Below are 72,089 nucleotides of genomic sequence, written 5' to 3' on the forward strand. Positions count from 1 at the left end.
CTTCGCAGATGGAAACTCGTTCCGTCATATTTTTGGCATACAAAGTTGATGAGCTCGAGATTTCTTTCCAGAAACTAGAAACTACGAACATACAAAACTGTCATACGGGTGCAAAGTCTGGGTGCTAAAATCCAATGAAATCATCAGTTAAATTGTTTTCAAAGCAAAATTCTAACTCAAGCATATGGACTTGAAGACGGTACTTACCGCATTCGGTACAACAACGAGTTAGACACACTTATCAGCATTCCCATGACAGCCGGTTCTACGTAACCGGAACGACTTGGGTTTTTCCCGACCAAGGGCTGCCGCCCCAGTAAACTAGCCCTGTCTAGTGTACCGTATCCCACCTCCAATATATCGTATCCCACACACTTATCAGGGAGGGCAAATGTAATCAGGTACATCAAAGTGCAAAGGATTCAAGGGTACGGTCACATTCTACGAATGAGCAGCGATAGAACCATAAAAAAGATCTTTGAAACAAATCTACTAGATGGAGAGATGACATTGAAGGCAACTTTGGAGCTATGGGCAGATCTGACATCAAACGAAAAGCTTATGACCGACTGACGTGGAGGCGCATTGTAACGGAAGCAATTGCTCACCCCAAACTGCGCTGCTATGATGATGATGATGATGTTATTTTTGGTGTTAATTGGTGTGGCACCCATTTATGTGCCGATTTTTAGCTGCTGAGCGATGTTACGACTACTAACCTGCCGGTCAACTTCGATTATTTCTGTAATTTTATCGACATTTTCTTTAACATCAAAAATGTCTGAACGGAATCGACAAAACCAAATTTGCCCTGTTACAGTAACGGCACCATAAACGTCATTCACAATTTCAGCGACCTGGCTTGCATTCTCGCCTTTATCAAAGAGACACTGTAAAATGTACCGACTTTTCCCTTTGTTGACTGCCATTGTTAACACCCTGTAACTAACAACTGAATGAAACAAGCAAACAACAGCAAAAGAATTTGTTTAGTGCAAGGCGAATCTATTAAAGGTGGTATTGATAAACCAGCTGATTTGGTGTTTTCTTTTTCTTTCTCGCAGAATGAAACAAGGCGAGCTCATTCTTTGTTTTTTACTTTGCCAATACTTTGATTTGACAATCAAACGGACAAAACATTGTTGTTAGTCTAGTGCCACCTCCTTTGATGAGTGCGCCTTGGTTTAGTGTGAAATGTCACCTTGACAACGAGCATACATTTTAAATTTCGTGATCGATACTTTACGAGATATCGATCACTTAGATCCTTTATAAGGTTTCCACTTCGAACTCATGGTATTTTGTGCCCCGATATCGATCACTACAGCCATCTACCGTGAAAATAATGTATTTCGTTTTCCCCAAACTAATATTTTGAATATTGAATTTAAGAATGTCATAGATTAAAGAACTAAAGCGCCAAAAAACAAATAATAAATTCACGAAATGTAAAATGGTTGTATATTTTTTATTACGATTCAAACAAAAAACCATACAAAAAATGTGTAAATAAAAAGTTTAAGTGATTATGATGTTTATAAGAGATTAGATGCACAAAAAGGAATTATCACGTTGTCCATATGCGATTAACTAAAATTACAGGCACTATAATATTGCTTGACAATTTTAGATTTTAGATTTTTCAATGTATCTTAAAATTTCTAAATTATTTGAAAAAAAAAAATTACCTTTTCTTATACAATACAAATTAAATACTTGGTAGTCTTTCGAATGTGATTTTGTCTTGTCTTGTCTAAAATATGTCTTTTATACATAGATATATAGTATGTATGTGTAAACTATGCTTTTATAAGATTTTCACAAATTTTCTTATACGTACAATAAATTTCAACCTATGTTTATAGTGCATATGGATATTAAGAGATTACGAAGCTGCAAAAATACATATGTATAGGTATATGTCTCCTGTATACATGGGCAGTTATAGTAGATATATGAACGTTGTCCTCTATCACTTTTTAAATACTAATTAATGGCTAAACTGACTCGGCTAATTTGCGTAAAAATGTCCCTTATAAATGGAATGATTTTCGTATAAATGTTTTGTTTTCTTTTGTTTTTTTTTGTAATTTTTTCTGTTTTCGATTTTCGCTTATTATAATGAACGGCATATAATTCCAGTATATGATTGCTTGATTATGTTCCTGCAAACCGACATTCTATTTCTTAGCCTAGTTACTTTTGAAGTTAAATGAGGGTACCGATAGTTTTGAATATGACAATAAATATTTTAACTGTAAAAATACTTATGTATGTATGCATGCATGCAGCGAAAATTTCATTCAAAGTTCATTAGTGAGCTTTTCACGCGCTCACGCTGATAACCTAATTATTGAATGGCAAACGTGGTCGAGCCAACAATAGTTTCAATTTTGTTTTCATTTGTTTATTCTTGAATTTGCTAAGCATTTTAAGTATCTTTTCCTTCGTGAAGCGATTCTAGGCTCCTGCCGTTATTCCAGATCACATCTGGCCCTATTGCACAAGGTAATCCTTATAGCCACGTAATGACTTTAATTGCTTTTTGAGTTTTGTTATTAAGTCTGAGGGTTGCACCAGTATGGAAATATCACGGCCCACTGAATTTAGACGATCGCGTATCTCGTTTTCTTTAAAGTACAAATTCAAAGGTCGGCTGTTGATTTCCGTAAGTACCCAAAATGTAAGTGTTGTACCATCGCAAGATTGTGCCTAGAAAACATATAAAAAAAGGTACATTTTTAAAAGAAATGCTTTGAAGCAGGGCTGCGTGATTACGCTAATTTTAACGATAAATAAAATTTAATTTTGTTTTTGCTGAAATATTGATAAAATAGACGTGAAGTGTATTGTACAGTCACTAGAGATATTGTCTTGCCACCATTAAAAACTGAGCTTAATAAATGAACTAAGCTAAAATAAATAAATAATTGGCGCGTACACTTCTGTTAGGTGCTTGACTGATCTCCTCCTTACAGTTTTAAGTCGACTCCAAACGGCAGATATTTTTCATGAGGAGCTTTTCTATGGCAGAAATACACTCGGAGGTTTTCCATTGCCTGTCGAGGGGCGACCGTTATTAGAAAAAACGTTTTCTTCATTTTAGGGTTTCATGCATGGAGATTCGAACCTATGTACTTCGAACTGTAGTCACGTACCAACCCATTCGGCTACAGCGACCGAAGATAAATTACAAGAACAAAAAAAAAAATACTTTAACAAGACTGAGCTAAAATAGAAACGACAGGAGCTTTGTTCTGATAACTTCGAGTTTATTTATTCAAAATAGTCCCCTCTGGCCTCGATACACTGTTTTGCGCGGTCTAAAAGCTTTTCAAAAGAGTGCTTCAGGTCATTGGCCGGAATGCCCTTCATGACAAGGTACAAGCCTTTTGGTTGGCCTCTATGGACGCAAAACGTTTTCCTTTCATGGCCAAATGCAATTTTCCGAATAGGTAGAATTCACAAAGAGCCATATCAGGCGAATACGGTGAATGATTTGTCATTAAAATGCGATTTCTAGTCAAAAAATCAGTCACAAGAGTGGATCGATGAGATGGTACATTATCGTGCAATAAGCGCCAACTTCCTCCTTCCCGGTATTTAGGACGAATTCGTCGAATGCGATGCAACAAACGTTTCAAAACGCCAAGATAGAAAATTGCATTGACGGTTTGGCCCGTTGGCACAAACTCCTTGTGGACGATTCTCTTGGAATCGTAAAAACGAATGAGCATCGACTTGATTTTTGACATCTCCAAACGAGAGTTTTTGGATGGTGGCTCGTCTGGGGCCTTCCATTCGGCACTTTGACGCTTAGTTGCAGAGTCATGTTGGAAACACCACGTTTCATCACCAGTTACAATGTTGTAAAGGAAGTTCTCGTCTTTTCACGCCTCTTTAATGTGGTCTTTCGAATGTTGAATTCTGAGCATTTTTTGGATTACGAACGGTGACTAATTTTAAGACTGTGTTAGCCGCTTTATGTTGCTGATAAAGTTCATTCGATTTTTGATATCAAGTCCTGCTATGTCAGCAGGCTTAGGAAAGAAGTGAGAACCAATATGCTTAAACCTTAGTCCCGCTAGAGCGGGACAGCAAAGGAGCAGGTGCTGAGATGATTCCACTTCATCCTCCATACAGCTGATGCAAAAATAGCTCGAAATATTTCCGAACCTCACGGCATGTACAGGATCCGACACTCAAAATGTAACCAACTAGCTAAATGACAGTCCAGAGTAACGTTTACAAGCGCGCGGAATCATTTTGCCGTAATAGTGTGATTGCATTATATTTGGCTGGAAAATCACAACCAGCGATTGTTCGTGAGCTCGAGCACCTTAAAGTAAATAAAGTTTTTGTTTATCGCACCTTTACTCCTTACAATGATACTGGTAGCATCGCGAAACGTTATGGAGATGGTCATCAAAAGACTGCAACGTCACATGAAATGGTTCAAAAAGTGAAGAAGCGACTTGAGCGAAATCACCGACGAAATGCCAATCAGATGGCGAAAAAACTGAAAATATTTGACCTGCCGCATACTGAAAAATGATCTCAAAGTCAAGCTTAACAAGATCGAAAAGACGCATGATCTCACACCAGACTTGAGAGAGCCAAGGAGTTGCTTCCTTGGCCGAAAGCGGTCAATTTCCGAACATTGTGTTTTCTGACGAGAAAATATTTTAAATTGAGCAATTCGTAAACTCCCAAAACGATAGGGTCTATTTGACCGACCGTTCATACGAAAATTTGAGTCATCGATTGGCAACCATGAGGCAGCACCCGCACAGGTAATGGTTTGGACGGCTGTAACCGCAGATGAGCGCTCTGCAATCGTTTTCATCGAGCCTGACGTCAAGCTAAATGCGAAATATTGTCGGAAAAGTATTCTGGAGGTTGGTTTGAAGCCGTGGGCAGACAAACATTTCGGTGGTAGACCGTGGACGTTCCAACAGAACTCGGCACTGTCTTACAAAACTCGAGTGAACCAAGAATGGGTAAAAAACAACGTTCCGAACTTCATAACGTCCACACAATGGCTCTCAAATTCGCCAGACGTGAATCCTATGGATTATTCTCTTTGGGCCATTTTGGAGAGCAAGAACGAACTAAAACATTCACCAGTGTCGGGGCGCTGAAAAAAACCATTGTCCACGAGTGGGCCAAAATACCTGTAAGTTACATTCGGACAGCTTGCGATTCGTTTCTGGACCATCTGAAGGCCATAGTCAAGGCAAAAGGTAATTTTCCAAACTAAATTTATGGCCTTTTTAATTGGTTACACTTCGAGTGCCCGACGCTGTATATGTTCCTGGAGACTTAACCGAATAATAGTGTACTTTAAACCATAAAATGTGTTTTTCTTATTGAGCCGCAAGACTTATTGAACAACCTAGCATCTCTATCAGGCTCTTAAAAACAAAAACAATTGTTCAACACTCAAATAACTGTGAAGGTTAATATTGCCCAAACATGAAATCCCCATGGCTTGTAAGAAAGGCGTTAAGAAAAGGTCTACATCGCCACGATTTGAGACCTAAATGTTAAACGCCTTTCCCCACAAACCATGGGAATGATCATGCTGGAGATTTCGATTTTAGAGATTTCAAGTCCAACCACTTTAGAAGTACTAACAACAAATGTTTTGTGTGTAATAGGGTGTAGAAAGGAAGATGATTTAGTACAGTCTTGTTCCAGGCGATAGCTGGGTTGTTTGTGTGCAATGTAGTGTTAAATTTTCAAGAAAAATTGCAAGATCAAAATTTATTATTAGGAAATTGTATACACATTTTTTTGAAAATAATCCTTAATGTAAAAAAGGAGCCAGACGAATCACACACGTCCCAAAATATATTGCAATTCTTAAAAAAAGGAAAGAATCCACGACTGAGGCGATTACTGCAGAGTCCAGAGTTCATAGCTTTGAAGTCAATTGCAATTGCGCACTTAAAGGAGCTTTACTTAAAAATAAATAAACATAATACCCAATACTCGATTTTTCTAAAACATCTTGCAGGCAAATGAATCAATGACTTTGATATTTAATTAAGTCAATCAATTATCAGATGGCGACGACACTTTGCTTGGTGAGCTATTTAACCAGATATTCCACCAATCGGAATCAAGCGATGTAAACGCATTCGAAGTATTCTCGCTTATAGAAAATATTTTATGAAATTTTCGTTTTAAAAACGAGCGTAGCAGCGCAGTGCGAATGAAATAAATACACGTGCATTCACAAAATAGTTCGCACAGCCCCCGATATTCTTCTGATTATAGGTCGAGTTTAAATGACAACTTCTCAGAAGCAACTTAATTCTAAGTAATGTTTTTATGTTCGTTTTAATATTCAGGCTTGATTCCAAGTAATGTTTTATGTTCATAGCATTTTATTTGTGGAAAAAATTCGTGTTAAACTCTGTAATACTCGCTTATCATTCCTTGTCATATTTGTATGTAAATGTATTGGGTTGGCAACTAAGTAATTGCGAATTTTTTTCAGAAAATCAAGGACAATTTTTTCATGGAACTAAATAACTTTATTCTGTAATGTATTGCCAATTTTGATCAATGACCTTTTTGCCATCTTCCAGGCAGCATCATAATCCCACGTTCATAAAACTTCTGGTTTTTATTAGGAAAAAACTGAAACAGGTACGATTTGACATCATCATTATTATTGAAATTTTTATCATTCAAGGAGTTTTTTCAAGATCGAAACAAAGAGTAATCAGATGGTGCAAGGTCAGGACTATATGGTGGATGTGGCAAAACATCCCAATCAAGCTCCAATAATTTTTGCCGAGTGGCCAAGGCTGTGTGTGGCCTTGCATTGTCAAGTATACAATACTTTCTCGATTTGTCAATTCGGGCCGCTTTTCAACTGCATTGTTTAAGGTACTTGACCACCTTATAAGTTTCAAAAAATTAAATTTTTTTTTTTTACATTTTTTCAATCCTTATACTTTTAAAAATCATCACCTGAAACTGTTTTTTTAAATTCGAATTCTAACAAAGTGAAATCAGTGAAAATGTGCAGGCGCATCCTGCACTCATTACTTGCTGACTCAGCGGAAAGAAAATAGCAAGTTTTAACTTTAAACGCGTTTTTCCAGAAATTACTTTTTTTCGAATGGCGGACACTTTATCTCCGAAACTGCTTAGCCGATTTTAATGATTTTGGTCTTGTTTTATTTGTTAAGATGTTTTGTATGCCAATTTACCACATTTTGCAAAAAAAAAGTTAATAAAGTATTGCTTTTTAAGCATAACATTGTGAAAAACAGGGGTGTTTTCTTAACTTTTTTTCAAACATCCGCCATTTTTTTATTATTTTTTTTTTTTGTCAGTTTGTGGTAAATTCTCACGCAAGGAACCTTCCTTTTGAAAATTTTGTTTCTCTCTTTTGTTTTAGAATTACCATTTCTAAGATTAACTGTCCGCCGCAAGACATGATTTTCTTCAGGCCTCGACTTTGGCGCCTCCTGGATATATGTTAAAAAAAGAAATTTTAATAAATCAATTTTTTTTTGTATTATATAAGCTCTAAATAAAAATTTAAAAAAAAATTTATTTTAATATATTATACAGAACATGAAAAAAAAATTATTGAATATGTTGTACTTTTTAGCTTTCCAAGGTGGTCAAGTACCTTAATTTCGTTAGTTGTTTAATGTAGACATCAGAATTGATCGTTCGTTTGGGTGGCAAGAGTTTAAAGTAGACAATTCCTTTGTAATTCTACCCAACTGATAACAAAACCTTCTTTTGATGAATATCAGCTTTCGATGTTGTTTGAGCTTTTCCGCTTGATATTGTTGTAAACAACCCATTTTCCATACCCAGTTATTAGTCGTTTTAAAAATGGATAATTTTCAGTACGTTTCTTTAGCAAATCGCAGCTGTTAATGCGTTTCTTTCAGTTCGTGAGGAACCCATGTATCGATTTTTTGAACATAGCCAAGTGATACATTAAGCTTCTCAGTAATCTCACGTGTTGTACTGTGCCAATCCGAATCTATTTTTGCTTTGATTAGGGCGTCACCAACTTCAATTGGACGACCAGAGCGTTTTTCATCTTTGAGTGAAAAATCACCAGAACGAAATTTGGCAAACCAATTTTGACACTGCCGTTCATTTAAGGGTTTGTTACCATAAACAGCGCATAACCTTTTATGAGCTTGCGATGCGTTTTTCCCATTGCGGAAATAAAATGAGACGAAAATGTTCCTTTTGAATTTTCATTTTTCAACGAACGCCAAACGAAAAGTACGCAACCGATGAAAAAACTTTTTTTTACTGATTGACAGCTGAATTGACAACTATCAAATAACAAAATGTGTTTTACATTTGTACTGCGCCTGCAAACCTAAATATTCAACTGAAGCCATCTATTAGTGAAATCCGCAGTTACTTAGTTGCCAACCCAATAATATACAAAACACGTATAGCATATAACTGAGCATCTCTCTTTGGTTGTTGTTGTTGTTTTAGCAGCTTACTAAACTCTGTCAATGCTGCTACATCTCTCTATGATATCAACGAAACAAAGTTCTTAATTTAGGTTAGGTTGTGGTGGTAGTCGGTTTGTACGACCAACTCACTTAGACCTCACAGGGAGGTTGTGATACCACTGTGTCACGGGAACCTCATTTATATATTTTTCTTCGTGGAAGCATTCTGCGGCTCTTATGAAGCCCCATTGGTCCCACGCTACAGTTCCGTAAGAGAACTGAAAAAGTATCTGCCTAGGAAATCTGCTCTGATTTTAGCTAAGACTGGACAATGGCAACTGCTCCTTCCTCATCTTTACAATTTCTACAATATTCATGGGAGAAAACTACTAGTTGTTGTTATTGTAGCAGCATAAACATTCCCCATGCATATATGGAACCACACATATATAGAATCGACTGTCGTGGAATCTCCTAGTCTCAAGGAATCCCTGCCAAATAGCCGATGACCGGTTATATAAGCCACGACTTTCGAGATATACTCACTTGAAAGGCTAAGGAATTCCTCTGTCCTTTTCTTATTTATTCGCGGCCTTAGTAGTCGTTAGCTGTTACGCATGTGTCTTCATCTATCCATGCCCTATTGGCCTCTTGGATAATCTTATTCTTAATTAAGAAGTTGAATAGTAGTATCTTTCCTGTCCAGCTCATCGGCTTTACAATTTCCCTCAATATCTCCGTGTCCCGGAACCCAAATAACGCTGACCTTGAAAACGACCCTAATATCATTTAGGGCTGCCCGGCAACCTTTGATCTTAGTATAGCCACATTCATTGATTTAATGCCGCCCGGCGATCCGAGAATATATTTATAGTAGTTTCGGCTACTTTTATAGCTAGAAAACAAAACTCTTACTGTTAAAATATTTTTTTGATAATGTTTGAAATAAATTGATTTACATATTTTTGTTTCAAACATTGACATATTTTGTTTGTTAACAAAATAAAATAATTTTTAAATACATTTTTCTGCTAAAGAAATTTCCAAAATGAAGCAATCAAATCCTGAGCTTTATGATATGATTGCTAGCTCAGCCAATATTTAGTCTAGCTACAGTTTTGAGCTTCAGAAATTTGAGAAAATCTTTAGTGACACTGAAGTGGGTACCATTTTTGTAAGAAGTAAAACAAGACTATTGCCACTGATACGCTCTGTGTCCAAAAAAAAAATTGTCTGTTGAGGAACTAACAGCTATTTATTTGGAAAAATTGCATGATTATATTAAAATTCTTGTAGCAGGCCGTCTTGCTACAAGAATTTGACTGCCAATGCGGTTGGTTGTGGCATTGTTAATATGGTCAATAATTTCGAATACTTTTTTGAGAAGGGCTTGAAATGCATACGCCTTCCACTTTAGGTGAACTAATCAAGGCCTTTGATATCACCAATGATTGCGGATATGAAAGGATTTGTATTTTTACGGACAGTTTAACGGCTTGCAGTCTATTAAAAAAAAAAAAGGCATGGGTTTCTCAGTGTGTACGTAGTTTGGATGCCTGGCCATGTTTGGTTTTAATTAAAGGGCTGATTTAGTTGCAAAGAAAGCAATCGACCGTGGCTCCATTGTGAGCGTAAATTTAACTGTTGAAGAGCACTGAAAAATATACGCAAGATCACATTCAGAGCTTGGCTCTGCCAGTGAACCCATGGTTTTACAAGTGCAAATTTAAAGTTAAAGATATCCAAATAATTAACAGGATTTTGACTGGAAAGACTTATGAAGATGCCTATCTTGGTAAAATAAATGCTAGCGATACCGATCTCTGTTCTTGTGGCGAAATTAACTCGTCCTAATTTTGAGTACATAGGAAACAAGCAAACCTTTTTCAGAACTGTTCGAACCATGACTCACTTTTAAAAAATAATGCACTTGCCAATTTTATTTTGTTTTTAAACCGTCCAATTTTTCGTTTTGCATGTAAGTCATAATTTTTGGGCTTAATATGGACCAGAAAACTATTACCAGATTTTATACTGGAAGTAGGTATTTTTCAATACCAATCGTGGATAACTCTGGCGCTTTGAGCATCTACAGTCCCGCCACACAACATTAAAATTAAAAAAAAAAAAAAAAAAAAAATTTATTTAACTTAATTATTGAAAGAATTATTGCACTTTTTATTTTATTTTACGTGTTGAATCATCAATTCATCACTATCGAGGAGCGCATTGCCTACATTTTCACGCTAACCGAACTTACCTTAGGTGGCAATCCATGCCGTGCAGCTAAGCTATTTGGCACCACATCTACAATAGTCGCTGTGTTGCCATCGCGTATTAGACCCAAACACTGACCTTCACGCTCACGTCGTATTGCATACCCTCGACCGAAAGGTATGCGACGCACCAGCACCTCGACCTGTCAATGTAGAATAAGAAAGACGAAACAAGTTTTGAATGACCTTGAAGATCATATATGCACATAGTTGTGTTAGTATGGGAATGTGGCTCACGGGCATGAACTTACAAAAAGCGTATTAGTGTTGCGTATAATTTTATTTGCTTCACTCGCAGTAGTTATCGCTGTGCCAGCGATAGAAAGTAGTTGATCACCAATGTGTAATGCATTGTAGAGCACCGGATGTTCTTTCTGCTTCCAACCAGCAACCCTAAAATTGATATGAAATAAAAACAAGTTATGAAACTTCATGATCGATTAATTTCCGACCACAACTCACCAGACTGCACCAAAGGCATCCACCCATGCAATGGAACCCACACAGTCTTTGCGTCGTAGCTGCAGTCGCACTCCGCCTGGATGCATGATTTCCCGGCGCAGCTGCATGACTTGATGTTCGCGCAGCGTCATACGTTTACTCGCCGGCGAGTTAGTAGCACCACTTGGTGGCGGTAGTGGCAAACATAAGCCCACATTGCTGCCTACAAGACCGCTACCACCATTTATGACTCCATTTTCTACGTCTCGAAATGGCTGTGGCGGCTGCTGAAAGCGCAGTGCTGTGTTGCGCCCGCCTGGAAGCTCATTATTGTTGGCGCCACGTGCATTGGTGCCACTGCGCGCATCTGACGTAGAGGAGCTGCGTCGACGTTGTTCCAACAACTCACAATTACGATTACGGCTGGGTTGTTGCACATTCGAGCTGCTACCGGCATTTGCTGTTGTCTGCACCGCCGATAAACTATCACCATTGTTGTTAGATGTAATTGAAACACTTTTATTGCCACCGCTAGCTGAAGACTTGCCTTTTCCGCCTGCAGTTTTAAGTAAATGAAAATCTTTGCGACTCGGTCGAGTCGTTATCACAGCTTCAGTAAGACCGCGTGTTAATAGGTAACCACGACTTGGTAAGGGTAAAGCCGAAGATGTTGTGGTTGACGTAATCGTGCCGGTGTTTTGTTGTGTCACAGACACTGTCTGATGCGGCGGCGGAGGCGGCGATGACGTGATGGCGCGCGCCGTTAGATTTGTAGGTGTTGCTATGCGTCGACGCTCTGACGCGGGACTTGCGTTAGGCGGATGCGCACGCGTCATCAGTGGCGACTGCATTAATTTGTGTCTACTTTTCGGCGGCAACGATGGCATTTCTGCACTCGCAATGGCAGAAGGGCTAACCGTACGCGTTGCTGCTGGGGGCTTGTTTTGTTTTTGTGTATCTGTCAGCGGTATCGGCGAAGAGGGCTTGGAAATGCAATTACTCAATGACTTACCAGCTGAACTAAAGTTTGCCTGAAATAAACAAAAACAACACTCGTATTTTCACTATAGATATATATACATATAAATAAATGGATTTACCTCAACTGCGCGCGTTTGATTCGCTGCATTACTTGCCAAAGTGGGTAACAGCAGCGGCGCTATGTTCGTCACTGTGCTTGCGGAGGCAGCATTCGGCGCTGTGTCGAGTACTGGTGGAACGCTGGTCGATAGGAAGACCTTCTCATAATGCACCGAACCTATATTGTGTTTCACAGTTGCATCTCCCGCTGTGGCGCCCACCTCCGATCTTATCGGCGTACTGGCATTATTCACAGTTATATTTGTTATACCTGAGCTATTAGTTGATAGTATGATTTTCTTCATCATTTTTGGCGTACCGCCACTGGTATCTACATTAGTTGCCTGTAAAGTGGTGTTGGGTGGCCCTGTATTGTAGCAAGTGCCATATAAAGACACTGCACTGGTAACGATAGTGTGGCCCGCCTCTTGAGCAATTGTCGCTGCTGATGGCGAATTGCCTGTCAAATGCACTGTTGTTATTTTAAACTCTTCCGCAGGCAAATTCACTGCTGCAGCTGTTGTTGAGGCAGCAGCACTCTGGATATTCTTCTTCACCGGGGTCGCATACTGAGTTGTGGTAGTTGTTGTTGTGGAAGTTGTAGTTTTAGTGCCAAGTACTTGAATTGAACTACTATTTGCTTTTGTGGACGGAATAATTTGTACATTGCTTTTGTACTCAAGCTGCGTAGATTCGGGAAATTTGAAAATTTCCCCTGTCACTCGCTTACTGGATACTTTCGCACTGGTTTTCGTTTCGCTCTGTTGTTTAAGTTCATTCGAATCGATGGTCGATACTTGGATGATGGTGATGTTCATTTTATCTGCATCTAACTGCTCTGTTGAATCACAATCCGTTGAGGAAATGGAAGTGTTCTGCCATGGCTGAGGCTGAGAGTCTGTGCTTATCTCCAGGGCCGTTATATTATCATTACTTGAGGTAGCGGAGACATTGTGATGTTCCGATGATTTATTGACAAGTTTTCTTGATGAATCTGCAGCGCCAGCGGATAACGAACGAGAAGTCTGAAGCCTTTGGAAAGAATAAAAAATAAATAAATAAATTATATGCCGACATACACACAGCTGCATTCAGCTATTACTTAGTCCTGCCATAAGTTCTGTTACAAGTGAAGTCCGTTATAGATATGAAATTATAATATTTTTTCAATGAGGTTAGTTTTATTTAATCATGTAAATATTAAAGAAAAAAATTTTGAATTTTCATCCGAAATGGTAACAATTTGCTTTTACACAAGCGTTCAAACCATTAGGCCATTCAGCTATTGCAGGACGCACGGCTTCCATCTACATTGGCGTCGCTGCTCGAACCAAAGATTGTTCGAGGCTCTCGAAATTTCTGTGAACTGCACTTCCAGGCGGCCTTATGAACTGGAGCGGAACCTTTCTGGTAGATACAACGCTCGCCGCTATTGAAAAGAGTACGGCTTAACTGCTTTACTACGCCTTCTAAGGGACCCGCCTGGTACACTTTTGCCCCGGTCTTAACCCCTTTTTCGCAGAAATGAAGTGATGTATGACACTGCCCAGCAAACAATTACGGAGGCTGGATGGTTGCAACGCTGAACCCTTTAAACAATATTTTTTGCGACTTGGGAAGTTTTAGCATAGATTTTTTATGTTGCTTATTAAAAACTTCTTCAACAGTAAACATCTTCTCATCTGTGAAAAGAGACCGTTGACCGCGTGCTACCATAGAATCTGCTTGCATCTGTCGCGTCTAATTTTTTTCAAGCGCGTTGTCGAAAGATGATCAGTTAAGCGACGGAAGGCCTTCATGTGGAGATCATCTCTAATTAGTCTTTATATGGATCTGGTCGATACATTCATTTCCCAGGACATGATTTTCTGCTTTCTAAGGGCATTTCTGCGATTTCTTTCTCGAACGGCTTTTATGGCTGCACTGGTTCGAAAAAAAAAACGCGCGGAAAATGGCCATGGTCACACCCATTTTGTAGCAAATGGCAGTATTTCGGTAAGGACTTTTTAAATATAAAGTTCGATTCGGACCGAATTTAGAACTTCTTTACTTACTTTTTTACTTAGCGTTTATACTTGGATTTTTCCATTGAATCATGGATTTTTCCAACACTGCTTAACAATTTTTGAATGCTTATAGACTTTTAAAGTTGGAATGTCAAACATATTTTCTTGCCTTTGATGTAGAGGATAGACACCAATATATATATTTTATAAACTGCGAAACCAATCCATAAAAAAAATAAAACGAAAGATAGTTTCTTTGCATTTTTTTCAAGCAGGAAACGCGAGATACAATAAAAGGATGTATGAAGACTCGTTTTGTAGCACTGAAAGCAGCGAATATGAGCTCAATGCAGATACTCTGGATCAATTGTACAAGGAGCATCTGCAGATATTACGCGATTTGGTATTCAAACAGAGTCGCACCCACGACATCGAACTCTGTCGCAAATGGCTTAAGATATTTAGTAAGACTAGCAAAGGGGAGAAAATGGCCAGGAATTGCCTTTGCTCATTGATGCAACAGCAGTTGCAGGAACAAGGCACTTTGAGTGAACCATTCACAAATTTACAGAACTGCAACCGCGACTTGGAACGCGTACTTCACGAGCTGGACACCCAGAGTTTCATTAGCGCCAATTATATGCGACGAGCGCAGACCATGCGAACGTACGCTTCCCATGCCCAAAGTAAGAGATACTATCACTATCACTGCAACCCAAAACGGCGCCACAATCATCATCAATTGCATTGCAGTATGCGACATCCTGATGACCACTGCATGTGCGAATTTGATAATGCAGCAAAGTGTGGCGATGGAGACGGTGTCGGCAACGTTATTAGAGCTAAAGGTACCTGCAAGTGTAGAGATGAGCTGACCAATCTGTATGATTACGTTAAAGACAATTCCAACGATAATCGAGCTGGTGGTGATGCCGAAACAATCGATGAATTATACACGGAATGTGAGGAAAACGAAAAACTGACTGAAAATCTATTGCTACGCCGCGAACTGGAAGCGTTACGTTTGCAATTGACAGAGAAAGAAATCGAGAATTTACACCTAAAAGAGATAGCGGGGAAATATGAAATGGAGAAATCCAATTATGGGAATACACTGGAGGGGGGAATACGCAAAAGTATGCTTGAGGCAATCAAAAAAGCGCTCCAACATTGGAGCACAGAGGAACAACCAACTTCCCCCATGAGACTATTCGAAATGATATTCAGGGATTTTGAAACGAATGCGGAATTTCTTAAATCTATAAAAGCATACGATAATGATTTTGACCAAATAATAGAAAAACGTTTCGAAAATGCGCTAAACAAGCGAAAGGAGAAAATAGCGCGCCATATTTGTCATAAATTTGCTAAAGGCAAAAAGCGGTTGCAAGCGAAATACGAACAGCGTTTGCGGATGCAAAATTGGGCACAGCGCTTGCAATTGAAATTGGTCAAACTGAAATGTTTTTCAGCATTGCGGCAAATGTTTATAAATGCACAACTGGATAAGGATGCAACGGGCATGAATGAGAAAATGTGGGAAGTATTGCGAGTATTGGAAGAGAAGTATCAGACAATAGTAAATGAGATAGTTTAGGGTGCGTGAGTTTTTTCCCCTTGAACTCAGTTTTTAAGACCATAAATAATAAAACAGTTCATACCAGATTTAATTGACGGGATGCATCTTTCTTTAAATTTAAGATTAAAGCTTTTTAGGGAGTACTTTTGATCAGCTGACAGGGAAAACATTACGTTACTTTAAATAAAAATATTTAAGTAAACATAGCGCACCAGGGGTTTGTAACAGAGCAGGTCTGTTCGCGGAGGAAATAAATTGTTAACAAATTAATCGCCCAATTATCAAGTTTTGCTGTTCATGTATCCAAAACACTCACAAAGTAGGGGAAAGTGAGAGAGCAAATTGACATTTCATTTTGAGGGGAAGTTGGAAGTTATTAATGGATAAATTTTTACTTGTAAGAATTTGCAAGCGAGAAAAACAGCTGGTCGCAAAGTAAAAATAAACACGAATTAAAATTTGCGAATTGATTAAAAGTGAGGAATGTAAGTGAATATATTTTAGATAAAATTTATAGTTTATTTGAAGTCGTATATTAAATAGGAATCGGCCAATGATATAGATGTATGCACTTCTCAACAACAGTCTCCAGTCACCGTTGCTGCAGTTTTCGAAATACAAGGCAGAAGCATTGAAGGTATCGTTTGTGTTATATGCTTGCACTTCTTGGTTATTAACTAATTTGGCAATATACTCGTATATATACATACATACATACATAAAGCATAGAAAGAAGCAAGGAAAATATGAATATACAGTCCACGTATGTAAATTGTTTAGATAATATTAAAGAATAGAGGCTTCTCTTTAAACATTTTTCACGTTCCCACGACAGTCAGTTCTACGTAATCGGAACGACCCGTATTTATATATGCCCAAATATTGTCACTTCAGCAACAGTTCCCGTATATGTATGGGGAATGTTTGTGCTGCTAAAACAACAACAGGCTTCTCTTCAAAAATATTATGAAACATCGGCTGGCTTCACAACTCTTTTTTCTTAAAATGAGAGCTTTTCACGCTCCAAAAGAGTGAAGGAAACTGCTTTCGAAAATGGATGGGTTTATATTTGAAGAATAGGCTTGAGTGCTATGCTTCATTAATTTCATCTCAGCGGCTGTGTTAGCAGATAAAACTGCCAAAACAATGAATCCGCCGAGAACGACAGTTTGATGCCGATTTTGGAGTACGGGCAGTACTAGGCTGTTTCCGAAAATGCTACTGGAGACAACAATTCGGTTACAAAGCCCCAATTGCTTTAATTATGTTCGAGCTTTAATTATTTAAAGCAAAGCCCCAATTGTTGTGAGCTGAAATTGACGTTGTTCAGATTTAGCAGGATAGCGCACCTTATCACACAGCTTACGAAACAATCCTTCTTTAGAAAGTATTTGATAATCGTGTTATCAACTGTTTTGGCGATATCAATTGATGGTCACTGTGTTGTGATTAGATCCCTTTTAGACTATTTTGTGTGGGTTCTTATTAATGACTGTTAGTCTACTGTTGAAGTTATTCCACTGTTGAATCATTGAGTAGCTTTTCAGCACTGTTATCTAGTGCAAATATGCGGATCTACCGAAAGTCTACCGGTATTACCTTACGACAGCAGATGTTTCTTTATATAAACATGTGCCAGATTTATTTTTATTTACATAGTTGTTTTTTTTTGGTGCTCGACGGAAGCACAGCCTGTACAATTTTTTTATTTAGATATGCAGATTTAAAATTAGTTATATCTATACACACTAACTATCAGTTAGGTAGGTAGGTTAGATGGCAAGAGTACCACGGGTACACTACAAGTAGCACTAAAGTGCCGTTTTGATACCATAATGTAGACCACTAACTGAAAAATTTAACAATTTAAAGGAAGAAAAATTATCTACAGCCATCTAGCGCTCTTGGTGTAGTGGAGAAGAGAAAAGAGATCTAGGTTGGAGAACTGCCTCAGGCTATTCCCGAAAGGCACACCAAGGAACCTCAAGACCCTGGCCGCCAGACCCGGACATTTGCAAAGAAAGTATTCAACAATCTCTTTCTCTGCTGGATCTCCACAGCTTCTGAAATGGGGACTGTAAGGAAGTCCAAGCTTCTCCGCATGAGTTCCGATCGCCCGGCGACCGGTGGTCATCGATATGTGTTTGGAAATTGAATGGCGGGAACCCCTAGCATTTTAAGAGCCTGCTTCGTTCGGACTGAGGTCAACGTGTTTTTAAGATAGCACACGATAAGATAGAACTCAACGACAGTCAGTTGGGCCAAGGACTGTCACTTCAGCAGCATTCCCCGTATATGTATGGGCAATGTTTATGCTGATACAACATAGAACTCCATCTCTCTTACGCTTTTTTAAGAAAGAAATTGTGCAGTCCTCTACTCAGTCCACTATCTCTTACTTAGTCAAAAGTTTTCAATGAGGATTTACATTACCTTGGCGTTGTGACACTTTCAGCTTGCATTAAACTCTCCCAGTTTTTAATTTGATCTACAAAAAGCAAAACATAATAATATAGCAGTTATTAGAAACAGCAACGATGAGACATACCAGCTGAAGCACGCTGACCAATATCCACACGTACGCTGTTATCCGCGCTGGTTGTTGGTGCAGCATGTTTTTGCACTGATTTTCTTAAGATTGGTGACATAAACGTATCATCAAAATCCGTCTCATTCGCGTCATCAACAGAGCTATTGCCGTCCAAAAGGGACGCATCATTCAATTGCTCACTATATGCGCTTATAGGATCAGAGAGCATATTTAGCAGATTTTGTGTGAGTGTATTCGACATGGCAGTAAGCGCTGGTAATGCAGTCGCTTGAGTTGTTGATGCTGACACATTGAACACAGAGGCGCTGCTGCTGGTATTGGCTACAGTTGTTGAAGAATTATTGGCGGCAAGTGTTCTGTTTGCGCCACTACCGCCGGAGCATATAGCAGAAGTTGTCACTGGTTGAGTTATTGTTGAAGTTGTAGTTGCACTGGTAGAATTAGCTCTTTCTGGACGGTTTTCGTTTGCTGAATTATCTTGCGCCAAGCTAACCGGTACCACGCGCTCCACACCTGGCACCAGGGCAGCTGGAACCGGAGGCGGTGCCGGCAACGGTGACGTCGGATCACGAGTGGGTAGGAGTGGTGCACGTATTTCAGGTAACTTGGTATATAGATTTTCCCGTGGCGATAGAATTTTCATTTCACGTAATTTGGAACGTAGCGTCTCCACCCATTCTTGCATAATTTCCCTGTAAAAATCAAACATATGAATTAATTTTGATAAATGGCAAATTAACTCAAACAAAACTCTTGACTAAGGCAACTCGTGTGGTAATGTATACAGAAAATATCTGTAAGCTGATGTGCAACGAGTTGTAAATAAAGCGTAATTCATTACATTACGCGCAGGTTGAGTAATAAATGTTCAACCTACCATGACATTGCATGGAAGCGTATCACTTCATTAGCAAGCGTGACGACAAATTCGAATTCGTGCGAATTAGGAATGAGGGCGTGCGAAATGTGTAATGTATCCTGCATTGAAATGGTCCACTCGGGATTGTGAGAGGCAGCCTGGCGAGGTTCCGCGTATCCTTCCAAAAGTGCATCGGTATCATCGTGCACACAGAAAACAACCCAACTGCGATCAGATTTCTAAAAGAAATAGAATTTGAAATGGTATAATTGATGTAAAATACGACTTACATTAATAAAATTAGATTTAGCTATGCGTACACACACACACACTACATACCTACGTATGCATATTACTATTTTATTTTAAGAGCAAAACCTACGGGTATTCACACTCGTTGCTTTGTTACTGGTTTCCCAGCAAAAGCATAAAGCATACGTGTAAATATAATTTAATTTATTGTAATTGCCAGCTATATCACACTTTAATCAGTGGCAAATGAAGCTTGGAAGCTGAAAAATAGCGATGTGGGGATACTTCATTTGCTGGACTAATAAAATTGTCCAAAAGGATGTTGAGTTCATATAATAATACAAAATTTTGGGGAAATGTTTTAATTTTAGAAAATGCGGCTATAGTGTCATGCATTATCTGGATATAAATGCAGGTCATTCAGGCCTTGCCATGGAAACGGAAAAACAGTACTTGCCCATTCACCCATTTGATATTGAAATCTATCATTTTGACTAAATTTGAATTTCGCATCTGTCTTCAGCACAATATTCTACATTAAAGTATTAATTTTAAGCGCTTGATTCTACAAATTTGATCTCTACAAACGTAATAAAATTAATATACTCACTTTTGGTCCCACTGTTATTTTTTTGCCTTCGGCAGTTAATCTTTTAAGCCAAGTGTTCTTGTGTATTTCTCGAAATTGAGCAGCGTTTGCACCAATCAAAGGTGCACTCCCACCTCCACTGCTGCTACCACCGCTCAACGTGCTGATCGACGAGGATGGAGCTGCGGCAGCAGTTCCCGTTGCAGCTGCCGCAGATGAGCTCGTTGCCATTGGCATGTAAATTTAATTTCTAAATATTGAAACACTGCACTTCATGCACATGAATGTTACCTCACCGCAGATTTAATTTAAATTTCGCAAAAAGTAATATTTAAATTTCGTCGTATGCAAATCTGATTACATTTGTGTGAGCTGGCAAGTCTTCTTCTTCTAGTATGGGGCAAATAACTGCCACAGTTGTTAAGAAAAACTATGAAAATTTTATTGTGCAATGTCGCTCCAGCATTTGTTTACAATAAGAAATTAATAGTAGTGTTTCTATAGACATCATGCTTGCGACACCTGTCCGTGATGGTGACGACGACGACGTCGGCGCTATTGTGTTTGTTGTCGCCGCTTTGTCTGTCAAAAAGCTGCTCCTGCTGCTGCTCGCGCGTTCTTTATTTTACAACACACTCTCTCGCTCTTTTTAATTCCGTTTTCTGACATTAATCGGCCTTGTCAAATGGCAGATATGCAATGAAATTTGCAAAAGGTTATTGCAGCTTTTTTAAACTAATTCCATAAAAATGTGTTATTATGCGCTAATCTGCAAATGTTTGGAAGCACTTTGATTATACACAGAACAATTTCGAAACACTTTAAACGCGAAAAATCTTATTAAAATCGCCGCAATCCAATAAGAAACTATTAATTGCATGACGCCATGTTTGCACTGATAAACTTCTGTTTTTAGCGTTGCCAACGGAAAAACCGCATTGAAGCTGCCTGATCAAAAATATTAATATGTAAGAAAGTGGGAACAAATAGGACTTTGGGTATTTCTCGAATCTTAAAATTAAATATTATTTGTACAATAAAATGTATAATATAATCGTATAGTAAAATAAAGAAATTGCTAGAGTGTGTCTCTGCCTTTAAAAGGCTCGTCATAAAAAACTTGAGAACGACCAGAGTTCGGCTTCCGTTCGGCTTCCGTTCGGCTTTGGCCAAATAAGCCGAGCATTTGTTTTTCAAAATTCAAAACAGCATTTGGGATTTACATTATAGCGATATGATGTGCGTAATAACATTGAAAAAATATTTTTTCATTAATTAACGAATTGGGTACTTATTTTAATGAATATCTGCTGTCAAGAAATTGTAACATTTTTGAATACTGGTATCAAAGCCCACATTTTTTATTGAAAAACATTGATTTAAAACGTCTACATATCTGCTCCTCCATTGAGTGTGGCTAGTGAGCAAGTGTTCAGTGCTAAAAGTCAGCTCATTAACGATAGAAGTCTCGCAAGGTAAAATGCCAGTAACCCATTAGTTTTACATGACAATACAAATTATTCCACCAAATGTCTAAATGAAATTTATGTACCTATTTTTTCTAATTTATTAATAAAAATACTGGATTTTTAAAAAGCCCTTGCTTGTTTGTTGCATAAGTCTTTAAAATGTTCGGCTCAGTTTCGTCCAAAAGTGGTTGAAGTTCGGTTCGGTTGGGTTAGGCCTTAAAAATCGATGTTTGATCCTTCTATATAAAAAAACCATCTGCCGATCGGATGATGCGGAAAACTGTAGAACCTTTCTGTTGTGAAATAAAGGATGCATACGACAAATTGGAGGAGGGCTGGGCCAAAAGATGTGTGTATCAATTATATATTTGTACGTATTTTTTATTTTCTTCAGGAAATCGGAACCAATTTATTAAAAGTGCAAAAGGGTAAAATATATAAAGTGTGTTTTTTTTAGAGGTTAGGTTTTTAAGTTGGCACTATTTTTTTCGTAGATGGTCTTTTTGACAGCTGTCACTTGATTTGTGCTCAGTTTGGTTTGCCACTTCATAATGAATAGACTTACACCTGAACAACGTTTGCAAATCGTGCAAATTTATTACGAAAATAATGGTTCGGTTCGCGCGACGCATCGCGCGCTGCGTGCAATATTCGGTCGACATAATCGTCCATCAGAGTCACTAATTCGATTAACCATGGATCGGTTTCGCACCACGTTTGCTCTAGTGGATAATACGCATCCTCAGAGACGTCGTACAGTGCGCACCGAAGACGCTATTGCTGCTGTGGAGCAGAGTATCGAAGAAGACCCGAATGAGTCCATCCGCCATCGCGCGCAGCAATTGGAGATGTGCCCATCCACTTTATGGAAGATTTTGCGGAAGGATCTTGGTTTGCGGGCTTACAACATCCAACTCGTGCAAGAATTGAAGCCAAACGACCATCAAGCGCGTCGCACGTTCGGTGAATGGGCCCAAAACGAGATGGCCACCGATCCCGATTTTCACAAGAAAATTTTGTTCAGCGATGAAGCTCACTTTTGGTTGAATGGGTATGTCAGTAAGCAAAATTGTCGCATTTGGAGTGAACATAATCCACAAGCCATTGCTGAGACGCCGTTACATCCTCAAAAAGTCATTGTTTGGTGTGCTCTATAGGCAGAGGGAATCATTGGTCCATATTTCTTTAAAAATGAAGCCGGCCATAATGTTACAGTCAATGGAGAGCGCTATAGAGCCATGATTAATGACTTTTTTGTGCCTGAATTGGACGATGTTGATGTGGACGACCTTTGGTTCCAACAAGACGGCGCTACATGCTATACAGCCAACGCAACAATCGATTTATTGAAGGAAATTTTTGGTGAGCGCATTATCTCGCGCCGTGGACCTGTGGCGTGGCCTCCAAGATCATGCGATATAACACCGCTGGACTATTTCTTGTGGGGCTATCTGAAGTCGCTTGTCTACGCAGATAAGCCCGAGACGATTGACGTCTTGGAAGAGAATATTCGGCGCGTTATTGCTGACATACGGCCCCAATTGCTGCAAAAAGTGGTCGAAAATTGGGCCTCTCGGCTGGAATTTATTCGAGCCAGCCGCGGCGGCCACTTACCCGAAATCATTTTTAAAACATAATGGCAAACCCTTATCTTTATAATAAAGCTAAATTCTTAGCCATAACATTAAATTATATACGTTTTATTTCATCTTGAAAACCTAACCTCTAAAAAAACACCCTAGTAGCTGCGAAAAAATAAATAAATTTTTTTTTATTTCGGAATTTCCGTTGGTATCGTTGCATCCTCCTTAAATTTATAACCATAACAGCATATCGTGAAAAAATATTTGCACATATTTATGTACATTCATATATACAGAATGTAAAATTAAGTTATTTTTCCTTACTATACTTAAGACTGAATGCTGTGTGCTCAGTCTGTGGTAATTTTCTTACATTTATCTATCTACTATTTTCGAATAAAAATTAAAAAATTATTGTATAGCTAAGAAAGAAATTAAGATTAAAAATATATTTTTTTCCCAGTAAAGAAATAGAATGTAATACAAAATCAAAAAAAAAAAAAGAAGAAATAATCTTATTGTTGAACGAAAAATGGAAATAAAATATTAGTTATTTTTATTTTCAACTCTCCAGAGGGTGCATGCAAACGCAATTTTCTCACGTAATTTCAAAATTATGCAATTTTCAATGCTGTTATGTTTAAATAATTTATTTATATTTGAAAGTCGTACACAAAAGATTATAGCAACTTGTTTCCTTTGTTTTGTAGCTGCCCAACTACATTAGGAAATCGGGCACGAGATAGAGTGCATTACAAAAACAGTGAACGTGCCATATTTGTGCTCTTAGCTAGAAGTGAGAATGCCCGTTAAACATTCTGCTTTCATGAAAAGAACTATATATCATGGAATGTACAGATTAATTTCTTGGAACATGACTATACATGACCTTTTTCGACTCGTTCCCATGACAGGCAATGCTGCTAAAGTGACAGTCATTGGCCGGATATAAATCCGGCTCGTCCCGATTACGTAGAACCGACGGTCGTGGGAACGTAAAAGTTTTTGTCCTTTGCAATGCTGCGACTGCTAACCGTCCTGACTCATTATTTTGGCTTTTTGTATCTTTTGAGTATTTTAATAACAAAGCTTTCGTTTTTTTTTTTGTTTTTGGTGGTCAAGGTTGGGTTCAAAATGCCTTAGCACTTACAGCGAGCTTGTCTACTGCGTCTACTGCGTTTCCACGTCAGTCGGTCCTCTGTTACCGAAACGATCCGGATTTATATCCGGCGAAGGATTGCCACTCCAGCAGCATTCCCCATATATGTATGGGGATGTTTATGCTGCTACAACAACAACAACTGCGTCTACTGTGGTGTGTGGCTACTAAAACAATCCCTCCTCTCGTTCTGGAGAGACACCCTTCCCGGGACTAATTTCTGTATTACTTTGGGAGGCCTCAGAACGGCATCCATAAAGGACCAATTTTATTCACCAACATCTTTGTTGCTCTGTGTCCAAGTTTATCTTTTTTTTCGTAGTGCGTTCTCGATGTATTTCTTTACCGCGTTCCAGTTGTCCTCGTGTTCGCGCATTTTGCTGATTATGTTGCTCGGCGCGATGTCGCCAATCTGCTTCCTCAGAGCATCTCTTTCCGTGAGTCATCTGTCACAACTAAAAAAAAAAAAGGTGTGCTCAGCGTCATCGCTCGACGCTTCTTTACAATAAATAAAACTCGGTTATTACTGCTATAATACTTTTTTATTGAGATTTTAATAGTTTTTTCATCTTTTTTTGTTTGGCTTTTATTCTCATAATGTTACTTTTTTAAAGTTTTTGTATTTTTATATCACACATAAAGGTAATAGTATTTTTTTTTGTTCATGTCTTGCATTCTTAACGTGTTATAATATACAATACGCACGTATGCTTACTTATGAAACACTTTGCTAATGATAAACGTTTTTATTTTTAATATTTTTTTTTTTTCGTTTTCATATATTTTAAGTTTAATTCATAAACTACAATAACACTATATTTAGCATTAGTCTTTAAGATAATTTTGCTTGAAGCAGGTCAATTTTACGAGGCTGATGTACAAACACATACATACATAAAGTTGGAGTGTCGTATATATATGTATATAAATATAAAGAGTTGGCAAAGTTAAATACCATTGGAGTATTTACCATTATTTTAACTTTGGTATTTTTCTTTTATTTATTCGTCCAAGAATAGCTTTTATCAAATTAAATGGTTATACACTACGTTAATGTAATTTAATTTCAATTATGTGCTTTTTATTGTAAATTTATATTGGATTCATTAATATTTGCTTTGATAGTTAAGCATATTAAGATGTCTATTATGTATGTATTCTTGTAATTTCAGACACTACATTTGACTTTATTAAATTTTTTTTTTCAATTTTAAATTACAAATAACTTTACAATTTTCCATTAAAGCTAAAAAGGTAGTGATGGGGAATACCTATGTAGTTTACATTGAATTTGGAGCGTTCAAGCATATAAATATAGAAAGCACTATGTTAAGTATACACTATATGCGTATGTATAAAATGTGTAATTGGTAGATCATAATACAATTTAAGTTTGAATTGAGTTTGCTTGCAACGAAAGTGAATTAAAACATAACAATAAAAAAATATACGTAAACATTTAGTATGGAAAGCTACAGTATTAATGATCACATTTTTAATTTCTCAAATCATCTGAATATCAATTCTGGACTAACAATTTATCATTTTATCACTTATTTAAAACTAGATAAATGTTTTTACAACAAACAAATAATGACCGAAATGCTCTCCTTCATATTCATTCTCTTTGCACTACTGATGCAGCCTGAGGCAAGAGTCTTCTTGAATCAAGTAGCTCGTCTCGATAATAAGACAGGGCGATTCGAAAGTAAAGTGTTGAGGTAATTGTGAAAAGTATATGCGTATAAAATACCCACAATAAATTAAAAGCGATTTGTACGTTGGACTTGCCACAAACAACTTGCTAAAATATTAGCTTTAAAAATTTGGAACTAACGCAGGGCAACAATCAGTAAATTATTGTAATTTAAAATTATTATTTTTTGCTTTTTGTTTGGCTTTTAGTTTTTTGTTTTTTTGCAATTTTCATTAGTATTTTTTTGTATTTTTGTTTGTCAATTTGAAACACCTCTTGCTTTTATTGGCAAACAATGGCGAGTAAATATTACCCTCATTGCGGCGTCTGCACAGACGTTTGGTGTTTGTTTTTTTGTTGTTTTCTTGAAATATACTTGAATAAGAATATTTCAATTTTTTATTTTATTTTGAGTTTGTGTTATTCGGGTCATTACGTACAATTTCATATGGTATTGTTGATGCGTTCCGTTTTAATGATTCGTGTGTTGCATTACATTCCAATTAGGGGTAAGAGATGATGGGGTGGGGTTTACGAAGTACCCAGTCCAATGATGTGCTTTTGCGGAACGAACTCAGCAGCCAGAGGATTGAGAATGGAATGTTCAACATTGCATTCGCTCACAGCGAGCGAGGATAATGCTGCATTTAACTCTTCGGTTCTAAAGTTCAGAAAAATAATTTTACATAAGCAATTAATACGTGATTTCGAAATTTTTAGTAATTGAAAATAACGATTACATGTAATTTGTTGTATACAACTTTTTAGTTTTATTGAATTTCATACTTTGCTTTCTGCCATTCAGCCAATTCAGCTTCAAGTTCGTCCTCAAGCATTGCCTCAATGCATTCTTTCATAATATCCTCTTCTTCGAGACGTTTTAACTCCTAGACGTGAAAAGAGTTATACATTTTAAAGACTACGATTATTAATACAAAACTTAAAATGTAAGAATTTAGAGCCAAATCAGAAAGTAAAAGACTTCAAAAGACTTCGATTATTAATACAAAACTTAAAATGTAAGAATTTAGAAATTCAGAAAGTAAGACTTCGATTCTTAAAATGTAAGTAAAAATTTAGCGCCAAATCAGAAAGTTAATGTTTTTTTAGGACTTATGTATAAATATGTTTTTTTAATATGTCAGAAATTTAAGATTTCGCGATTCGTGGGCGTTAAACTCAGCACCATTACTGTTTTTCTTTCGTGCATCAAACAAATTACTTACGTTCTTATCGAACTCTTCTTCATTCTCCATCCATAAATACTCAGAGAAATCCTGTTCATCTTCTAAATCTGATAGCGAATCATCTTCCTCCACTACATATTCAAATTGGTCGGACCAATCATTTGAAGGAACTTTCAAAATCATTTTGTTTGTCAGTTTTTGCTTGAAAAATTTACAACTGCAAATATAATAGAATACAAGTTATTTAATAAAATTAAATTGATAATAAAGATGTTAAGAATTAAAAATCTGCACAAATAATAATCGGAACTTTTTCATCAGAACATTCTCCGAATTAAAGATTTATTTATTTGCATGCATTCAAAAAATATCAGCATTTTTAAGTATGTTTTTTTTTTTAGAAGACTTTGGAGCAGCAATAAGACGTGTTTTTGGTACCATTCTGCGCTTCAAAACAGGCAATTTATAAATTATCAGCACAAAAATACGACGCAAAAGATGTTAGATATTTTTCTGATTTTAGTAGCAAACTCACTCAACTTTCCATACAAACCAGAACTTTTTGTGCACTTTTATTTTATTTTTCCCCAAATCATTTACTATTCTCGCCTATTTTGTTTTGTTTATGGGCTATTTTCGCATTTGGTAAACGGCCAAAGATTATTTTTGTGAGTGCTCAAAACCACTTATCTCAATGCCTGAAGGCAGTGGAAAGCCAAAACATTTGTTTACTAGGCGTTTACTTAGCGTTTTTTATACTCGAAAGTTAATATTGTATGTGCTTCGGCTACCTATAATTACACACAAGTAGCTATAAATTAATTATGTAGCATACGTTATGATTAAACAAAAATATACCAGGCACATACATACATATGTGAATTTTAAGTTGGAATTTATTTTACAAAAGAACTTCGTCGTAGATTCAGTAATGAGATCAATGCGCTGTTTTTGGAATGCAACGCCTCGGCTAATTCAAGTCTTCTTATCGTCAGAGGGTCATATATAATACGTGCGAGTGTAAGCGTTATTACCTTGTGAATCAATTAATTCGAATTAATTTACATTCGATGCTATAAATTCGTAAATTCAAAATTTTTTAAAGCAGCTGTGTAGAAAACTAAACAAATGAAAAACAGAACAAAGCGCCAGAAATATTGAATTATAAATATTTTTATATTAAACACTTCACTGCGTTGCGAGCTAATGAACGCGATCGACTGACTGACACCAACGAAACGCCTCGACTTGGCGCAGCACATAAGTAAACGAGTTGATTCAAGAGACGAGTTCATGGATTTCTCTATACGACGCGTGTGAGTCAAGACAAACATAAGGATAGATATGTAGGTAGTCGTTGAACGCCAAGGTAATGGTGTGCTAGTACATAAGCACATAGTGGGCATGTGTGGGCAGGTGATATGCAGAGCGGGTTGGGGAGTTCGAAGGCAAAGAGAGTATCGCCAGTTGTATGATTGTATAGCAGCGCCAATCCGTCAACTGCTTGAGCAATGAAAGGGGAAAGTGTTCGGCAATATTCAAAACAACACGAAAGCAATGATAACAACACAGAATATACCAAAAACAAAAAATAAAAAACATAAATAACAGTAATATTTTCAGGAAAAAATATTACGGCAAGAGAGTAAAATGTTAAAAAATTAATATTAAAATGCTTATTGCTGCATTTTAATATTATGTATACGGTCAAAAATATTCAAATTGCTCCATATTATTAAATATAAAATTTTTTAGAAGTTTTCACCAGTCCGGTAGTTGAAGATGCCACACTGACAGTTTATAAATACCTACTTAATGTACTTATAAATATAATATTAGGTATCGTTAACTTTTTATGCATACTAAAGTATTTATATACCGATAATTGAAATTATATGTACATGTATATGTAATTATTTGGTACATTAACATATGAGTACATTTTGCGCGAATATCATTGCTGTGACAATACTTCCTTGTATATTATTTCCGGTTGCCTCTTATATTTATGCATGTACTAGCATATGACGGAAGCAAATGTTTCGCACATAAATTAATAGAAATAAGGCGTAAGAATGAAAGTGGTTAAGCATATCTAAATTTATTTGTTGTTGACGATGAAATAGCATAAAATCATTCGTAAAATTAATCGAGAACGCTGCTGAAAATAATAGCACTTGATCGAATAAAAATCCGGTTTTAGTTCCGGTAACGACCGTCTTGGTGGCGTACATGACTATGGATAGGTAAAGTTTTTTGTTTCTCATTGTAAGGACATTTGGATATGAAATACGAATATAAATTTTTCTAACAATTATTCAACTATTGCAACCGTCTTTTTGCGCACATTAATGGGCACGTCTAAACATTTATACGGTAAATATATACGTGTACATATTTATTTTCTAATAAAAGGTGTGAAAATTAAAATAAATGAAAATAGTTATTTTATGCACTTCATTCAATTTTATGCGAGACAATATGTTAAGCTTTTTTCTTTACCCCACCATGAATACCATGCCACCCGGAATACTTTATTTGGTTATTTGCTCAACAATATTGCTTATTTTGAATGTTATTTCCCAAAAGTCATAGTCAATTTACCAATTAGCATATTAAATTTATGCAGAACTCTGCGAAATTTCTTCAAAATACAGAAAGCAATACCGTTCGGTGTCTTGCAAATTTATAAATATGCAGTAAAATATCCAATTGGCATTCCAAACAACAGCATCATTCCAGTCAGAATCCCGTTAATAGATGCTTTCAACGTCTACATTTCAATTGGATAAATTTAAATGGATAGAATTTTAATGTCTTCAGTTTGTAAATTTTCACTAAAACTGCATGGAAAACCTGCTTGCTAATCGATGTCTTCCTCATAAAAAAGCATAGAAAATATAAACAAGATGGAGTACTCAATTCCTTGCTCTTCATGTCACTTTGTTCTCTGCCACAAACAGAAATTCGCAATTTTTTTTACCGATAAAAAATGTGACTTACACCAGAACTTTTGTAAATCCACTTAAAGATAAAATGTCAAACAATAGTCCCCTCAAAAATGCACTGAAAATTTTGCAATAATTCGTTAACACTAGAAATTTATTAAAATTATACACAAAAAATTTGACGTCCACCACGTACAAAAACTTTTTAGCTCGCTCCGACAGTGTTGGTGTAACGCAAAACTCAGTGATGTATTTATTAGCTTGCTTTTATTAAAATACGTTGCGTTAGGAAAATTGCCAGTGATGAATTGTTTTTATTTCGTGTAGTACAGAATGTTGAAGCTTTTTTTGTTTGAATATTGGAGAAAAGTACAATGTACCTACAGGATGAAATCAATAGGCGTATAAACAATATATATTTTGAAATTAAAAATCGGCTTTTGTGAATAGTAAAATCGAAGTAAATTAAGCAAAGTGGAATCAAGATATGACTATATGTTGAGGAAACTTTAAAACACCTGTGCGTTTGTCCGGCATTATTAAAATTGCGTTTAAAATGCCTGGGAGCCCCACTGTTTCAGGGTCTAGAGGATGTCCGAAAAGCGGATCTCCCAGCTCTGCTTAGATTCGCCAAAAGCGCTGACATCCTACATGATGTCTACTTTCAGTATTCATGGAGGTCGGCCTCCATTTGGTACAGCTAAGAACCAAAAGGTCTATGCGTGGCTTATTGCCAACCAGGCTAACCTAATCTACGTTTATTTAACAATTAAAAAGTAAATAATTGGTATATTTGTTTACGTTAACCCAGGGACAATCTACAGAAGGTGACTTCGCTATAGCAGCTGATATGTTTTTCTGCGATTTGCTGGTTGAGATGTCAAATCGCCCTGCTTTTTGTTTGTTTATATTCTCATTGAAAATTTGATATTCGAATGACCAATTTGCAAAAACAATGTACAAGTAATCCTCTTTGACTTTAATTTTTGTTTGGCTCTTGTTCATGCATGGTATAATGAACTACATGAGATATTTATACGAAGGCGTTACGGTTATAAGGCACATTAAAAAGATAGCAGCAGCAGAGCAAAAACAAACAGAACAATGTATTTTGTTTTTTTTGCTTTTGGTCCCTAGAATTTCAAAATCTTTAAACAAAGATTAGCAGCTTAGAGTAAGCTGAACAAAATTTGAAAAAATTAAAGACCAAATAAATAGAAAAAAATTGCAACGCGCAATAGCTAAAGGCTTTACTTATTATTTGTGAATATAGTCGGTTGTGTGTATCGCAGTGAAGATACTCATGATATTCAGACTTATAATACGTTCACATAGAAGTAGATTATACTTTATTTTTTCGTGCGTAACTCCCAATCCGTAATTAAAAAGCGAGATTTCCCATACAAAATTTCTCTCCCGAAATCTGAGATTATAAAATAATCCTAGATAATAACCGTACTTCTTTAAATGCACCCTATGTTATCGATAATTATTTTATCGAATGTGAGGAGAAACGTCAAAGTAAAAACTAAAAATGATGAAAACAATGAAAAGAGGTTTGTACGCATAATTTTAATAAAACTTTTGGTAGATATTATTAGGTGAAAGATATTATTAATTATGTAGTCATATTATAGAAAAAAGGGTGTGCCCATTGACGCTTTGGCCTTTACATTTTATATGGAATTTCACATCCATGCCATCATTTTTTGCAACCTCAGTGGACTTCGTTTAAGGATTTCATCCAACTCTCTATTACTAGCAATGAATTGCGCAATTAAATTAGCTAATTCTTCTCCTTGTCTTTTCTTCATATCGTTAATAATAACTAAACAAACCAAAAACTCCAAAATATTCCACCAAACTAATTTCTATGAAGAAAAATCTTTCCAAACAATATTGACCGCTGATTGTCAATTTTGCGGGTAATCTGCCATATGTGAACGGGTAGATTAATTTATTTGTGGATTTACTGCTAATTACTGCGGATATGTGAACGTACTTTTACTGTGTGGTGTATTTAGCCCATTAGGTGTTGTGCAAAACGATTTTATCGATATTGATATCGGAAAAAACTGACCAGATAGCAGTCAGCGTTTTTATGAATTTCAATTCAAAATAACGTAAAAAATGTATTTCATGATATGATAAATAATTTAGTTTTATGCGTGAAAACTATTAACTATAGTGACTCACAGCTTAAATGATGCCGCAATCACCTATATAATTTCAATTTAAAATCTTGCGAAAATATTACCTCAACATTTTTTTTTCACTATTATTATTTATTTCGTGTATTTATGTATTATATAGGACTATGAATAAGTTCGTGCGGTTTTTTCGAAATTTGAAACTTTATTGACGTAAAATGGTTACAAATTTAATATTCAAAATATTGTCCATCGCTTACTACTACTTTTTCCCATCTTTCTGGCAATTCACGGATTCCCTTTGTGAAAAATTCGGTCGGTTTTGCCGCAATCCACGAATCGATCCATTTTTTGACTTCATCGTAATTACGGAAGTGCTGGTCAGCCAGGCCATGTTGCATCGATCGGAAGAGATAGTAATCGGATGGCGCAAGGTCTGGACTATACGGCGGGTGGGGTAGGACATCCCATTTGAGCGTTTCTAAGTATGTTTTGACCACTTGTGCAACATGTGGCCGAGCATTGTCATGTTGCAAAATAACTTTGTCGTGTCTATCGGCGTATTGCGGCCGTTTTTCTCGCAGTGCTCAGCTCAAACGCATCAATTGTCGTCGGTAGACATCCCCCGTAATCGTTTCATTCGGTTTCAGTAGCTCATAATACACAACACCCAGCTGGTCCCACCAGATACACAGCATAACCTTCAGGCCATGAATATTCTGCGCCGACGTCGATGTTGAAGCATGGCCAGGGTATCCATACGTTGCCCGACGTTTTGGATTGTCGTAATGGACCCACTTTTCATCGCCAGTCACAATTCGATGCAAAAAACCCTTTCTTTTGTGCCGTTGAAGCAGTTGTTCGCATGCCATAAAACGGCGTTCAACGTCTCTTGGCTTCAATTCATACGGCACCCAATGGCCTACCTTTCGGATCATTCCCATGGCTTTTAAACGTTTGGAAATGGTTGATTGATCAACTCCCAAAGTTTTTGCAACCTCTTCTTGCGTTTGAGCCGGATCTTGATCGAGCAATTCCTCCAATTCGTCTTCCAAGCCAAAATCACCACTTTTAAAGCGTGCAAACCACTTCTGGCACGTTCGCTCAGATAGAGCATGCTCACCATAAACTTCCACCAAGATACGATGACTTTCGGCTGCTTTTTTCTTCATATTAAAATAATGAAGAAGAATTCCCCGCAAAAACACATTATTTGGCACGAAATTCGACATTTTCAAGTGTGGTAAAAATATTGTTGTTTACGCTTCAAATAAAAAACTTATACTGACGTTTGTGCCTTACGACAGTAGCTCTCCAATGAATGTTTGGAAATGTGGATCGATGGAATAATAATCAAGTTACGCCATCTGTTGTAAAACCGCACGAACTTATTCATAGTCCTATTATATCAAAAATTATATACTCTATACGCAAAAAAATCAGGCACGTAAAATATATTATACTAGCAACCCGCCCAGCTTCGCACGAGTATAAAATATATACCCTATGTCACTCACTGAAAAAATGATTAAAATCGATCCAGTAGTTTTGGCTTATTCATTATTGTCCGTGGCCCGCACGCGTTAATTTTGGAGTAAAACAATTCCCCTTTCTTTATAGCATGAAGATTTCCTGCTATCTTTGGGATATCTAAATTCATACTCTACATTTTTGCATATTATTTTTACAACAATTACTATATTACAGAATGTCTTTATATACAACGTTCATAGCCTTCTTGTCATTAGACAATACAAACATGTTTTCTCTAGAGGTTACTCTTGAAGGATCGACATACAGTTGGCCATGTGAAAAACAGTCAACACTCAAATCTAAGCCTGCAACGTTGAAGGTTTGACCCTGAGATTTATTAATGGTCATTGCAAAAGATGTCTTTACCGGAAATTGTAAGCGTTTAAATTGGAATGGTAGATCCGATGGTATCAGAGGGATTCGGGGAATCAATACATCTTCTCCGGTACCACATCCTGTGAGTATTGTGCACTCTATTATGAAAGTTTTCAGTGATTTTACCAGCAAACGCGTGCCATTGCAAAGTTTAGGTGGACTTAGGTTTCTTAATAAAATAACAGGACAACCTATTTTCAGCTCCATTTTGTGAGGAGGGAGTCCAGACGGTTTCAAAGAATTTAGAAATTCTGTAGGAAATTGAACAGCTTCTTCCAAATCGAGAACAGTATCGACCGAGTAGTATATTTTCGTCGGCGCATCAATCTTTGAAATAATCAAGTTATTTACGGTATCTACTTGTTCGTTAGTTGGTGACAGAATAGCTCTTTCTTTAAACCAAGATATTGTCTTATAACTTATGTTATCAATGTCTGGATAGACATTGTTGACTAACTCTTGGATGTTGTCTATCAAAACACAAAGGTTTTCTAGGTTAATCCTTCCCTCACTTTGTGTTAATTCTCCATTGCCAACTTTTAGCAGCATCTCTGGAAATAGCCTGTTCTCACGTGAAGATGACGAAATCCTCATATTAGTTTTAAGCTCTAATTTATTGACATACGACTAAAGGTGGGATCTTTTTAGCGAAGCATTTATTTCGTCAGCACGTGTTCCTCGAGTCACAACTGGTAGGATTTGACGGAAATCTCCTGAGAACAGAATTGTACATCCACCCATAGGTGCATTTTTGTTGCGCAAATCGCGCATTGTCCTATCCAGTGCTTCCACAGACGTCTTGTTTGACATGGTAGCTTCGTCCCAGACTATTAATGAGCAGTCACGCATCAATTTTCCTGTATTGCTCTGTCTAGAAACACTACAGACGCTGTTATCATCATCGGTGGCGATTTTCAGCGGGTGCTTCATTGTAGAGTGTGTGGTTCGGCCTCTTTCCAAAAGACTCTTTCCAAAAGAGTAGCGGCATTGCCGGATGACGCAACAGCTAACGCAATTTTTCCGGTAGATCTCAATTACTAATTACTGTTGTAATATCTTGAAAAATATTGTTTTTAATTATATGCTCTAAAGAGCCATATACATAGATCTATATGAAAACAACAATGTATTTAAGGTATTTAATTGGATAAGGATTAATGTTGTACCCATTTGTTGAAATCGCTTCGAAAATAAGCTATTAGTTGTCGTAAAAAGTAAATGACAAAAAATGTTATTGTATGGAATTGATAGCAAACTAAACGCGCTCCGAATCAATAAAAACTATTCAAAAACTGTATTTTAATTATGTGCGATTTACTAATATAGAACCTGAAAATAGCGTTTTATTTCGCTGTAAAATTGTATGTACATATAATTACATGGAATTCAGTACATACATACATAGATACATATGTACATATGTCCGAAATGAAATAATGCGAGCGATTCGTAAATACATACATACATACGTCACCATACGATGTAATTCAACATTAATGAGGTGTGGTGAGATTATCGCTTAACGCCTATTGCTTCATTCGGTTGACAGCGAACACACACACAAACAGCTTTTTTTGGAAAAAGAGCTGCTTTTGTTTAAACAATTTTGGTTAAATAACAAATAAATCAATTATTTTTTTTGATGCAGAACGAAAGTAAATATTTCAAAGTTAAACTTCAAGAAAGTTTCATTTTAATTGGTTGATTCGTTTATGATTTATGGCCGTGAAAACAAAAAAATTATGTTTTTTTGCCACATTTTGACCGATTGCCACGCCCCCTTTATATATTTCTTCACATTATATAGATATAAACCTTCCTCTTCAATCAATCTATCTTTAAAAAAAAACCGCATCAAAATCCGTTGCGTAGTTTTAAAGATTTAAGCGTATAAGGGGACATAGGGACAGAAAAAGCGACTTTGTTTTATAATATGTAGTGATTTACCCATACGCAAATATGTAGCCAGTCAAAATGTGCATACCGTTAGTTGTGACAAAGCGGTGCATAATTTGAAATACGCAGCAAATGATATTAATGCCTAGACGTATGGGAAATTAAAGTGAGTCACCAAATATCTGTTGAAGTACGTGAAATAGTATATAAAAATCTCAAAAGCCAACGAAAAATAGCTCAATTGACACCATTCTTGGCACTAACGCTCAAAATTATGTGCGCGAAACCGTGTCCAAAATAAGGCCAAAACTGCGCATAATAAGATTTCCAATGAAAAAAACTCCTTACTCCCACTCAAAATAGTCAGCGCATTATTTGCAATGTGGCTGCTAAAACAAGCAAAACCAAAAAACAAACACACAGTTACACATTGCATCGGTGGCGCCAGCAAGAGGGAGCGGGCAATCGCGGTAATAGCGCAAGCACATCAAATTTAGTCCTCAACCATCTGTGTGATCCTTCTGGCAGAAAAATGTGAAACACAGATGGCGCTCCAGACAGTGAGAAGGCGTTGTACCTAAGCAACGACAGGTGGGCATTCTCACCATTTAGGACTGGTAGCGGCAGTGTAATCATCTACCCTGTCATAATTCAAATAGATTAACGAGCCCAACGCAAAACAAGTCTTGTCGAGGCCCTATGCTCCCGAGAGGAGTGATCAAGGAAAACAAAAAAACAACTTTAGCAAATAAATGTTATGATACGTAAAGATTGTCCAATCAATTCGAAATCTCGTTTTTTTATTTCAATTTAAAATTCGATGCCTACAGCTTGTATGGCACCTCCGAGCGGAGGTTACAAAATACAAAAAAATGTTTATACCATATTAATAAAATATTTATATATGTATTAGGGTTAATAAATATTATAACAATTTACACAGCTCTACAGTTTATAACAATTTATATAAAATAAACAACAGCTCAGACTTCTTCAATAGGTTTGTTCCATGGCTGCAAGTTGAAGCTTCCCAATATTCCGAATATGATTGCAGCTAAAATGTAGGAAGAAGCCAAAGTAAGCATTACATAATTCCATTCAGTCTTGTTCCCCTGTAAAAATTTGAAAAATGTACAATAACTCATCGATTAAAAGTAATCGATATATTTCTTAATGTCTCAGCGATTATCACCTGCACAGCTATAGCGGAAATGATGATTGGCGAAATGAAGCCGTTGAAAGTTGAAAACGCGTTCGCAATTCCCGAAAGCAAACCAGCGTATGACGGTGTTAAGTGTAATAAACTGGGCCAATAACCGCCAGAAAATCCCATATCGGAGAAAACACCCACGAACAGAATCATCAAGTTAATAACGACGTGTTGCTCTGCACTGGTTAACATAATGATGACAAGGAATTTAATGGTGAGAAGGTTGCCTTTTGAATAGAAAAGTAAGTGAATAAAATAATAGTACAAGGTGTAATCGTAAAGCAAGTTAGATATAGCAGCAGAAGTAACAGCGGCAGCAGGTAAACCTGCTTACGTTATATGTAAGTCTGAAGCGAATTAACACAAATGCACAATATGTATGTGCATATCTTTGTCGTAATTATACTCAAAAAGCGAACATTTTTAAGTTTGGTGCTTGTTTCTTTTTTTAATTTAAAGCTACCGAAACTGTTAATTAAAAAAAAAACTGTATTATTAAACAAAAGAAGGTTAAAGAGGTCACTCTGAGAAGATTTTAGTGTTAATGAAAATTTGTTGGTTCTTATAAAATTTGATATTTTTAAAGTGAAAATTTTATTTTTTGCTCCTTTAAAGGATATGAAAGAATATTAAATCTTTTTCTCTAAACTCTTCTTAACATTGAAAACCTTTTTACACATTTTAAAAAGCGTTTGAATTTACTGAACGCGAATAAAAATCAAAGAGATGTAATCGTTTCTTCCTATCCTCAATCCTTAGTGGGACAAAGGGCATCAAGAGATGTATTCACCCTATGATGAAAACGTACCCGAAAGATAATGGTGACTGTTTTCTTCGATTGCCAAGGCGTAGTGCACTATGAGTAGGCCATGTTGCATCGATCGGAAGAGATAGTAATCGGATGGCGCAAGGTCTGGACTATACGGCGGGTGGGGTAGGACATCCCATTTGAGCGTTTCTAAGTATGTTTTGACCACTTGTGCAACATGTGGCCGAGCATTGTCATGTTGCAAAATAACTTTGTCGTGTCTATCGGCGTATTGCGGCCGTTTTTCTCGCAGTGCTCAGCTCAAACGCATCAATTGTCGTCGGTAGACATCCCCCGTAATCGTTTCATTCGGTTTCAGTAGCTCATAATACACAACACCCAGCTGGTCCCACCAGATACACAGCATAACCTTCAGGCCATGAATATTCTGCGCCGACGTCGATGTTGAAGCATGGCCAGGGTATCCATACGTTGCCCGACGTTTTGGATTGTCGTAATGGACCCACTTTTCATCGCCAGTCACAATTCGATGCAAAAAACCCTTTCTTTTGTGCCGTTGAAGCAGTTGTTCGCATGCCATAAAACGGCGTTCAACGTCTCTTGGCTTCAATTCATACGGCACCCAATGGCCTACCTTTCGGATCATTCCCATGGCTTTTAAACGTTTGGAAATGGTTGATTGATCAACTCCCAAAGTTTTTGCAACCTCTTCTTGCGTTTGAGCCGGATCTTGATCGAGCAATTCCTCCAATTCGTCTTCCAAGCCAAAATCACCACTTTTAAAGCGTGCAAACCACTTCTGGCACGTTCGCTCAGATAGAGCATGCTCACCATAAACTTCCACCAAGATACGATGACTTTCGGCTGCTTTTTTCTTCATATTAAAATAATGAAGAAGAATTCCCCGCAAAAACACATTATTTGGCACGAAATTCGACATTTTCAAGTGTGGTAAAAATATTGTTGTTTACGCTTCAAATAAAAAACTTATACTGACGTTTGTGCCTTACGACAGTAGCTCTCCAATGAATGTTTGGAAATGTGGATCGATGGAATAATAATCAAGTTACGCCATCTGTTGTAAAACCGCACGAACTTATTCATAGTCCTATTATATCAAAAATTATATACTCTATACGCAAAAAAATCAGGCACGTAAAATATATTATACTAGCAACCCGCCCAGCTTCGCACGAGTATAAAATATATACCCTATGTCACTCACTGAAAAAATGATTAAAATCGATCCAGTAGTTTTGGCTTATTCATTATTGTCCGTGGCCCGCACGCGTTAATTTTGGAGTAAAACAATTCCCCTTTCTTTATAGCATGAAGATTTCCTGCTATCTTTGGGATATCTAAATTCATACTCTACATTTTTGCATATTATTTTTACAACAATTACTATATTACAGAATGTCTTTATATACAACGTTCATAGCCTTCTTGTCATTAGACAATACAAACATGTTTTCTCTAGAGGTTACTCTTGAAGGATCGACATACAGTTGGCCATGTGAAAAACAGTCAACACTCAAATCTAAGCCTGCAACGTTGAAGGTTTGACCCTGAGATTTATTAATGGTCATTGCAAAAGATGTCTTTACCGGAAATTGTAAGCGTTTAAATTGGAATGGTAGATCCGATGGTATCAGAGGGATTCGGGGAATCAATACATCTTCTCCGGTACCACATCCTGTGAGTATTGTGCACTCTATTATGAAAGTTTTCAGTGATTTTACCAGCAAACGCGTGCCATTGCAAAGTTTAGGTGGACTTAGGTTTCTTAATAAAATAACAGGACAACCTATTTTCAGCTCCATTTTGTGAGGAGGGAGTCCAGACGGTTTCAAAGAATTTAGAAATTCTGTAGGAAATTGAACAGCTTCTTCCAAATCGAGAACAGTATCGACCGAGTAGTATATTTTCGTCGGCGCATCAATCTTTGAAATAATCAAGTTATTTACGGTATCTACTTGTTCGTTAGTTGGTGACAGAATAGCTCTTTCTTTAAACCAAGATATTGTCTTATAACTTATGTTATCAATGTCTGGATAGACATTGTTGACTAACTCTTGGATGTTGTCTATCAAAACACAAAGGTTTTCTAGGTTAATCCTTCCCTCACTTTGTGTTAATTCTCCATTGCCAACTTTTAGCAGCATCTCTGGAAATAGCCTGTTCTCACGTGAAGATGACGAAATCCTCATATTAGTTTTAAGCTCTAATTTATTGACATACGACTAAAGGTGGGATCTTTTTAGCGAAGCATTTATTTCGTCAGCACGTGTTCCTCGAGTCACAACTGGTAGGATTTGACGGAAATCTCCTGAGAACAGAATTGTACATCCACCCATAGGTGCATTTTTGTTGCGCAAATCGCGCATTGTCCTATCCAGTGCTTCCACAGACGTCTTGTTTGACATGGTAGCTTCGTCCCAGACTATTAATGAGCAGTCACGCATCAATTTTCCTGTATTGCTCTGTCTAGAAACACTACAGACGCTGTTATCATCATCGGTGGCGATTTTCAGCGGGTGCTTCATTGTAGAGTGTGTGGTTCGGCCTCTTTCCAAAAGACTCTTTCCAAAAGAGTAGCGGCATTGCCGGATGACGCAACAGCTAACGCAATTTTTCCGGTAGATCTCAATTACTAATTACTGTTGTAATATCTTGAAAAATATTGTTTTTAATTATATGCTCTAAAGAGCCATATACATAGATCTATATGAAAACAACAATGTATTTAAGGTATTTAATTGGATAAGGATTAATGTTGTACCCATTTGTTGAAATCGCTTCGAAAATAAGCTATTAGTTGTCGTAAAAAGTAAATGACAAAAAATGTTATTGTATGGAATTGATAGCAAACTAAACGCGCTCCGAATCAATAAAAACTATTCAAAAACTGTATTTTAATTATGTGCGATTTACTAATATAGAACCTGAAAATAGCGTTTTATTTCGCTGTAAAATTGTATGTACATATAATTACATGGAATTCAGTACATACATACATAGATACATATGTACATATGTCTGAAATGAAATAATGCGAGCGATTCGTAAATACATACATACATACGTCACCATACGATGTAATTCAACATTAATGAGGTGTGGTGAGATTATCGCTTAACGCCTATTGCTTCATTCGGTTGACAGCGAACACACACACAAACAGCTTTTTTTGGAAAAAGAGCTGCTTTTGTTTAAACAATTTTGGTTAAATAACAAATAAATCAATTATTTTTTTTGATGCAGAACGAAAGTAAATATTTCAAAGTTAAACTTCAAGAAAGTTTCATTTTAATTGGTTGATTCGTTTATGATTTATGGCCGTGAAAACAAAAAAATTATGTTTTTTTGCCACATTTTGACCGATTGCCACGCCCCCTTTATATATTTCTTCACATTATATAGATATAAACCTTCCTCTTCAATCAATCTATCTTTAAAAAAAAACCGCATCAAAATCCGTTGCGTAGTTTTAAAGATTTAAGCGTATAAGGGGACATAGGGACAGAAAAAGCGACTTTGTTTTATAATATGTAGTGATTTACCCATACGCAAATATGTAGCCAGTCAAAATGTGCATACCGTTAGTTGTGACAAAGCGGTGCATAATTTGAAATACGCAGCAAATGATATTAATGCCTAGACGTATGGGAAATTAAAGTGAGTCACCAAATATCTGTTGAAGTACGTGAAATAGTATATAAAAATCTCAAAAGCCAACGAAAAATAGCTCAATTGACACCATTCTTGGCACTAACGCTCAAAATTATGTGCGCGAAACCGTGTCCAAAATAAGGCCAAAACTGCGCATAATAAGATTTCCAATGAAAAAAACTCCTTACTCCCACTCAAAATAGTCAGCGCATTATTTGCAATGTGGCTGCTAAAACAAGCAAAACCAAAAAACAAACACACAGTTACACATTGCATCGGTGGCGCCAGCAAGAGGGAGCGGGCAATCGCGGTAATAGCGCAAGCACATCAAATTTAGTCCTCAACCATCTGTGTGATCCTTCTGGCAGAAAAATGTGAAACACAGATGGCGCTCCAGACAGTGAGAAGGCGTTGTACCTAAGCAACGACAGGTGGGCATTCTCACCATTTAGGACTGGTAGCGGCAGTGTAATCATCTACCCTGTCATAATTCAAATAGATTAACGAGCCCAACGCAAAACAAGTCTTGTCGAGGCCCTATGCTCCCGAGAGGAGTGATCAAGGAAAACAAAAAAACAACTTTAGCAAATAAATGTTATGATACGTAAAGATTGTCCAATCAATTCGAAATCTCGTTTTTTTATTTCAATTTAAAATTCGATGCCTACAGCTTGTATGGCACCTCCGAGCGGAGGTTACAAAATACAAAAAAATGTTTATACCATATTAATAAAATATTTATATATGTATTAGGGTTAATAAATATTATAACAATTTACACAGCTCTACAGTTTATAACAATTTATATAAAATAAACAACAGCTCAGACTTCTTCAATAGGTTTGTTCCATGGCTGCAAGTTGAAGCTTCCCAATATTCCGAATATGATTGCAGCTAAAATGTAGGAAGAAGCCAAAGTAAGCATTACATAATTCCATTCAGTCTTGTTCCCCTGTAAAAATTTGAAAAATGTACAATAACTCATCGATTAAAAGTAATCGATATATTTCTTAATGTCTCAGCGATTATCACCTGCACAGCTATAGCGGAAATGATGATTGGCGAAATGAAGCCGTTGAAAGTTGAAAACGCGTTCGCAATTCCCGAAAGCAAACCAGCGTATGACGGTGTTAAGTGTAATAAACTGGGCCAATAACCGCCAGAAAATCCCATATCGGAGAAAACACCCACGAACAGAATCATCAAGTTAATAACGACGTGTTGCTCTGCACTGGTTAACATAATGATGACAAGGAATTTAATGGTGAGAAGGTTGCCTTTTGAATAGAAAAGTAAGTGAATAAAATAATAGTACAAGGTGTAATCGTAAAGCAAGTTAGATCGTAAAGCATAGATAGCAGCAGAAGTAACAGCGGCAGCAGGTAAACCTGCTTACGTTATATGTAAGTCTGAAGCGAATTAACACAAATGCACAATATGTATGTGCATATCTTTGTCGTAATTATACTCAAAAAGCGAACATTTTTAAGTTTGGTGCTTGTTTCTTTTTTTAATTTAAAGCTACCGAAACTGTTAATTAAAACAAAAACTGTATTATTAAACAAAAGAAGGTTAAAGAGGTCACTCTGAGAAGATTTTAGTGTTAATGAAAATTTGTTGGTTCTTATAAAATTTGATATTTTTAAAGTGAAAATTTTATTTTTTGCTCCTTTAAAGGATATGAAAGAATATTAAATCTTTTTCTCTAAACTCTTCTTAACATTGAAAACCTTTTTACACATTTTAAAAAGCGTTTGAATTTACTGAACGCGAATAAAAATCAAAGAGATGTAATCGTTTCTTCCTATCCTCAATCCTTAGTGGGACAAAGGGCATCAAGAGATGTATTCGTACCGAAAGATAATAAAGAAAGAAAATAAAGAGATGAAAACGTACCCGAAAGATAATGGTGACTGTTTTCTTCGATTGCCAAGGCGTAGTGCACTATGAGTACCTGCCATCGGGCCATGCAGTCAATAAAGAATAATATGTTTCCGTTTTGAAGCGTTTGAGAGATGTTGTACGTCGCAAACGGCCGAAAATGTGGGCATAAAATTCTTAGATTTTGCATGGTGATAACGCGCCATCGGACCGAGCCCAAATTGTGCTGGATTATTTGACCAAACACCAAGTAAATACCAACGTGCAAGCACCGTATTCACCTGATATGGCCCCGTGCGACATTTTTTTGTTTCCCAAGTTGAAGTTACCACTTCGTGGAAGAAGATTTCTGTCGATCCCTTCTGATCAAAGAGAATGCGGCGGAGGAGCTGAAGGCCATCCCTTCGTCGGCCTATCAGGGGTGCATGGAGGGCTGGGTTAAACGTTGGCACATGTGTGTTGCTTCAGACGGTTCATACTTTGAAGCAGATAAAATAAATTTGCCTGAAATTTAACTCTGTTTTGTTTTATTTAAGCATTCCCGGCATCAGCAACACTGAAGAAACCATTTTTACAAAAACAGTCCCTTATCTTGTTACATAACCTCAAATATAGCAAAAAAGGCGTTCTCTTAACAAAAAAAGTTCTTTTAACAAAAAAATACAAAGTTCTTTAAGTAATTTAATAAAAAAATTCTTTAAATGGGTGTATTAGTGCGTTTTTATATCCAAAGAGCCGAAATGTAACCTGAATGAATGTGGTCAAATATACTTTTAATGAGCTTTATTGAATCACACATGTAACAAAATGTAACAACTTTTTTTTGTTAAATTTTTGGTTTTCTTAGTGCCAAATAATTTTGAATTTTCATCATAACAACCAGAACAGTATTTCCGAACTTTGTCTACGTCTTCTTCCTTTTTCTGTAATTTACAAACAGTTTTTCCTACCCGAAGTGGAATTTGTTCATCTACTCATTGTGTCAGTCCATTTACCAATTGTCTCCGAAATTCCGTTACTGATATCTTTTGTCCGGTTACTTCTTGAAAGAGGAACAGGGAATTGATCGCTGATAATATTGCATTATCGCATACTTCGGGAGCGAGAGCTAAAAAATGGATTTAAGTATTTGAACAAAAAACTTAAATAAAATTCGTTACGCCAAAAAATTAATACAAAATAAAAAAAAATGCTCAAAACCGATTTTAAATATGTCCCCTGTGCTTTGGGTAGAGCCATTTTAGTGCTATTGATTTTACGGTGCGGTGGAATTGGACGAACTTTGATTTCAGCAGGATGGCGTGTCATGCCACAATCTCCATGCCACAAGTTCCATAATCGTCTTGGCGTTCCAATTGGCTACCTCAGAGCTGCGATTAACGGATTTTGTGGGGGTCTGCGAAGGAACAATGTTATGCGAACAACCCAAAAACTGTTCAGGTTCTTAAGGCGAATATCGAGCAAGTCATTCGGGAGATGAAACACGAAACCATCATCAAAGTCTTGAAAAACTGTGAAACCAGCCGATGCAGCCATGTGAATGAAATGGGTTTATCCTTTTGAATAAACAAATAATTTACTGAAAAAGAGGAAACGGTTTTTGCTTGTTTCTTTGAATTTTAAAAAATTTAACCGCTATTTGACCACCCTGTACATGGATAGAACAAATTTCGAATGGTGGTCCGTTAAAATCTAAACCAGAATTTCTTGGGAACATAAAAAAATGATGGTAATCTTTAAATTAGTACCTAAATTGTTGAATTCAAATTCAGATGTAAATTTAATTTTTTTGTATATGTCGAATATACTCGTACTTTCCAATTAAGGGGTTATATGCAGTTAAAATTTTCAAAACATCGATTTTATTTATTTTTTTTCTTAATGCATATATATTTAAGAATACACACAGAAAATTTAACATCGTTCCGCTGAATATTTTCGAAGTTACACGCGAATTTGAAAAGGCGTTTCAGAGTGCTTGAAAGTACAAGGCCTGAGCGGCAGCGCGTTTTTCTCAAAATGGTGTTTTCACAGTCGGTGACCAACATTACTCGAAAACGGCTAAACCGATTAGTCTCAAATTTTTACACGAGCTTCTTAAATATATTTTTTAGTAATTAATCGAATCACCAATAAATTTTTTGGTCAAAAATCGATTTTTTTTGAGAAACCGCAATTTAGTCAAAAAAAATTATTTTGCTCATTCCTTTGATTAATTACTAGATTTAATATTACTTTAACGAAATCTGTTTGGTTTTTTAAATTTCAGAGGATCCAGTTCAGAGATATAGTGGTCACCGCAAAACGTCTTTTTTTAGAGAAGTTCTCTCGGAGATCAGCAGAAACTCCTCTCCAAATAAATATTTTTACTAATACTAAGTCTTAAAATACAGTTAAAAGATAACATAATATCTTTACAAATTTTAAGTTCAATAAATTTAAAAGTTTTCTCAGAAAAAATCGGGAAATTTCGCATTTTTCGGCCTTCTAACTGTATATAACCCATTAAGCTTTATCAAAAATGGTACATGCACCACAAAGGGTTAATTCGGAAGTTTACACTTTTTAACTTTTTTCATCCAAAGCACATTTTACATGGTAGAAGTAACAATCCCATCGTATTCTCTCATACCTGGCTATTATTTAAAAAACGTCCCAGCGCCCCAATAAGAACAGCTCAACATAGACTATGTAGAGATGTTGACGATAGTTTCAAGTGCGCTAAATTTTTTCAAGTTATAAATAACTGCTACATATAGGGTTTTTCAGTAAGAGCGCTTCAACTTTTGAACTTTTTTGAATAAAACACAAACGGTTTGACTTTTTTAACTTATTTTTTTTTATTATCGAGTTTGAACATATACATTTAAGTATGAAATTTGATTTCTTTTGCATGACCACCGCGTGCATGTTTTACGAAGTCCAATCGTTGAACCCAATTTTCGACCACTCTTTTGCATAAATCGGCCGAAATTCCAGCAATTTCGCGTTCAATATTGGCTCTGAGCTCACAAATCATCGCCGGCTTGTTACTATAGACCAATGACTTCACATAACCCCAAAACGCGACGGCTTGTTAAATGGACCGTAAAATGTCCGTAATGCTCTTAAAGTAGCAGCAACAGAACGATTATTTTCATAAAAAATTTGCACGATTTGCAATCGTTGCTCAAGTGTGTAGCGTTTCATGATGAAATGTATACTAATGAAGTTTACAAATGACAAGCGAAAAATAAAAAATATTGCGTCGTTCGCCCTCCCTATCGGAAAAAAGTTGAAGCACACCTATTGAACAACCCTATACATAGATTTTCGAAGAACAGGGTACAACACAAATCGAAACAGGTTTCTCAACATTGAAAGATGTAGAATCTTATGGGTTAGAAAACTTTGGAGGCTACCTTGTATTGAAATTAAAACTTTCAGGATTAGGTGAAAGAACCGACAAAGAACAGCAAATACATATGTTACTCCTATGTTAGCCAAGTGAAGGTCTCTTCGCACACAGAAAGTTATAGTTCTGATAGTCGTGGTAGGTGCGCATTATTATTCTGTTACTATAAATATATTTCAAGAAATACTTACACAAAACATAAAATATTTTCCCATAAAATGTTGGCCTGTAGTTTGGTCTTCTCTCGACGTATGTGCATACGGGCACAGTGATGATTTTAGCAATGATGGCACCCAAAAACGGAGTTGAAGCGAATATTCCCGACTTGTGGAGTAAATAATGAAAAAGACATACATGAATTTTAGAGATTTTACGAAATATTCCTACAAACCTACTTGTGATATTGAGAAACCCAGAGCCTCTTTTAAGAATCGTGGAAGCATCATTGTCAGCACAATTATGCCATAGCTGTGGAAAACGTGCGTCAATATGAAGGCATATACCGGCGCAGATGTTAGAATTTTCTTCCAAGGAATATGGTTTGACTGAAAAAAAAAATACATTTTAAAAATTGGTAGATATTTACATATTTTTATATTTCAACATAACCTCAAAATCTAAATTGAGTACAGGGAACGTAAATCAATCATACTAAGCTTTGAGAACATACAATCGACGGGATCGAGATTTAGTAACAGAGTACTGGACACATACATTTAGAGGTGAGGGAAGTGATCATCATTTTACTGGTCGATCGAATAAAAACGTCGACATAGAGTTTTGTCAAAAGCCTCCCTGTTTGCAAAAGTGCTCAATAATGGGCCCAATTACTTTGTAACCGTGAATAAAGGGTGACCAGATTGGAGGCACTTTTTCCAATAGAGGTTTTTTGACAGATAACGCGTGATTACTGTTAAACTAAATACAAAACTTTTTTTTAATATTCATTAACATTTCATCATGAAAAGATTTAGGTCTCAACAACGTTTACAAATCGTTTAATTCTATTACGAAAATCGACGCTCTGTGAAAAAAATGTATCGTGCGCTCAGGCCAACTTATGGTGTACGAGAACATCACCGTTTAGCGATGTGGACCATTTTTGGCTTAATGGCTACGTCAATAAGCAAAATTGCCATATTTGGGCTGAAGTGTAACCCGAAACCATTCATGAACAGGTGTTAAAACCATTCATTTAAAACAATCGTTTGGTGCGGCCTATGGGCTGGAGGAATCAAAGACGAGGCTGGCACCAATGTAACAGTGAATGGTGAAATCAATCGCGCCATGATAAACGACTTTCTGATGTCGTAAAGTGAAGCCCGTGATTTCTACAACGACACGGCGCTGGTTTCAACAAGATGGCGCAATGCCATACATCCCGTGAAACAATGGATTTGTTGCGTCGTCGTTTCGGACCAGTGGATTGGCCACCAGGATCAAGCCCTCCAGCGAGTCGTTCAAAATCGGTATTTACGGATGGCCGAATTACGGCGCAGTTTTGGCCAACATTTGAAAGGGGTTATCTTTAAAAAATAAATAATTCAGATTGCCCAATCAATTTGAATTTTTGGTGTTTTATTTCAATTTAAAATCCGATACCTCTAAATCGATCACACTTTATATAGTCATCACTTATTTCAAAATATTTTTTAAAATCTCATCAAAAGAGTGAACTTCCATTTGTCAATGAGTACCGATTTATACAAGGTGTGTTCAAAAAGAATCGCGAATTTAGTGCTTTTTCAAAAATTATTTATTTATTCATTAAATCTATTTTGTCCCCTTCAAAGTAGTCCCCTTCAAAATAGTCCCCATCCCCTTCAAAGTAGTCCTATGCACTTGTGCCAACGCTTTTTCCAATCTTCGAAGCACTTCAAACAATTATTTTTTTTATCTTGTTCAGCTCCTCCTTCGAAGCCGTCTTTATCTCGTCAATCGTAGCGTAGCGTCGTCCTTTCATGCGCCTCTTTAGTTCCGGGAACAAGTCACAGGGGACCAAATCTAGGGAAAACGGTGGCCTTTTGGCCAAAAAGTCGCGCACAAGCAACGATGTGTGAGCAGGGGCGTTATCGTGATGCAAGAGCCAATTTTTGTTCTTCCACAAATCCGGGCGTTTCTGGCGGATTGCTTAGCGCAAATTGCGCATAACTTGCAGGTAGTATTCCTTATTGACCGTTTTACCCTGTGGCAAGAACTCATGATGCACAACGCCCCTGCAGTCGAAGAAAACGGTAAGCAAAACATTTAAATTCGACCGAACTTTGCGCCCTTTTTTCGGTCTTGGTTCGTGCGGCAGTTTCCATTGAGATGATTGAGCTTTGTTTTCCACGTCATAACCATAAACCCACGATTCGTCACCAGTTATGATTCTCTGGAGCAAATTTGGGTCGTCGCGGAGAGAGTCCAACATCTCATTAGCAATGTTCATGCGATGCTGCTTTTAGTCGAAATTGAGCAGTTTTGGTATGAATATTGCGGCGACCCGTCTCATGTCCAAATCATTGAAAAAAATCGAACGGTACAAGTCAATCGATATGTCTAGGTCCTCCGCAACTTCTCTAACGGTGATTCGACGATTGGCCAATACCATTTTCTTCACTTCATAAATTTTTTCGTCTGTTGTTGAAGTGCTCGGGCGTCCGGTACGCTTTTCGTCGTTCACATCTTCTCGGCCTTCTGAGAACATTTTGTACCACCGATAAACGTTGCTTTGGTTCAAAGTAGCTTCTCCGTATGACACAGTCAACATTCGGAATGCATTCGCGCACTCTATTTCGTTTTTGACACAAAATTTAATACATGTTCTTTGATCCATCTTTTTAAATAGGTAAAAATCGAAGACGAGCCAAAACACGTGCAAGCAAAGCAGCTGTCAACAATTTTGAACACACCTCGTACAGCCTTGTTTCCCTGCTTACGTGGATTCGGGCGTTATCTTGCTGAAAATCGAAGGGCACTTCCCGATTATCCTGAATAAAAGGAAGGAGACTATTTTCCAAAACGTTTTTGTAGTCCCCACTATTCATTCGCGATGATGTAAACTGTATATCAAGAGTTGCTTTCGATGTAAATGCACCCCAAACCGTAACAGAATCTCCACCGAAGTTGCGCTTGGAAAATAAGAGGCGGCTCTTGCGCAAATACCTCCAATAATTAAAAAAACATCGGGTCCATCAAGGTTCCAATTTTTTTCATCCGAAAATATAACCTTTTTAAAAAATAATATGAAATTGGGCAACATTAAAAATATTATAATATTAAAATATCTTATTGTGTCCCAGTTGGTGTGTAGGTGTTTTTTTGTAAACTGAAGATGCGCCAGCGTGTGCCGTTGCAAAAGATGGGATCCTTTTCTTATTTTTGATAATTTTAACTGATTGCATCTTTGTAATGTGGGCCAAACTATTCTTTTTGTTATTTTCAACAACAGCGGCCAAGTTGGCGCAAGCCTTAGTCGAGTTAGAAGCTTTTCTTCTGATTGCTCGCTGTTCTCGACTTGATAGGGAAAATTTTCTTCCAACAGGCTTCAAAATGTTGTAATTCTCAGGACTCCGTAAAAAGTTTCAGATAACACAACGACTTCTACCAGTTTTTTTGCAATAAATTTGATAGACAATCCTGAATCCTTGTAGGCCGAAATTTTCCCAAGCTCCGCTTGTGATAATATTGAACCCCTCGGCATTTTAGGTTAAATTGAATAAAATTATAATCAAAGTCATCCAAAACAACAATCAGCACCTTCTATCTCTTCAGAAGCTTATTTTTGACTAGTGTCTTATCATTATGAAACGTCGAAAAGACTAGCAAAAGTGCAGCTTCTTGGAAAAAGATAACGGTTCTACAAAATAGAGTGAGCTTTTGTACCAGAAACCATTGATGTCTATAACTGCTAAAATGTCGCCAAATAAAAGCTACTCCGGCAAGTAAAAGCGAATTAATGGTAGTTCAAAAATTGTATACCAAAGGTGTCTTATGATTATGAAACGCACTTTACTTCGCTTATATTACAAACTACCTGTTACTATACTTTGATGGGTTGGAAAAAGACCGATCGCCATCTCAGACGCGAGATAACTAAAATGGATTTGTATTTCCTTCGCATCCATTAATTTGCGATTTACTTATAAGAGATTGTCATCTCCCTGCTTTTCTTGTGTGGAGGAATCTTTCCAGACGCATGGTTTTAGAACAAATCAAATCCGGGACGTTCCGGAGAGAACTCATCGCCCTTTTTCTTTTGCCAAAACAGCCTCTAGTATTGGAAATAGATTAAGGTTGCGTGCTCTGATGTTTGGTAATATCGTATCAATCAAATAGTAATTTTCCAATTTTTTTTTTCTTAAGTATTTGATCATCTTACAGCAACAGAAAAATTTGTTACCTGTTATGGCGCCGCACACACAGAGCAGAGTACACATTTTAGTAAATTTTTTGTTGATTTGTTTGAATTGTTTTGCATAACTTACGTTTGTTTTCTCCTGGTTTGCCTTCCTCAAATAGTCATGTTCTTCCGCTGATAACCGGGGATGCTCCTCCAATGTGTTATAAACCAACCATTGACAGCTAATTCCGAATCCCATAGACGCGCAACCAACTATGTAAAAAGTCAATTCCCAATTGTAACGGCAAAGTAACGCAGACAATGGAAAAGCTATGAGAACACCGATCGAGTAACCGCCATAGGCAATCGATAATAAAGCGGTTCGCTCCCTTTGATGCGCCCATGTGGAAAAAAGTTGGTAAAGTGCTGGATTTCCAAAACCCTAAATCAAAGTATTTTTTTAATGATATAATATTACTCAAAAATTAAAAAATATTATAAAGTATTCGATATCGATGCCTGGAACTTTTTCCAGCTTTTCACGTAACTTTTGAAAGACTTGTTCCCATGTAAAAAAGTGTAGTACCTACTGAAAAAAATTCTGAAAATGTCCACCTTACCGGTTTTTGTGAAGCAATTAACCCGTTAAAATCTGTACGAGGTGTGTTCAGAAATAAGGTGAATTTTAATTTTTCTCAAAAAATATTTATTTATTGGTCAATTTCTATTTTATTTCCTTCAATGCAGTACCCTTCAGATAAAAGACACTTGTGTCAGCGTTTTTACCAATCCTCCAAGCAGTTCTGATATGCACTTTCTGGTATGTCCTTGAGCTCTCTCAGCGATTCGATTTTTATCTCCACAATCGCCGCAAACCGCCATCCTTTCGTGGGTCTCTTCAATCGTGGGAACAGGAAAAAGTCGCAGGGGGCCAAATCTAGTGAATACGGTGGCTGAGGCATGACGGTGTTGTTTTTGGCCAAACAATCCCTCACAAGCAAAGCTGCAAAAGCCATGAAGTTTGTTTTCCACAATTCCGGGCATTTTTTTTTTGATTGCTTCACGTAAACGGCGCATAGTTTATGTTAGGTTGGAATGGTTGCCCAAGGAATGGGCACACTTAGACGAAGATAAACGGATTCGTCCTTTGTGATGCCATTGTGAAAGAGGTAAGGTGAAAGAGAAAACTGATGGGATGAAAGGAGAGGGCGGGGAGAGGTGGTGGTGGGATGGTTACGAGGATGGGTTTGTGAGTATGTGGATTATGAACGATGACTGTGCTGGGTTTGCGCAAAGCGCTTTGTACTGCTGATGATATTTATCAGATTTTTTATGTCAACACCAGTTATATCAGCAAGCTTAGCAAAGAAGTAAGAGCCAAGATGCCTATATCTGAACCCCGCCAGAGCAGGGCAGCTAAGAAGAAGGTGCTGAGCTGATTTCATCTCATCCTCCATACATCCGACTCAAAAAGGAATCGAGGTAATTCCAAGTCTCACGGCATGCATTCCTCGCGCATAGTGTCCTGTGAGAAAAACTACGAGACTTGAGAGGCGAGATTTTGTCAGCCGCAGAAGCTTGCCCGAGCGCCCCCGATCCACACGTGGCCAGAAGGATTTTGCCACCTTACAAGTTTGTGTACTTGCCCAACGCTCGCTGAGTTGGCGAGAAGCCCATCGCTTCAGGAGCAGACACCGCAGGTAGTCAGGAGGATTTCAATTCTCTCCCTTCGCGGGGAAATCCCCTCACATGTTCCTTGTCTGGCCAGCTCATCCATCTCACAGTTTCCTGCAATGTCGCTGTGATCAGGAACCCAGATGAGGCTCATGTCAAAGAATTCGGACGCAGTCGAAAGTGAGGCCAGGAATTCCTTGACCGGTTTCGAATGCACCGTCACTGACCAGAGGGCCCTTATTGTCGCTTGGCTGTCGGAGTAAATATTTACGGCGCGTAACTTCAAGGCAATACTAAAATTTACCATACTACCTTCTTACCTACTGGTAAGAACTCCTGATGCATTACGCCATGGTAATCGAAGAAAACAGTGAGTAAAACCTTGACATTTGATCGAACTTGGCTGCTTTTTTCGGTCTTGGCTCTTCTTGGTTTCGATGTCATAATTATATACCCATGATTCGTCACCGGTTAGGACCCTATAAAGCAAATCTGGATCATCGCTGAGGTCATCCAACAATTCCTGAGCGATGCTCATGCGACGTTGTTTTTGGTCAAAATTCAGCAATTTTTTTCTCGACCTTCTGTGAAAAGCTTGCACCACTTCTAAACATTTTTTTTGATTCAGAGTACTCTCACCGTATGCCACTGACAACATTTCAAGTGTTTTTGAGCACTTAATTCCATTTTTTTACACAAAGTTTTAATGCAGCTTCTTAGATCCATTTTTTCCGATAGCAAAAATCGCCGAACACGCAAAACACTTGTCTTATTTATGCCTCTCACAAACAAACTAAACATGACTTCGATACGAGTGTACCAACATAAAAATAATAATCATCGAAAATTCACCTTATTTTTGGAACACACCTCGTATATACGGGTGGCGCAAAATTAATCATCCTATTGAAATGGATACGTGAAGTAGACAGCTGCAGCATATAAACAGATAAGCTATGGACCGTTGTAGCCTAGACTGACGGTGTTATTATTATTATTATCTAGTATTCGGAATTATCTCAGGAATTAAGACTTAATTCTCCACTCAACAAGAACAAGAAAGACTGGATCAACACGAATCTATTAAAGGTGGTATCGGTAAATCAGCTGATTTGGTTTTTTTTCGTCGTGTCCATGTGGCTGTCAGCCCAGAATGAAATAAGGCGAATTCATTCTCTTTTTTCTTCTATGCCAATACTTTTCTTTGACAATCAAACGTACAAAACATTGTTGTTGGTCTAGTGCCACTACCTTTAATGAATGCGCCTTGGACTGAATGAAATGCTGGTTTGCACTAACACGTTCGAAATTACATTAATTATTTGGATATTTCGGAGCAGTTTGAGAAATATTAATTTAAGGTTTTTGTATAGTAAAAATCAAGGATCGAAAATAATCAATATTTCAAAATTTTCAATGAAAAAATAAAATCTTCCAAGCACTGTTGGACAATTTCGAACATATGCATATACAGTCAGCATCAAAAGAAAGTGCACACCACATATTGACAAATTTTGACTATTTATTTTTTAATTTCTATTAATAATTTTTTATTAAAAATGCGAAATCTCTAACAATACGCAGTTCTATATGAATCCGTTTTCACAACAATAACAAGTCATTTGCTGAATATCGTTAGAACTAAGAATGGGCATTCCTTTTTCGTACCACCAGCCTGAGCACTTTTATTGTAAGGAACCAAAAAATATTTTCAAAATTTACACAGCATTTTCCGTCTTCTTCAATATCAGATCGTTCAGGTCTGCGCGACCATTTGTCCACAGTTAAAAGTTAAGAGAGGCTCTGGGAGTCTAACAAAAACACCTAGTAACCTAGTGCACCTAGCCGCATTTAAGTAACGAGGTTGTTGTGCTGTATTTGCTTATGCTTACCGCCACCAATCCTTGAACTAAGCGTACAGTAAAAGTAGCGACATAACTAATGCGTGCGACAACTGGTATCAGCATGAACAGCGCTGCCTGTGCTGTAATGGAGTGTATGAAGAAGAATTTACCGCCAAATTTGTCAGCCAATCGACCGGCAAAACAAAGTGTAATTACGTAGCCGTAGTAAAACGTGGCTTGTATAGAAAACTCCTCTTGCCGTGTCCAAGCAATGTCGCCCAACTGAAATGAGAGAAAAGGAATATTTACTAAAATATAAACCAAAAAAAAAAAAAAAAATTGTATAATAGCTAGCACTGTAAAAATGTCTTCCATTGTTGTATTGATATTTTTTTTTCAACTTTTTCTCACCTGAAGCTTGAACTTTTTCATACAAAACAAAAAACATACAAGGTGAAGTAAAAAATAAACAAGACTGGTGTCATAAAATTGGTTTTATATGCGCAATCTTGCGCAATGAATTAGTGCGTTGGAAGTTACATCCCTAGCTGACTTCTAGTGAAAGCTTGGTGTCATTCGTTTCAGTGGAAACGAAGTTATTGTGTCTAACGTGTCAGTATGTTTGTGTCATCGGTACAAAAATGAGTTTCGAATAAAGAAATTTTGTTTTAAAATCAGTAAAACGTTTACCGAAACATTTGAATTGATGAAAAAAGTTTATGGCGATGATTGTCCATCTCGTGTCAGGGATCATGAGTGGTTTACACGTTTCAGAGATGGTTGTGAGGACATAAATGACAATAAACATACGGGCCGCCTAAAATTAGTAATCACCGAAAACTCCATCGACATTGTTCGTAAATCTATGAAAAATGCTCCGAAATCTTCATTGAAATTTATGGAATCGGAGTTGGAAATCTCCAAAACATCGATTTATCGCGCTAACTGATCATTTGGGCACAAGTTAACTGAGGACTAAAAATTACTCAGAATTTAACATTCGAAATACCTCATTAAAGAGGCGAGAAAACACGAGAACTTCCTATACAACATTGTAACTGGTGATGTAACGGGACGTTTCCCACATAAACCTGAAACTAAGCGTTAAAGAGCCGAATGGAAGATCCCAGACGAGGCATCACCCAAAAAATCGCGTTTGGAGAAGTCAAAAATTAAGTCGATGCTCATTAATGGGATGTATGGGATTTAGCAATACAAGGCATGGGATGTATGGGATTTAGCAATACAAGGCAAGGGATGTATGGGATTTAGCAATACAAGGCAAGGGATGTATGGGATTTAGCAATACAAGGCAAGGGATGTATGGGATTTAGTAATACAAGGCAAGGGATGTATGGGATTTAGCAATACAAGGCAAGGGATGTATGGGATTTAGCAATACAAGGCAACGGCCTTGACTGGGTTTAACATGGCAAACTCCAGGGACCTATCCTTGTCACTTGCTTTATCCAAGTCGACACACAGCCCCCTGGATTTGATCCCGTCTTTTCCTTGGCCATCCTGGATAGCTGCTGAGCACCCGCCGGGCAGTGAACGAATGTCCCCCCAAGACATTAAATTTGGGTTGTGCGCTGGGTTTGGGACCCGCCACGGAAAACAAAACACAACCAGTGAAGACCGCAATAGCCTCGGATAATGAACCCCTCAACGTTGACAACCATCGCAAACGAAAACCGGACTACGATTTACGGATATGCACCTGGAATGTCCGAACCCTAAATAGGGAAGGTGCCTCTATCCAGTTGGCGGAAGCCCTCGAAAAAATTACGGCTGATATCACCGCCAGGACAAGGCTGCTCTAAGCAAGCAGGCTGCGATATCTACTACAGCTGCCATGCGGAGCGGCGCGAATTAGGATGCGGATTTGTTGTAAGCGGGAGGCTTCGGTCCCACGTCTCTAGGTTCACACCTGTGAGCGATAGGCTAGCCACAATCCGTATCAAGGCACGGTTCTTCAACATAAGCCTGATTTGCGCGCACGCCCCAACGGAGGAAAAGGACGATGCCATCAAAGACAATTTCTATGCGAGACTCGAGCAAGTATATGACCGCTGCCCAGCCCACGACGTGAAGATCGTACTCGGGGACTTCAACACAAAGGTTGGGCGAGAATCTGTCTTCGATCCCACCGTCGGTCAGTTCAGCCTCCACGAGACCTCATCGAACAATGGTCTAAGGTTGATCGACTTCGCTGCGGCGCGAAACATGGTAGTTAGTAGCACCAGATTCCAACACCTCAACATCCATAAGGCCACCTGGCTGTCCCCTGATCAAAGAACGTGCAACCAAATTGATCATGTTGTGATCGACGGAAGGCATGCTTCATGTGTGCAGGATGTGCGAACGTTCCGTGGAGTGAACATCGACTCTGACCACTATCTTGTCGCAGCTAAGATACGCATGCGGTTATGCAATGCGAAGAACGTGCGCCCCACTACGCAACGAAAGCTAGACGTCGCTAAGCTGCTATCACAACGGACTGCCGAAACTTATTCCGCTCACCTCTCGGAGTTGCTCCTCCACGATTCTCTACCTGCAGACGCAGGCGGACTTTGGGCACATATATCCCGCTCTATGCGAGCTGCCGTTGAAAAAACCATTGGGTTTCAACGCCCACCTAAACGAAACCAATGGTACGACGAAGAGTGTCGCGAAGCTACTGCAGCGAAGAATGCAGCTTACAAAAGAACTCTGCAGTCAGCTGCAACGCGGGCCGTGCGAGATAACTACAGGGAAAAGAGATCGGAAGAGAGGCGCCTCTTCAGACGCAAGAAACGAGAACAGGAGAAGCGTGAGCGTGAGCTGCTAGAGGAGTACAGGGGCAGGAATGATGCTCGAAAATTCTATCTACAAGTCAAGCGTCTGACAAAAGGTTTCAAGACCGGAGCATCAGCCTGCAAAGATAAAAACGGAAATCTGGTTATGGATACATAGTCCACACTGGGCATATGGAGGGAACACTTCTGCGATTTACTTGCGGGCGATGACGCACACAATTCCGACCCAGTAGAAGATGACCCGATACCGCCAATCGACGATAATTTGGACGTTCCACCACCTAGTCATGCCGAATCAGAGTTGCCATTCAGCGGCTCAAGAATAACAAAGCGGCTGGCGCTGACGGCTTGCCCGCTGAATTGTTCAAGACTGGCGGCGATGTGCTGATAGGGAGCATGCATCAGCTCATCTGCAAAATATGGCTAGCAGAAAGCATGTCCGACGATTGGAATCTCAGTGTCCTTTGTCCCGTACTGAAGAAGGGTGACCCGACGATCTGCACCAACTACCAGGGCATCAGTCTTCTAACCATCGCCTATAAGGTCCTGTCTAGCGTCCTATGTGGAAGACTTAAGCCGTTTGCCAACACACTGATCGGGCCTTATCAGTGCGGCTTCAGAAGTGGTAAGTCCACCATCGACCAGATTTTCACATTACCCCAAATCCTGGAAAAGACTCATGAAAAGCAAGTCGACACCCATCATCTCTTTGTCGACTATAAAGCTGCGTTCGATAGCCCGATAAGGGATTGCCTGTACGCCACCATGTCTGAGTTCGGTACACCAGCGAAGCTCATACGGCTTTGCAGAATGACGTTGAGCAACACAACCAGCTCCGTCAAGGTAGGAAATAACCTCTCCGAGCCATTCAGTACCGTTCGAGGTTTCAGACAAGGCGATCCACTGTCATGCAACCTCTTCAACTTCGTGATGGAGGGCGTGCTCCAAAAAGCAGGTGTGCATCGTAATGGCACTATTTTTTACAAATGTGTCCAGCTCCTTGCGTACGCCGATGACATTGACATTATCGGCCGCTGTAAGGGAGATGTCACGGCTGCGGTTCCTGCTATCGAGAAGGAATCATCACGAGTGGGTCTGGCAGTGAACGAGGGTAAAACGAAGTATATGTTGTCTACAACGCGGAACACACGGCGTGTAGGAACGCACGTCATTGCGGACAACTATACTTTCGAAGTTGTGCCAGAGTTTGTTTATCTTGGCACCGCCGTTAACAGCAACAACGATATCAGCCTGGAGATCAAACGGAGAATCACTCTTGCTAATAGGTGTTACTATGGGCTAAGTAAGCAATTGAGTAGTCGAGCCCTCTCTCGCATGACCAAACTAACACTTTACAAGACGCTCATCATACCCGTGTTGCTTTATGGCGCAGAGGCATTGGTAGTGTCACAAAGCGATGCAGCCGCTCATGGGGTGTTCGAGAGAAAAGTTCTTCGCGCGTTGGCGAAGACTACCGTTCAAGAATGAACCACGAGCTGTATGAGCTCTACGCCGACATTGACGTAGTTCAACGCATCGCCATCCAACGCCTGCGTTGGCTAGGGCATGTCGTGCGTATGGATGAAGAAGCTCCAGCAAAGAAGGTGTTCGAGGGCGAAGTCCAAGGGAGCCGACGAAGAGGAAGACCATTGCTCCGGTGGAAAGACCAAGTGGAGGAAACCCTATGCTCGCTTGGTATATAGAATTGGAGAAGGCGCGCGCGGAGCAGAGGCGCCTGGAGAGAGCTAGTGAGGTCGGCCGTAACTCGGTAACGGGTTGTTATGGCCACCTAAGTAAGTAAGTAAGCTCATTAATTTTTTCGATTCGAAGGGAATTGTCCACAAGTAGCCAACGGGCCAAACTGCCAATGCGATTTTCTATCTTGGCGTTTTGAAGCGTTTGTTGCATCGCATTCGTCGAATTCGCGCTGAATACCGCAAAAGAGGAGGCAGACCCTTATTGCATGATAATGCACCATCTCATCGAATCACTCACCGTATTCGCCTGATAAGGCTCCCGGTGACTTCTACCTGTCCGGAAAATTGCATTTGGCCTTGAAAGGAAAACGTTTTGCGTTCGTAGAGGCTATCCAAAAGGCTTGTACCGACATCCTGAAGGACATTCCGGTCAATGACGTAAATCACTCTTTCGAAAAGCTTTTAGATCGCGCAAAACAGTGTATCGAGGCCAGAAGGGGATTTTTTTGAATAATTAAACTCGAAGTTATCAGAACAAAGCTCCTGTCGTTTCTATTTTAGCTCAGTCTTGTTTATTTTGGACTTCACCTTGTATAATTTGGTAGAGTTCGTATTGAGATTGTTCAACTGATTTGCACTACTTATATAGGATATTAGGTCTATTTATGTAAGAACAGTAACTTGCTAGTAACTTAATTTCCAAGATAAGGTCCCAAAGAGAAAAATATTAAAAAAAGTAAATGAGTAACTATTTACAAGTTTTACGAACAGCTGATTACATTTTTGGCGCGAAAAATCACAAAAATTACAATTCTTTCAGTTGAGCCACCTCGATTTAAATTAAAAAAAAAATAAAAGCAAAAGAACGAGTTTAGCATCACATGATTTTGTTTTGTCCGCAATAATTTGTCCCATTTGTATGTTTATATATTGCCAAATTAGTTAATAACTAAGGATGATAGAGGAGAAGATTGCGCCTTCCAAATTCGCCGTGCCGTAAGAGTCCACTTGGGCATTTATTAAATGTGGTGGCGCTAGACCAACAACAATGTTTTGTATGTTTGATTGTCATGGCAAAATATTGGAAAAGTAGAAAACAAAAAAAGAAAGAAAAAAAACAAAATTTATGATCTATCAACAGCACATTTAATAGATTCGCCTTGATTCCATCAATAAACAAGAAAGCGGAAAAGTAGGCGAAAGCAATGGAAACAGCCAAACTCAAGAAATTATACGCACACGCATATACTTTCAAGCCACGGCGTCTTCCGCATAAAAACTCAAAAAACTGTATTTGGAGGCTTGCGTCATTCCACTCTTCTTGATGACTGGCAATTCTACACCTACCACTATGCTTCTGTTAACCACAAGAGGATAAAACCCATCTTTCCACTTATTTTGCCTTTAAAAATGTTGAAACCTTTAATTCGTTTACGGCTTGGCCACACCATACTCACTCACTCTCATCTTTTGAATCGTTCTACACCAAACAAATGCCCCAACTGCCACGGACAATTATCACTGGAGCATATTTTATCATCCTGCCAAAATATTGGAGGTTGAATTAGTTTTAAAGGTGACACACAGATGGCGCTATTTATCACTTTATCGCGTTGGCAATACTGAATATATATTCATGACAAAGCCTCATCCCTAGGCTTTGTTTATCAGTATCTGTCATTTCGCTGAAGTATAAACAACGCAGTGTTTTCGTGCTCCGAGTATGTCAACTTTCGTGCCGTCGAAACGCAATTTGCGGGAAGCTTTGCTTTTCTGCTTCAATTTGAAAAAAAAATACAGCCCAAGCCCGTGAATTGCTGCAGGAGGCCTACCCAGACCATACTCCGTCGATTTCAACATGTGAGTACTGGTTTCGACGATTCAAAAGTGGTGATTTTCACACCGAAGACAAGGAGCGTCTTGGCCAACCCAAAAAGTTCGAGGACGCGGAATTGGGGGAATTGGTAAACGAGGACTCGTGCCAAGCCCAAGAAGAGCTTGCTGAATCATTGGGCGTTGATAAATCAACCGTTTGCAAGCGTCTAAAAGCGATGGGAATGATCCAAAAGCAAGGACATTGGGTCCCGTACGAGTTGAAGCTGCGCGACGTCGAACGGCGACTTTTTACGTGCGAATTGCTGATCGAGCGACAAAATCGGAAGGGTTTTTTGCATCGGGTGGTGACTGGCGACGAAAAATGGATCCACTACGATAACCCAAAACGCAAAAAATCATGGGGTTTGCCCGGCCACGCATCAACGTCGACGGCCAAGCAGAATATTCACGGCAAGAAAATCATGCTCTGCATTTGGTGGGATCAGGTCGGCGTCGTATATTTTGAGCTGCTCCAACCGGGCGAAACAATCACGGGGATCGTTACCGACTATAATTGATGCGTTCAAGCCGGGCATTGAAAGAAAAACGGCCGGAAACGGTAAAAAGGCACGACAAGGTTATTTTGCAACATGACACCGCTCGGCCGCATGTTGCTCAACCTGTCAAAAAATACCTTGGAACGCTTGGCTGGGAAGTGTTATCCCACCCGCCGTATAGTCCAGACATAGCTCCCTTCGATTATCATTTGTTCCGGCATATGAGTCTCGATTTGGCGGACCAGCGGTTCTCCTCGTACGAGGCTACCAAAATATGGGTTGAGTCATGGATAGCCAAGCAGCGGCCAGAATTTTGGAGAAACGGCATCCGGAAATTGCCCGAAAGATGGGCGAAAGTTGTAGCTAGCGATGGCCAATACTTCGAATAAAATATTTTGTACCGTTTTTTCACAATAAAGCCCCTAATCTTCGAAAAAAACCTTTAAAACTAATTCAACCTCCAATATATACAAATGCGCTTCAGCACAGTCTTTGGATGTTCATCCCCTCTCGATCTACTGAAAGAGCCCTCGTCAAATAATATAAATACAAATTAAATGACTTGCTAAGGCAGATATAACTAGCTACGTTTAAGTTTACCCTATATACTAATTTGTAATCTCTCTTTTGTCCAAAATTTAATAATTTTAACTTTTGTAATTTCGTATTTCATAAGTATTCAGATAACTGATGGCCTCGTTGCTTGCGCTGCAATTTTAAAACTTGTATAAATAACTTTTTCTTATATAAGTTAAGCAAACCAAAACAGAAAAAATGGGGCACTTCGTTTGCATTCGTTTTTTTAGTTTTAATCTCACAAATCACAATATTACCAAGCCATTCACTGAATTTTCACAAACATGCATTTTCTCCTACTTTTGTTTGTTCATTTGTTTTGTATTGCGAAGGGAGCTGACGTCAGATTTGTCAAAATGGTCAAATTACCAAATAATTAACTGCTTTTTAATGGCGACACCTCCACTACTCAATTTGCCTTGATTAATAACCAAGAAGTACAAGCCCAAAAAGATACTTAAATTGCTTCCGATTTGCATTCCGGAAATTGCAGCAACGGTGACTGGAAGCTGTAGTTCTGAAGTACATACCTCTTAAGCATTGGCCAATTTCTATTTAATACAATTTTTTTTTAATTTACAAGTAAAACTTTATCCAGTAAAAACTTTCAACTTCCTCTCAAAATGAAATGCCAATTGGCTCTCTCCCATTTCCCCTATTGCCATTTTGCTCGAATTTGCGAATTTGACAGAATCGCTGTGTTTGTGACGTCGCAATTGTTCAATTTATTCGTGTGTTGTTTGTGTAATTTCTTCTTCATCTTGCTTTCTTGTTCGTATTTTCACAACTCTCTCATGATAGAAACAAGATTGCGCCCATCAGAGAGTGCGTGACGTCACATTAGCTGAGTTGTGCAGTGTTGCCAACCATTTGCTCTTTGCAAAAAATTTAATGCTTTTTTATGCTCAAAAAGCGAAAATATTTAAGTTTGGTGTTTGTTTATTTTTTTTTTAATTTAAAGCTACCGAAACTGTAAGTTAAAAAAACTGTACTATATATTAAACAAAAAAATTTTAAAAAATTTTAGTGATGATTTTAATGTTAATGAACATTTGTTGGTTCTTATAAAACTTGATACTTTGAAAGTGAAAATTAATTTTTTTGTTTTTCAAGGTTATGTTAGAATATTAAATCTTCTTCCCTTAGCTCTTCTTAACATTGAAAACCTTTCTACACATTTGAATTTACTGAATGCGAATTAAAACCAAAGAGATGTAATCGTGTCTTTTGGTCCTCTATCCTTAGTGGGACATAGGGCATCAAGAGATGCATTCATAGTAAAAATAAGCAACAAAATACCATAAAATACTGAAGAAACTATAACATTTTTACAAAAAGAGTACCTTATCTTGTTATATAACTTCAGTATAAAGTCGTTCTCTTAACAAAAGAGTTTCTCTTAACAAAAAACTCATAAATTAAATTGTACATAACCATAACATATTTATAAAAAAATACGCACATTTTGACAATTTGTCACTTAAACAAATTTATTTAAATAACTCAATAAAAATTTGGTATTTTATTTTCCTTAAATAGGCAGTTTAGTGCGTTTTTCTATCCAAAGCTAGGCAGTGGCGAGAGAGAGATTTGACTACTGAAAGGAGAAGAACACCAACAATAACCGCAATCGCGGGCAATGCGACAAGATATTAAAAAAAATAAAGCTAAATAAAACTGAGTGAATTATTGAACTAATTTAAAAAAAATATATACTTTACAAAATTATAAACTTTACTTTATTTAGTTTATTTATTAGAACAGGCTAGAAAAATGTCATAAAGAAATAACTTAAACTCCAAGACTAAATAACGAAAAAACAAAGCTAAATCAAGTTACGAAAACTCTAATCTGGCCATACTGGTACTAATACGACGTCACTCATTGTCAAATTTGCTGAGACCAAGGTAACGGTACCACGACAGGTGTCATTTCATTATTCTTTCCATCATTTCATGCAACTGTACCAATGTGACGTCACGCAATCTCTGATGGTTGGAGTCTTTCCTCAATCATCCGGATTGAACACAACCACATGCTTGTATACATATATGAGAATACATGTCAAAATTATAGTTCGAAGTTTACAAGTGGTGATGGTTGTTTTTTGTTGTAACAGCATAAACAATCGCCATAAATGTTTGGGGAATGCTGCTGATATGACAATCCGGCCGGGTATAAATCCGGGGCGTTTGGATAACGTAGAACCCCCACCATGGTTTGATTTACTCTAAGTATTTGGAAAATAGCCAGTTTATGTGGTTAAAGCGTATCACTGCTTTTCACATTTAGTGCATCTTTTCCCAAACAGTTATTGGGAACTCGCAATATTGGAATTATCCGGCGTTCATTTTTATGCAAGTACTTACCTTTTGTTCTGATTGCGAACTATCACTTGTATATAGTGATTGCAATGTATTATTCGAGTTAAGAACTGCATCTTCTCCATGCGACTTCACCATGCAGAGTATATTAAAATCGAATATGTTTCGCATGCACAAGTGCACAATCATGGCAATAAAGGCACATATTGTATAGGTTAGACGCGCCGAACAACAAAGTGGATAGTTAGCCGACTTATCGGTTTGCCTTTGGTCCTCGGCATCACCATTGACCTGATAAATTTTGGACATTACACACAATTAATAGTAAGTCACATATATTAAAAATGCTATTTTAAATGGTATTTATTTATTTCTTTTTTTTTGTTTTTTTTTTTTGTTTTTGTTATCTTAATTTTTTTTCACACGCATAACCCCACACACGACATGACATGAATCGTTTCGAACGGAATTTGAAGACTCACAAAATGTGGATCAGGGCATTAGCGCTTGTGACACCGACCGATCATCGCTGAGAGTTGAAGTGCTCACAATGTTTCGAGTTGATTATTGTTCATTGGCTCCAAGTGCTGTATGAGTGGAAGTATTCGTTTCACCTAAATGCCAAACACGTGTAACCGTGAGACACGTTCGTGTCAGCGTTATATCATTAAGGTGAAGTTTTAAAAGAGAATTCGTTCCATTGTCACGTTCTGCAAGGTATACACAAATAGCACAACATATAAGCACAATAATACCAATAACAATAAGAATAATTTTTAGGTTTGTTTCATTTTGTTTTTATTCGTATTGAGTAGAGTTTCATTGTCCTTCCTCTCCCCCTTTCCAGTGGTCACCTCACTAGGGCATCGAATTAGTTTAGCACAAAATAACAATTTCCACGATAAACAAACAAAACAATAAGAGAAATACCTAGTAAAGAAAAGGCAGCAATGAAATAATAGTTTAATGAAATTAGAATATCTGTTTAACCCTAAATAAATTATTTTATGGTATTCATGTATCCAAAAGACTTGCAAAGTAGGGGGAAGTGAGAGAGCAAATTGACATTTCATTTTGAGGGGAACTTGCAGGTTTTTACTGGATACATTTTTACTTGTAAGAATTTGCTAGTGAGAAAAACAGCTGATCGCAAAGTAAAAATAAACACGAATTAAGATTAACGAATTGAGTGAAGTTTCCAGAACAAATGAAGTGGGAGATCCTTTATGCCGTGAAATACAAACACATCGACAAAGCTTATAAATGATTAAATCAAAAATTACGAAATATCATTTAGCATGAAAAATTTATTAAAAAGTAAAAATTACCGTATACAATGAGCAACATACATACATATGTAACTAAAAATTTTCTGAATTCAATTACAAAAACAACATGTCTTAAAGAGGGAATTAAAAAACCACACAACTACAATTAATAACAAAAATAAAGATTGAAATTCAACATTTTCTTAATTGCACTAAACTTAATTATAAGGCAGTGTAGTAAGTAATTCTCAGTCTCAGTGCACATACATACATACATATGTATACTCTCTTTTTGAGGAAATGGACCAGCGACTTTAAAAGATCGACTTTCTCCCTTCCCCGCCAACAATTTAATCAGCTGTTCATAAAGCTTGCAAATTGTTACGTGTTTTGCGTCCAAGTACTTTTCATTTTTCTCTTTGAGAGCGCATTTTCGAAAATTAAGTTCCTCGCAAGCTACTGGATATATTTTAAACGAACAAACCCACTGTGACTTGTGATTATGCACTTAGAATTGACAACTAAAAAAGTACTTAAATTAGCATGTGAAATTTATAGCTTCTGCAACAAATTAGTTAAATAATGTTTGAAAACTAAAAAAGTACTTAAATAGGCGTGTAAAATTTATAGCTTCTATAGCAAATGAGGCAGTATGTATGTACGTTTGGTGAAAAGTTTAGTATAATGTAACATGCTTTGAAAAAAAGGTTGTAAGGGGGGATAGAGGGTTGTATCCCCATCTTAAAACTGAGGCTTATAGTTTTCTAGTGTAATTAGCCAAAAGTTGGTGTTGCCAGACACTTGAAATAAGAACGAAGTTCGCTTGCAGACACATTCAGTTTCTAAATATGCAGTATGTTTTGGTTTAGTTTACAATTTCAGGTTGAATATCACACGAGCGTCGACTAGAAGGGTTTTCGCAAATTTGTACAATTTTTGTTTAGATCTTTTATACGCATGGGCGCTCATCAGTCCAACCCCTGCTACACCACCCATAGTATTTTTGCGTAGAATTCCTTTCCACGTTAAAACCATTGAACCCAAATTAAAACGTCTTATTCGTGTGTGTAGTAAGGAGGCACAATAACCCCATCCATGCTAAAATAAAAATTGTTTAATTTTTTTGGGGTAACCCTTCTTGATTTTTTGGCATAGTCTCCTTCTAGGCTTAAACACTTCGTTCAACGCTAGTCTAGTTTTTTGAACCCGTCCAAATATTAGAATTTGTCTAAGTCTGAAAAAATAACCATTCGTTTCTGCAATCATTTCCTCGTTTCAATAAATCTTTTTCCCGCAAAAAATTTCTTCAAATTGGGGAACAAATAGTAGTCCGCGTCATCCGAGAGAGCCAAGTCTGAAGAATAGGCGGGGATATGGAACGGTTGGAGACCTGTTTCTATTAATTTTGCGACCAAAACTGCTGAAGCGTGAGCTGGTGCGTTGTGGTGATCGAAAACCACTCGACTTCCTTGATTCAAGCGAAAACCAAAAGCAAAAAATATACCGATCTGGCTGAAACTTGGTGTGTGTTCTTCCAAGAGATGCTACTAACTAAACATAACCCAATATGCGTCAGCAATGCCATCTCTCTGACTTTGCACAACGACCCTTGTATAAAAGGAAATTGGCATTTAATTTATTTAATCTACAACTACATTTTAATAAATAAAACGAAGATTAGAGATCAATTAATACTGCCTTAAGCCATTACTGAAATTGCAATGAAGAGTTCCCAACATTCACTCTCAAACACATTGTCTATTCGATAAATAAGATTTCAACCATTGAAAGAAAATTGAGTAAAAACTGAGCCAAGTTAATCTCGGCAGGCAGTGGCAAACCTCCGAGTGTATTTCTGCCATGAAAAAGCTCTTAAAACTGTGGTCCCTCCATTTGTGGAACAACATCAAGATGCACGCCATAAATAGGAGGAGGAGCTCGGCCAAACACCTAACAGAAGTGTAAGCGCCAATTATAATTTGTTTTTTTAATCAAATGATTTGGAAAAGTTCCTGTAAACAAAGCCGATTTGAAATTCTTCAGCAAAAGTTGAAAAGCAACATTCACTAAAGGCAGCTAGGCTGGCAACTGTAGACAAGGATGATCGGGATTACCATGTTTGCTATTTAGCTATGGTGAAAAAGAAATTTGTGTGGGTAATTTTGGCCATCCATTCACACACTCGTCCAGTCAGTCGTTGTTCACACGGCAAGGAAGTGTCATTGGCTGTATTTGCATAACACCAACACAATCTGTGTTTTTTTGAAACACACCTCAAGTACCGTTAGCCCGTCACCTGATTCTGTCAAATTCGTTCAGAACCGCATAACGGTTTGCTAAATAGCACACCTTTGAAAATCGTTCCATCATGACTGTAGACCTACCAGTGACAAATCAATGCTAATTTGGCGAATTTAAAATTTTAATAGCAAAGTACAGCTTTTCTTAAGGAAACGAAATTGCCGACGAATTGGCCAACCGTGGACCAGAGCCAATAATCGGAACCAGTCCCGCAGGAATCAAGAATTGGATCAGCGATTATGTAGGTAATCTACATAAAGAGCGATGATCCGGTTCAGAACGCTGCTGAACTGCAAAGTGTTTTGTGACAAGTCCGAACAGAAAACTGTCAAACTTTCTACTAAAACTTAGAGGGAAAGACATTCGGTTGATGGTCGGCATCATTACAGGACACAACCCATGGGGCCAGCATATGACCACCATGGGAATCATCGAGGACCCGGTATGCCTGTCATGCTTGGAGGAGGCGGATAGCTCTGAGCACTTTCTCTGTGAGTGTCCTGCCTTTGCTAGAGCACGGTTACGAGTATTGTGTTCCGATGTCATGAGAATGAGTAATATTCGTTCTCTAAAACTGGAGGATATTTACAGATTTGCCAAAGAATCTGGAAAACTCTCGCAGGACTAACTATCTCTATTTCTGTCTCTATTCTTTCCTATCTCTTTCTCTGATACTTTTCTCCTTCCCTCCTTGACTACTACCCCCTTTCCAGAGCTTTAAATACAATGGGTTCTTTAGCCTGAGTGTTTTAGAAGCCACCAAATCTCCTGGTGCTCCTTGGCTCGACCTTTTCAAAATTTCAATTTCACAGCTTTTCTTTTGTGATTCTTTCGAAAAGTTTGGATATAGTAGAAAGCTTCGAGAGCGACTTACACACACGCCGTTCTTTTTGCAACTTTTGAAAATTTGGTTAATAGTTATGATTTCCATTCAGCGGAACAAATGCTAGAAGATGTTGATTTATTAAAAATTAGTTTGAGAGGCGTAAGAATGGCCAGACAATTTCAAAGAAAAATTGCAGAAAGCCTCCTTATAAGTAGTTCTGCGTAGAATGTTTTAAACCAAAATCCCAAGTTCGATACCCAGAGAAGCAAGATTTAAATAGCCAAAATTCAGTGATGAAAGTTGATTAACATAGCAAAAATCGTCATGAATGAAATTAGATTCGGAAAAATTGGCAAACCATAGACTTAGTAGTAGATTTATTATTAAAAGGATCAGCAGAAGGCCCCTCAGTGGTAGACATTTTAAATTTAACGAATTGCCAAAAACCTTTAGGATTAGACTTAATATTCTCCCCTATCTTAAGAATGTAGCTGCTGTACTGGAAATTATTTAAACAGTTGAATTTTCTCAAACACTTTTGTAATTTTATAAAGATAGTTTGATTTTTAGACCTTGAAAACTGTTTATGAATTTATCCCACTTTTTTTAAGTTTTTCAAGTTCAACAATTCGATGATTGATCTATCTGAACGTATTAGTTTGAATCACAGATTTTTCTGTTGTTCTTCGCAGTTTTACCTTTATTTTGAAACGCTGTAACACACAACTGGGTTCATAAGCCTCAAATGAGAGTTTTCCGATGAATTTCTTTTCAAATACAGTCCGATCCAGTAGTTGCAGTTATGTTTGGTTGTGAATCACGCTGCTGTAGTCGAGGAGATGCCTCCTAACTCGCCTCTGACATCCAAACAGGAATTGCTTGCTGAGTATTTTACTGTACTTATTGACCGGGATTGTGAAAATCTCATTGAGAAGGATTTGCAGGGGAACATAAGGATGGCTTGAAAGCAGCTTTTTAACAGGTCTGGAGTTTTGTCTAGGAGCGAATCAGTACTACTAGGCAACTAAACGTGCGTAGCGTCATTTAGTACCGCCGGCAATATTTCTTTGTATGTATTTGCTTCGGCTAGCGATTTTAGGACCTTCTTGCGGTTTTAGACCTTAGTGGTAATTGCGGTTGTATGTGCCGAGAAGGAGAGCAAACCGTCGAAGGTGACACCCAAAGTTTTGGGGTTGTTAACAATCTACAAGAACTGCAGTTTGACCTCCTTCGTCCAGGTGGTAAAGAGGGTCGCCGTGGATTTAGTTGGAAGAAATATGGATATTCCTCGAAGTGAAAAGGCGCGAAAGGCTGGCGAGATAAATATTCCCTTTGGAACACACGCCCATGATGTTATTGCCAGACGCCATTATCGAACAATCATCAGCATAGGCGACCACTGAGAAGCAAGGATGAAAGGACACCACCCTGCAGCACACTTTGCTCTATCCTCCTCTGTAGTCGCGAAAAATGATAGGCGATTGCCGACCACACAGATAGTTTGCGGACCACCTCTTCAGTCTCGGTAGGAGGGTCGACTGTTGGCTGACGATCGACAGGTCTAACGCTAGCAGGACAGGTCTAACACTAGCAAGACAGGTCTAACGCTAGCAGGACAGAGACTCCCGCAAGGCGGTTTTGGTTAAGCCCGCGGTTGATCTGAGTGTTCATGACGGTGAAGCGATGTGCTTACACATCGTAATCGTTGGTGTAGGAACACGAAGGTAAACTGCATAATTTGCATGTTTTGGACGGCATTATTTTATATATTTAAGAGTATGTACATGTTCTCGAGCTAGTTTGAATCCCAAGCATAGTGTGGGACTAGCTCTTAAACGAGTATTTCCCTCATTTACTGCAAGGATGTACGTACATAAGCAACAATGTGTGCAACAGACAGCGTGACTGGTATGTAAACAGGTAAAATAAAATGGAATGAATTAATCATAGGTTGCTCACTGCCATTTCCTTATCAGCGTACAGAAATCATGCACATGCTTACAAATACACTCCTACTTATACCAATATAAATAGTTTCATATGTATACACCCAGAAATAGTGCGTCTGGTGCCAACTTAGACCCTTAGAATGGACGCTAGCCCAGCCGGTGTAGACGAGTGACATGAAACATTAAATAATAGGAACGGTTTTTCTAACAGCGGTCACCACTTGCCCGATAGGGGCGAACCTCCGAGTGCATTTCGATTATGGAAAGGCTGCTTATAAAATATCATCTGACACATAAAGTCGTGGATTCGCCCAGTTTGTATTGCAACATTAAGACACACACCAAACATTTTAGGAATTAAGCCAAACACTTCAAATTCATAATTAAAACCAATACCTAACTCAAACCGGTGTAAACATTAGTTTATTGAAAGCCTCGTAAGCAAAAAACAGTCAGGTAATAAGAAACTTATTTATATGTGTGCACGAGGGTTGTTTGAAAAGTCCGTACAAAGCTAGAGAGATGACAGTATTGGCGCGTATCGAGGTTATTCTTAGTTAGTAGCTTCTCTTGGAAGAACACACACCAAGTTTAAGCCAGATCGGTATATTTTTTGTGATTGGCTTTCGCTTGAATCGTGGAAGTCGGGTGGTTTTCCTTTTTCATCACGACTACGCACCAACTCACGCCTAAGCAGTTGTGGCAGCAAAATTAATAGTAATTAAATAGTGTTCCAACTCGTTTCACATCACCTCTATTCTATACACTTGCCTCCCTTGTAACCCACGAACTACTATTTGTTCCCAAATTTGAAAAAATTTTTTGCGGGAAAAAGATTTTATTCAAACGAGGAGGTGATTGCAGAAACAAATGGACTTGGACAAATCTTATTTTTCGGAAGGCATCAAAAACTAAAACAGCATTGGACGAAGTGTATAAGCCTAAAAGAAGACTATGGTGAGAAAAAAAGGCTTACCCGTAACAATTAAATAGTTTTTTTTGCACGGACTTTTCAAACGACCCTCGTAAATGTCCAATATAGCAAACTCTGATGTATTTGTGTGCACATATGAGCATCTCTTCACAGTTAATGTAACTTAAAAAAATTCCATTATTCGTCCATTA

General features: G+C 37.8%; 4 protein-coding genes across 7 annotated transcripts; all 4 read right to left on the minus strand.

Annotated features, from left to right (window-relative positions):
- Nucleotides 1-1,444: 1,444 nt before the first annotated feature.
- LOC128855436 (mucin-5AC) lies at nt 1,445-21,000 on the minus strand. Its single transcript, XM_054090337.1, has 9 exons — nt 20,111-21,000; nt 19,267-19,487; nt 18,387-19,081; nt 18,272-18,326; nt 12,274-13,285; nt 11,195-12,204; nt 10,984-11,125; nt 10,717-10,875; nt 1,445-2,712 (listed from the first exon to the last, which is right to left on the minus strand). The coding sequence occupies exons 1-9, from the start codon at nt 20,324-20,326 to the stop codon at nt 2,497-2,499; spliced, it is 3,726 nt and encodes a 1,241-aa protein (XP_053946312.1). The 5' UTR covers nt 20,327-21,000; the 3' UTR covers nt 1,445-2,496.
- A 3,820-nt stretch (nt 21,001-24,820) lies between these two features.
- Nucleotides 24,821-30,349, minus strand: LOC128855438 (polyadenylate-binding protein-interacting protein 2). Of its 3 annotated transcripts, none has more exons than XM_054090341.1 (4): nt 30,328-30,349; nt 27,223-27,400; nt 26,783-26,883; nt 24,821-26,657 (listed from the first exon to the last, which is right to left on the minus strand). In XM_054090341.1, the coding sequence occupies exons 2-4, from the start codon at nt 27,364-27,366 to the stop codon at nt 26,528-26,530; spliced, it is 375 nt and encodes a 124-aa protein (XP_053946316.1). In that variant the 5' UTR covers nt 27,367-27,400; nt 30,328-30,349; the 3' UTR covers nt 24,821-26,527. The 3 variants fall into 3 exon arrangements, with proteins under 3 accessions (XP_053946316.1, XP_053946314.1, XP_053946315.1); XM_054090339.1 differs by lacking the exon at nt 30,328-30,349 and adding an exon at nt 30,187-30,321; XM_054090340.1 differs by lacking the exon at nt 30,328-30,349 and adding an exon at nt 28,218-28,421.
- Nucleotides 30,350-36,850: 6,501 nt separating this feature from the next.
- On the minus strand, nt 36,851-37,544 carry LOC128859680 (vesicular glutamate transporter 1-like). Its single transcript, XM_054096691.1, has 2 exons — nt 37,278-37,544; nt 36,851-37,197 (listed from the first exon to the last, which is right to left on the minus strand). The coding sequence occupies exons 1-2, from the start codon at nt 37,485-37,487 to the stop codon at nt 37,069-37,071; spliced, it is 339 nt and encodes a 112-aa protein (XP_053952666.1). The 5' UTR covers nt 37,488-37,544; the 3' UTR covers nt 36,851-37,068.
- Nucleotides 37,545-42,341: 4,797 nt separating this feature from the next.
- LOC128855439 (sialin-like) lies at nt 42,342-65,213 on the minus strand. 2 transcript variants are annotated; one of them, XM_054090342.1, is made up of 7 exons: nt 64,666-65,176; nt 54,902-55,135; nt 51,481-51,777; nt 47,407-47,556; nt 47,203-47,335; nt 42,769-43,013; nt 42,342-42,688 (listed from the first exon to the last, which is right to left on the minus strand). In XM_054090342.1, the coding sequence occupies exons 1-7, from the start codon at nt 64,927-64,929 to the stop codon at nt 42,560-42,562; spliced, it is 1,452 nt and encodes a 483-aa protein (XP_053946317.1). In that variant the 5' UTR covers nt 64,930-65,176; the 3' UTR covers nt 42,342-42,559. The 2 variants fall into 2 exon arrangements, with proteins under 2 accessions (XP_053946317.1, XP_053946318.1); XM_054090343.1 differs by lacking the exons at nt 42,342-42,688; nt 42,769-43,013 and adding an exon at nt 44,462-44,725 and having other exon boundaries at nt 64,666-65,213.
- Nucleotides 65,214-72,089: the final 6,876 nt, after the last annotated feature.

The sequence above is a fragment of the Anastrepha ludens genome, chromosome 2 (genome assembly GCF_028408465.1).
Source record: "Anastrepha ludens isolate Willacy chromosome 2, idAnaLude1.1, whole genome shotgun sequence".
Classification (NCBI taxonomy): domain Eukaryota; kingdom Metazoa; phylum Arthropoda; class Insecta; order Diptera; family Tephritidae; genus Anastrepha; species Anastrepha ludens.

Bases quoted from the DNA above. Each gene is read 5' to 3' on its own strand.
- LOC128855438 (XM_054090341.1), bottom strand. From the start codon at position 27,366: ATGATTTTGAAAGTTCCTTCAAATGATTGGTCCGACCAATTTGAATAT. The intron at 26,884-27,222 runs GTAAGTAATTTG...TTTCACGTCTAG, and splicing joins AAGAAGAGTTCGATAAGAAC to GAGTTAAAACGTCTCGAAGA. The intron at 26,658-26,782 runs GTATGAAATTCA...TCTGAACTTTAG, and splicing joins GCTGAATGGCAGAAAGCAAA to AACCGAAGAGTTAAATGCAG.
- LOC128855439 (XM_054090342.1), bottom strand. From the start codon at position 64,929: ATGTCCAAAATTTATCAGGTCAATGGTGATGCCGAGGACCAAAGGCAA. The intron at 55,136-64,665 runs GTAAGTACTTGC...CTCTCATTTCAG, and splicing joins GTTCGCAATCAGAACAAAAG to TTGGGCGACATTGCTTGGAC. The intron at 47,557-51,480 runs GTAAGTTATGCA...TTTTTTTTTCAG, and splicing joins CAAACCAGGAGAAAACAAAC to TCAAACCATATTCCTTGGAA.
- LOC128859680 (XM_054096691.1), bottom strand. From the start codon at position 37,487: ATGTTAACCAGTGCAGAGCAACACGTCGTTATTAACTTGATGATTCTG. The intron at 37,198-37,277 runs GTGATAATCGCT...AAATTTTTACAG, and splicing joins TTTCCGCTATAGCTGTGCAG to GGGAACAAGACTGAATGGAA.
- LOC128855436 (XM_054090337.1), bottom strand. From the start codon at position 20,326: ATGCCAATGGCAACGAGCTCATCTGCGGCAGCTGCAACGGGAACTGCT. The intron at 12,205-12,273 runs GTAAATCCATTT...TGTTTATTTCAG, and splicing joins ATCAAACGCGCGCAGTTGAG to GCAAACTTTAGTTCAGCTGG. The intron at 10,876-10,983 runs GTAAGTTCATGC...CTACATTGACAG, and splicing joins GCAACACTAATACGCTTTTT to GTCGAGGTGCTGGTGCGTCG.